This window comes from Rattus rattus, chromosome 17, assembly GCF_011064425.1.
Source record: "Rattus rattus isolate New Zealand chromosome 17, Rrattus_CSIRO_v1, whole genome shotgun sequence".
In the NCBI taxonomy this organism is placed as follows: Eukaryota; Metazoa; Chordata; class Mammalia; order Rodentia; family Muridae; genus Rattus; species Rattus rattus.
Window position 1 is genome coordinate 14,519,413 of NC_046170.1, and position 72,089 is coordinate 14,591,501.

Genomic DNA, 72,089 nt, shown 5'->3' on the forward strand with positions numbered 1-72,089 from the left:
CTAGGTAGACCAGGCTGGCCTCTCCACATAAATTTCATTCAGTAAGTAATCCTTGTTCTTGAACTCCAAGAAACTTTCTAGGTAGACCGTTTTTTCATATATCTGGGGTTCCAGACCAAGTCAATCTATACCATGACTTCCCAGACAACCGGAAATACATGGAGAGAGATTTCACCACCATCTCAGTCTCTGTAACCAACCATGGAGTATAACACTCCACAAACACTTGATAATAAAATAATTCCTAACAGAACATTTAAGTAGAACATTAGTTCTGCTTTCTTATCGTAAGAAAGAAACACAGTCAAAGCTCAAATAAAATCAGTCAAAACTCTGTAATAAAATTCAACTGGCCTTCTTTATCAAAATTCTACAGACATTAAGACTAGACAGATCATGTCTCTTCCTCGTTAAAAAAAGCCAAAATAAAATTTTGTTCTTGTTTACATAGGCCTCCTCTCTGGTTTTCCTTGGCTTTCCTGAAACTTGGTCTGTAGACTAGGCTAGCATCAAGTTTACAGTGATCCACCTCCCTCTACATCAATATATACTACAGAAACAAGGAGAATCAGGGACCAGAAATGTTTACTGCACTGTCTTTCACTAAAGATATAAATACAAATATTAGAGAGTCTGTCTCACCCTGTCCTTGCCTGCTAAATGTAATGTCAGCAATCATGGGTCATGAGTACAGGAATTTCACAAGCCCAATCAATACCAAAAAATTTCTTTTGATGAGAAAAGTGAAACTTAAAACCAAAACAAAATTTACGAACTCTTTAATCAGAGACAATCTCTTAGTTTTTGTTCAACAAGCAGCTGAATACCATCTATAACTCTAATTTCGGCAGATGTGCCACCTTTCTCTGGTTTCTGAATGTACCATGAACAGGCACTGTTTAATATAGGTAGATAAGCAAAAAATAAAAAGTAAAAAAATAAATAAAATCTGTTTGTCTTACCTTATAGATTGCACTGGAATATATCTTTCTTGAAAGTAGTACTCCCTGACCGTCCTGCTTCTCCTTCAGGTTACTCCTGCCTTGTATAGACCTTGAAGGTCCAGATAGAACCAGATACTGGTTAACACCTCTTCCGGATGATTAACTCGAGACTTACTAAACAATATCTGCTGAACAACGTTGACCAAAAAAGGGTAACAGCTCTCAGTGTGATTGTTTAGCCCCTCCCTAAGCCAGAAGCCACTCAGAAGGTGGAGGCAGCCTGATCTGTGAATTCAAGGCAAGCCTAGTCTACAATGTCATCTCAAGGACAACCATTTAAAAATACCCTGCCTCAGCCAAATAAACAAGGGAAAACAAACCAAAGGTCTCAGTTCAAGGAATGAAATGTAAAAGTGTTTGGCCACCTCTTCTGAAATTTGGTCTCTTTATGCCTTTTTAATGAGTAACAGTGGTTCTCAGCAAGATGGGAATTTGCCAAATATCACTGAAAACTAAAAAACAAAAAAACCCACAGAAAAGCAGACTTAGACTGACTCATAACTGTAGTGACATAGCTCCACTTCTTCCTCTAGCCTCCCTCCTGTCCTTCAGAGAAGTCCAAAGCAATGGTATGGATGTACAGTCATAGTTATTTCTCAAGAAAGCCAGGGTTATAGGGATGGTCCTTGTCTTTTGCTTGTTTGTTTGTTTGTTAATTAGTTTAGTTGGTTGGCTGGTTTCATTTCTTAAAAATAGATGTTGTAACCATGCAAGTCATTTTGTTATGGCAGATGGAGACTTCAGAAAGACCAAAGTATAGAGGAAGAGGCTAGGAAGATAGCACAGCAGTTGAAATCACTTGTTGTTCTTGCAGAGGATCTGGATTTGGTTCCTGGTAACCATACATATGCTAACACTGACCTCGATATGCAAAGCTGACTTCCAAACTCTGCCCACACCCGACAACCTCGTGATCCATACACCCATACACAAAGCAAACACTTAGAAACTTAGAAAACCCTAAGTTCCTCTTTATTCAACTGTAACCACAAAAATGTCTGAATTACACAGCCAATCAGAATTCACTTGCAACCAGACACTACAGAAGTGGTCTCATTTACATAGAAAGAATTGGATGATGGGAAATGATAAGCAAAGTTGCTAACCACAACCATCAAAGGGCTCTTCTCACTTGGGCATAGTAACTCGAAATACCTGTTTCAGTACTTAGGATAAAAAAGCAGATTGGTTCCTGTATGGCCAAGGCCACCTTGGTCCACCCAGCCAGTGTATGTCATTCCTTAATATGATAATGCCAGATTATACATAGAGCTCCTGTTTTTTTCTTCCTTTTAAAGATTTATTTATTTATTTATTTTATGTACAGCATTCTGCCTGCATATGTGACTGCAGGCCAGAAGAGGGCACCAGATCTCATTGTGAGCCACCATGTGGTTGCTGGGAATTGAACTCATGACCTCTAGAAGAGCAGTCTGTGCTCTTAACCACTGAGCCATCTCTCAGGCCCTCCCCCCCTTTTTTTTAATATTTATTTTTTACTTATTTTAGTTCGTTGTAGCTGTCTTCAAACATACCAGAAGAGGGCACCAGATCCCACTACCGGTGCTCTTAGTCTCCGAGCCATCTCTCTAACCCCTGAGAGATCCTGTTGCAACACAGTGACTAAAACTTCGTAAATTCCTTAAAAGGGTTATTCCCAGACTTGAATGACAATGATATAACTTATAATTTAGCTGAAGTTATTTCATAAGTGACACTGGTTTCAGATATTGAAGTGATGGGTGTACTATCAGAACTCGATGGACACTGCAGGCCCCTGGATATCTATGCAGAATAGCAGTAGATGCAGTTGTACTTGTTATATAAAATACACATAGCTTTCCAAGTCTATTTTTACTTTGGCTTGTTTCAGATTTATTACATCTACAACATTCTGCATGCATGTATGCATCCCTACAGGCCAGAAGAGGGCGCCAGTTCTCACTGTAGGTGGTTGTGAGCCACCATGCGGTTGCTGAGAATTGAAGTCAGGACCACCGGAACAACAGTCAGTATCCTTAACCATGGAGCCATCTCTCCGGCACCATTACTTCTACTCTAATCTTCGTGGTGTCTCCAGTTAATTTTCTTATGAATGTTCTCTCGGCATGATAAAGTTGAATCTTACCCTGTGCACTCAGAAGGGACACACATCTGCCATGACATGTTCATTTTGGGTTTTGCATTTTGTAATCGAAGATCTCTTTTTGTTTGCATCTACCCTGCAACTATCTATGTAAACAAGGATATTCTACTCCCTGCTTCTGCCCTCCTGCTTGAACTCTTGAACTAACAGTGGACCACCACCATAAAAGGTACTTTGTTCTTTATGTCCTTAAACCACAAACAAGCAATTAAGTGCCTACTAGAGCATTATGAAATATGCTATTACCTTAGAAGATTCACAATATCTGACATGGCATATGGATTAAAGACTTGTAGCTGGGTATTTCGAGGCATTGTTCCATTGGACTAGACAGAAGACTCTAGCCTGAATTTTCTAATGGGTTGCCTTGCTTTTTCATTTTTCTGAAAGTACTTTGGACTTATGCCAAATTGAGGAATGTGCACGAGTCTGACTGGAAATTAAGTGTCGTTTCCTTTAAAGCTGAGGTTGGTTTCTTCCGAGAGAGGAGTGCTTATGGTTGAATGAGCCTCCAACTCTTGGACTTTAGAACCAGACAAAACTTTCAAGACATCGCTCAGGTGCACTAAAACCTTACTTCCCCAAGGTGGCACCCCATACCCAGTAATCATTTCTTCAGGACAAGCACATGATGACCTTTGGCCAGAAGGGGTCGCAAGAACACCACTCTTCTGTTTCCTTTTTGTTGCATGTGACCACTGAGCACTACTAAGTGGTAATCACCCTTATAGACAGCAACATATTGTGATCAGAATGGAGGAATGTGATATTTTCAGGCCGGTCTCTACTATGAATTAAAAGTTTACATTTTTATCTGCAGATAGTATAATAACATTTATGAAAACAACAAAGATATCAACATTAACGAAAAGTTTCAAGCTGATTGACCATTAATTATTATATATCAATTGTATAAAAAAATAAAAACGCATATGCTAATGATTGCTGATCAGAAAGACTGCATATTTTTGTTTTTTCATTTTAATTTTGTTTCAATAGTGTGTGTGTGTGTGTGTGTGTGTCTGTGTGTGTGCGCTCCTACATTTTAAAATGATGTGAACAAAGAGAAACTGTCCAGAGGGATTAAAGAGAAATGATAGAAGAGGTGAAGAAAGGAAGGATAATGGTGTCGAGAGGCAGAGACAGGATCAATATAAGGTATATACATATATGTAAATTAGACACACACTAACACACACACACACACACACACACACACACACACAGGTGCAATAGCAGCAAGGTAAAAGAACTTGCTGTACTAGTATGATTACCTGAGTTCAATACCTGGGACCCATTGTAGAAACTATGAACAGAAAATTGTGGCACATATGTGCACACACACACACACACACACACACACTCACACAAACACACACACACACACACAACATATCGACTGGCAAGGAAAACTTTGAAAATTGATAAGCATTTGATTTTAGAGGCACAAGTATGAGGAGTTGGAAATGAGGTCACCCCAACATTCACCTGCCTCAAAAAAAAAAAAAAAAACCCAAAAAAAACCAAGACCACAGATTGAGCTAAGCTAATGCGTCCTATTAACTGTGACAAATTTAAGAAAAAAATTTAATGTGCAAGTATGCATGGCATAAACCACAACAAATATTAGGTTAGAAATATCAAATTGCTTGTACTTCATAGTAGTTGAAACAAGAAAAAAAAAAAAAAAAAAAGAGAGAGAGAGAGAGAGAGAAAGAGAGAGAGAGAGAGAAACTAAATGACAAAACTATGAAGGGAAATAGAAGCCATAAATTAAGGCATGGAGTGAAAGAAAATAGGCTGGGTGCCATGCTTGAAGGAGGAAAACACTTTAGACTCTTTGCTCTAATGAAGTTGACTAAGGTGGTGCCTGCAGGTCCTTCAAAGGCACTTTTACCCTTCCTGATCAGCTTGGGCACAGTTGTTTGTCCTCTTGTATCCTGTACAAAGCACCCCAATTGGATCCACGACCTCCATATCAAACCAGATACACTCAAACTAATAGAAGAAAATGTGGGGGAGAATCTCGAACACATGAGCACTAGAGAAAATTTCCTGAACCAAACACCAATGGCTTATGCTTTAAGATCAGGAATCGACAAATGGGATCTCATAAAACTGCAAAGTTTCTGTAAGGCAAAGGAAACTGTTCTTAGAACAAAACGGCAACCAACATCTTGGGAAAAGATATTTTCCAATTCTACAACTGATAGAGGGCTTATATCCAAAATATACAAAGAACTCAAGATGTTAGACTGCAGGGAGACAAATAACCCTATTAAGAAATGGGGTTCAGCCCCCAGTGAACTAGATTGTTGGGGGGAGGGCAGCAATGGGGGGAGGATGGGGAGGGGAACACCCATGAAGAAGGGGAGCGGGAGGGATTAGGAGGATGTTTGCCCGGAAACCGGAAAGGGAATAACACTCGAAATATATATATAAGAAATACTCATGTTAATAAAAAAAAAAAGAAAGAAAGAAATGGGGTTCAGAGCTAAACAAAGAATTCACAGCTGAGGAATGCCGAATGGCTTAGAAACAACCTACAAAATGTTCGACATCTTTAGTCATAAGGGAAATGCAAATCAAAACAACCCTGGGATTTCACCTCACACCAGTGAGAATGGCTAAGATTAAAAAGTCAGATGACAGCAGATGCTGGCAAGGATTCTGAGAATGAGGAACACTCCTCCATTGTTGGTGGGATTGCAGACTGGTACAACCATTCTGGAAATCAGTCTGGAGGTTCCTCAGAAAATTGGACATTGAACTACCTGAGGATGCAGCTATACCTCTCTTGGGCATATACCCAAAAGATGCCCCAACATATAACAAAGACACAGGCTCCACTATGTTCATAGCAGCCTTATTTATAATAGCCAGACTGGAAAGAACCCATATGTCCTTCAACAGAGGAATGGATACAGAAAATGTGGTACACCTACACAATGGAATAATACTCAGCTATCAAAACAACGACTTTATGAAATTCATAGGCAAATGGATGGAACTGTAAAATATCATCCTGCGTGAGGTAACCCAATTATAGAAAAACACAAATGGTATGCACTCATTTATAAGTGGATATTAGCTAAAATGCTCGAATTACCCTAGATGCACAGAACACATGAAACTCAAGAAGGATGACCAAAATGCAAATGCGTCACTCCTTCTTTAAAAGGGGAACAAGAATACCCTTGAGAGGGAATAGGTAGGCAAAGTTTTGAACAGAGGCAGTAGGAACACCCATTCAGAGCCTGCCCCACATGTCACCCATACATATGCAGTCACCAAACTAGATAAGATGAAAGAAACAAAGAAGTGCAGGCCAACTGGAACTGGATGTAGATCTATCCTGAGAGACACAGCCAGAATACAGCAAACACATAGGCGAATCCCAGCAGCAAAGCACTGAACTGAGACCGGGGCCACTGTTGAAGGAATCAGAGAAAGGACTGAAAGAGCTTGAAGGGTCTTGAGACCCCATATGAACAACAATGCCAACCAATCAGAGCTTCCAGGGACTAAACCACTACCCAAAGACTGTACGTTCACTGACCCTGGGCTACAATCTCATAGGTAGCAATGTATAGCCTATTAAGAGCACCAGTGGAAGGGGAAGCCCTTTGTCCTCCCAAGACTGAATCCCCAGTGAACGTGATTATTGGGGGGAGGTAGGTATAGAGGGGATGATGGGGAGGGGAACACACATATAGAAGGGGAGGGGTAGACGTTAGGGGGATGTTAACTGGGAAATGGAAAAACAATCGAAATGTAAATAAGAAATACCCAAGTTAATAAAGATGAGAAAAAAAAGTAGTAGTAGTATGTTCCCATCATGTGCAAGTCTCTAAGTTCAAATCCAATATCATCATATGCATAATTGATTATGATTTTAATGATAATGATGGTAATAATAATAATAAATAATATGAAAATCAAGAAAAACATAAGTAAAAAATTAAAATTCACAAAATTCAGAACTATAGTGAACCCTTTGTGTAGATTGGATTCAACTTTGCTTTATTAAGGAAGATTTTCCGAAATACTTTCTTCAAAAATTAGCCAACAGCCCCTTTGTGTGAACCCATGTGTTTGCTTTTTTTTTTTTTTTTTTCTTACAAAAACCCAGGGCATGCAATAGTTGAAAACAAAGCTCTAAGAGGGTAAACGAGAAACAAATCTGAGGTTACTAGCACAAAAGTCACTTCCAATTGACAACCACAGTAGAAGGAAATATTGTTTTTCTCCAAGGGAGTCTGAAATGGGTGTATAAGCAAAGCCTAATGGCAAGCTGGAGAATATATGGGTTTGTGAGTACGCTCTAGGACAAGCTTTGGGATGGGAAACTATGATCAGAATATAGTGTAAAAAAAAAAAATAGAACTTCTATTATTTGTATAAAACATCTTCTGCAAAAGCAACAAGAATGCAACTTTACTGAATTTCCTTTTTTCTGCACCTCCAACTGTACCTTGATGTCATTACGTAGGTGAAGGCAGGTACAGGAGAGAATGAAGCCTGTCATTCTACAAGAAAAGGATGGGTGGGAGTAAAATTTTAGAGGAAGAGGAGATGGAAGCGAGAGTGTGGAGCGGCTGAAAGGACATAGCAGCAAATATTAAAGTTTCTCTTTGCGCGTTTACAGGTTGTTAAGACTATTCTTAAGGGATGAATGTGTGCAGGATATTGTATGTGTAGATGAGCAAATTATATCTTATTAATTGAATCAGAGTTTAATGTGTGTTGTGTTCATGATTTAATTGAGTTCAAGATTGTGTGTAGTGGAAGGAAACACTGGCACTGCCATGGAATTGGGTTCTGTATGTCTGGAATAGTGTCAACCCACCTTGGAAACTAGGTGGGTAGAGAGATTGTTGCTGCAATCAGAGAGTAACCATTGGCAGTTTCATATGGGATGGAGCCAAGCAGTTGGACACTGTGTTGACAGAGATAAAAATATCCCACAGATGCCATATGGCCCTATGGTGCAGGCACCAGTGCAGCATAAAAGAAATGCTTTTATTATATATACCACAAAAGATGGTGAAACAATGTGTTGGTCAAGAATCCAATACTAAGTTAAGATTATCACCCTAAGAGTTGAAAGAAAGTTTTATTTTCTAGGTAAGTGCTATGGCATGTCAGTGCCATTTGGAGTCACACGATGGCCCAAACACAGGAACCTTAAACAAAGGAATAGAAATGGGTCACCTCACAGATTCTAGGTCCACTGGGCTGCTCCTAGTTACAGAGAACTAAAAAATGGAAGCTGCCTGCTTTCTTAGCAGATGTAGATTAGGGACATTGATAAGTCTTAAAAGATGCTCATATTCTTTCTAATATGGGATCCACAGAAACTTTGGGTTTAAATCCTAGTTAGACAAGTTGCCTGCTTCTTAATGACAAGTATCATTGGAATGTGATTAAGTTTATTTTTAGAAGAAGAGAGTAGATTTAACTGAATCACCTGGGGATTGTTATCCCTGGTTCAGAACTAAGGGAAATTTAGTCACTAAATCCAAGTAAAGACTTGTGATATTTCTAAGTTCATATGGTTACTAAAAATAGAAATCTATACCTCAGGCAGAGTGAATACAGACATATACTATGAAAGTTTTTAATAAAAATCTGAGGCTGCAGGTAGATAGCTTGACAGATCAATGTATTTTGGGGAAAAGTTATAGTTTGATAAGTTGCTTACTTCTTATTGGTATTGGAATTGCTAGAAGGTGTTTAATTTGGTTTATAAATTATCCTGCTAAAGGCTATATGGCTTGATGATGCAAGCTAGCAAAGGTTCGTGGTTATTTTTGATATTTACCACAGCAGGAAGCTCAGGTTCTCTTAAAGTGGGCTCCATGGGAATTTTGTGTTAATTTCCTGATATGGTAGACTAGAGAAGCCTAAACAGGCTCATACACTATTATTTAGCTTGCTTCTTTTTTATAATAGTTTAATCTTGGTAATGGGTATGACTTTGAAATTTTTGGTGATATTCTCTGTGAGAGACTGAAAGATACAAACTTTTCTGGTTACAGACTAAGGAACAAGTTATTTTGGAAGAAAGATTTTATATTTGTGTTTTTGAAAATAATGATTAGGCTCTGGACACCTTCCAGAGTCATATGGATTAGATTTTGTAGAGAGAGTTTACTTGAAGAACTGAATTCAAGAGAATCAAACGAAAAAATATCTCAATTCTAAACATTTATCTTGAGGATTTTATTTTGCAGAATGTTCCTTCTTGGATCCTTTATCTCAAGGATTTCAGCTGGGTCCAATCTAGATAGATATATCCAGCTACAACATTTGCTCCATTTTCCTGAAAACCGCCTCCCCAAGAATGTCTCAATTCCCATGTACAACTTGAAGAAGTTATTGAAGACTCATTGCTCTGATTCCCTAGACTTTTGGGAGTCTGAAGGTTGTTATTATAAGGTTGTCTTATGAGGAATTTAGAAATGGTCATAACATAACAGGGAGGAATTTGCTAGATTGATTTGTAAAGCAATAATCTCATTTGGTAACTAAGCTAAAATCATATCTTTACTTTGGTATAGAATTTATTGGTTACAATATTTTAAAAGTACAAGGTTTTGACCCAGTCCTTCTATTGATTCCATTACAAAATTCTCAGTTGGTTAAACACGTTATTTAAGGGCCAAAGAGCAAATTCATGGCTCTAAGTTTAATGATAGAGTGCTTTCAAGATAATATATCAAAATGGTTAATAGATAACAATCCAGATTACCTTTTGTAGATAGATGGCTGTGAAAAATATCAGAAATCCACAAAATAAGGCATTTAAACTTATTTAACTTTTGTTGAGAAATATCTGCTCCTAACAGTTCACCCCTTTGGTGGATTTAATGAAGAAATTGAGCATCTCTACATTTAAGTGAGGTAGTACCTTGTGGCTAGGCAGCCAGTGGGCAGAAACTGCCTATTTCATCTACAGAGTAATATTGTCCAAAAAGGAACACATGCATAATTGTTGACTGATAATCTTTTCCAAGCCAGAATTATCAGCCCTTCAAGATTTCTATATTTCAAAGGTCTGTCAGTTGATCCTAGGTCAGAAGACTGAAGACTTGTGCTCACATATATCTAGCAGAAGACGGTAATAGTGGAGATTCGTCTGTAGAAACTGTTTCAGTTCTGGAAGCTGTGTTAGGCTTCCTATGTTTATAGATATTTGGTCATTCACAGATTTCTGATGGGGTTGAAGACTGACCATAGTCTCATAGTCTACTCAAAACAAAAGACAGAGAGTTTTGGATTCTGATTCATATATTAGTTTTGTTTATGTTTCTATGAACCCAGCAGCATATGGCTTGGTTTTTGTCACACAGACAAGAGTGAATTATAGTTCATCAGACAAGAAAAGAGAAGAAGGTCAGGAAAGACACACTGAACTATGTTGCGAGAAGGAATCACTTGGATGTTCCCTGGAGGTTTATTGGTCAATAAGAACTTTAGACTCGATGCCCTTGAATCTCTCATGAGCAGTTACCCCAAAGAAAACATTTAACCTAGGGCTGTTTGTGGCATGTATGGATCAGGAGAGGCACTTCTGGAAATTTTGACTATTCACAGATATGTTAAAAAAAAACAAAAAGAATCCTAGTTGAGTGAGGTGGAGTATGAGAGGTGAAGGAAAGCCTCTTCAATCATTTAGTAATGAACTCAGAATGGGAGTAGGCCCTTCCTCTCTATAGTGATCACTGAACTAGGACAAACTCATTGTTTCTTAATATGTGGAAGCTTTTTTTCACCTTTAAGAACTGCAGAATCTTAGTTAATACATGGAGCACTGTGTATTTCCTACCACATTACTACAGAGTAGGGACATGACTAGGTTTCTGGATGTGTAGACATTAGCCAATTTCACTGTTTTCTAGCACATTTGTCATGGGGTATTCATAACAGAGAACTGAAAGTCTATTTCATAATTTTTTATCATGGCTTTCTGGGTCAGTTTTAAAATTTATAGTGCATTCTCTTTTTTTTTTCTTTTCTTTTTTTTGGAGCTGGGGACTGAACCCAGGGCCTTGCGCTTGCTAGGCAAGTGTTCTACCACTGAGCTAAATCCCCAACCCCTAGTGCATTCTCTTGTTAACATCAATGAACACATTATGGTCAGCAGTTAGTTTATGATACAATGGTTTTCTGTGAAGCTGTCCTGACAGACCATCCCCCAGCAGCACAAATTCATAAGCTGTTTATATGTGTTATTACATGTCTATCTTCCTCATTGTCTTGCTGAATATCTAATCTCCTCCCTCACCACTCTTTCTTTTTCTCCATCCATTCGGGTGCTGTGGATGTGTGTGTGTGTGTGTGTGTGTGTGTGTGTGTGTGTGTGTGTGTGTGTGTGTGTTTTGTTCATTTGTGATTTATTCATAATGTCCCTATTCTAGTTCTTGGCTTTGTAAAAATACACAAAAATGTAGGTCATGGGTAGATCTCTCATGAAGCTACAGGTTTTAGGAGTTAAAAATTCTCCTGAATGGAGACTTGGTTTTATTGTAGAATATACCTTGGCACATAATTTACTTTTAAAGGGCCCTGTAGGCTATAGCATTGGATTGACTTCGGGGCCTTGTGTATGGTAAGCACCACTATATCATTGAGTCACACTTCAGCTCAGATACACTATTCATCTACCACAGTTACTGGAAAAGCTGGATGAAGACACTCAGCTGTCAATTTGGGCAGTCAAAGAATGACTCTTGAGAATGGGGGCAGAGTTCTTTAAAGATTGGAACTGTTAGGCCTTTTGAAGAGAAAAGGTGAAGAAATCAGTTTATGCGGTGTCCTAAGGTCAGTTTAACCTGACATAGTATGATAAAATTCTTAACCTGTATGATTGCCAGTTGAAGAAGCCAGATTAATTTGAACAACTGGTAGCATTACTAAATAAACAAAAACTATACTGGGAACTATCCTTTGAATAAGGTGTATTTGGTTCATGCTTGTTCTAATTCCTAAGTTGGAAAAGGTGTCACATCACATATAATTGTATCTTGAGTGTACAATAAACAAAGTCTTATTTAGTGCAAATATAAATAATACACACTCTATCAAGGTTAGCTCGTATAAAGAGGTGATATATGGCTAGAGAATTAACAATGACTTACCCTAGGCTTTTTTTCCTCCAAGCATCTTCCCACCTGAAAAATCACAAGACCTCTGAAATATACACATGAGTAACAGGGCACAGAACTCACTCAAAGAACTTTGTATAGCAATCTACCTATCAAGAGGAGATGTAAGTTTTTATGTGATATATTTTATTCCTGTATCACTGGATTACAGATTCAAGCAGATCAGCAGGGCATAATTGTCCATAATTCGTTTTACATAGAAGCCTAACTTCTCAGAATACTTGTGCATGCACACAGAAATGAAAACCACATTATATGAGGTGAGTGGATGCTTGGGAGTATATTTTCAACAGATGTTAGGTACCAACAAAGTTAGCAGGATGAGCAGAAAGGTAGTTCCAATATTCAAGTGGTTTCAGTCATAGCCTGACACAGCTGCCTGTCCTATCTACTGTAGCTAAGTTTGTTTCTACCTGGCCACATTCTATTTGTCCTTATATGTCAGATTCATGTACTGAAAGTATTGCTGTAGGAGGGCCTGAAACTTTATTCTTATTCTTTCACCTCAGAATGCACATCTTTTTATTTCAGCTCAATTTGCTGGTGTTAAAGTTGACTGAGCAGGCTTCTAAAAAACAACCAGTTCATAATAATTCCTGCCAGTCTCCTACATTTTTTTTTCCACTTTCAAAGCCCCATTTATTCCACTAAGCCACAGGAATACATGAAAATCCCTGAAGTGTACCAAAATAGCCTTAAAAGCTGCCTTATGAAAATAATGAAGGGGTTGGGGGTTTAGCTCAGTGATAGAGTGCTTGCTTAGCAAGCACAAGGCCCTGGGTTCGGTCTCCAGCTCCGAAAAAAAGAAAAAAAAAAAAAAGAAAATAATGAAAAAAGAACAACCAAGTTAGGGAGGGAAAAACAAAATCCCTGGCACCAAGAGAGATATGTGTTTCTCCAAAAGAAAGAGATATTTCCAGTTTTTATTGACTGTGAACGATAAACGAGGAACATTATAAAGGGGGAAAATTCCCTCATGGCCAGACAGGATACCCCCAAGGGGCAATCTTTCTATTTGTCCATACAGATCAGCATTTTGACATTCAAATCATCATGTGAAAAAGCCCTCCTTAGAGGAGAGAGAGAGAGAGAGAGAGAGAGAGAGAGAGAGAGAGAGAGAGAGAGAGAGAGACTGAGAAAGATAATTTTGAGTATTGTATGGATCCTTTATCTGTCAAATAAAAAGACTGTGCCCTATGGCTTAGGTAAAGAAAAAGTTGGATATCAAAAATTGTAAATAACGTAAAATAAAAAAGGAAGAAGCCCATTTAAAATGAAAAAAAAAAAACCACATGCTATGTTAACACAGGATCCAGTCACATGATTAATTATAGGTGAAATTGTTTATTTTTAGTTATGATCTAATAAACATAAACAGTATCTATATGTCCAAAATATTTCTAAATATAGTTTTATTCAACATTTTATTATTTATGAAATTCATAAGGTTTTCCCTGAATTTATAATATATAGTTTATTTGTCATTTTATGATGCTAATATTTATTCTGTTTGAGCCTTCCCCCATCACTATAGTATAAATGTCAAAACAAAGTTCCAATATGCCCTCAGGGCCCTGGATCAACCATGGTGATAAAGTAATGTACTGTCACAATACTGAATTTTATATTTACAGTGGTCCTATATACAGCTCCAGTACTTCCTTGAGGCAATGGATGAATTGTTATGTCCCACTTCAAAGTTGTATCATAGCAGTTAGTATTATAAAAGTGCAGTGTTCAATTTTGACATTGCAATGTCCATTCTGTCATCAAACTACCCCACAGTGTCTCTTCATACTTCTAAGATGATATCAAAGTGCTCCAATTTGTCAGGAAAGTGATTCATTGTTTGAGACATGAGAAAAGACAATTTTGATAACTCCATGCTGTGTTGATCCATCACAATGCTTCCATATGTCATCATATTGGTTTGTGACATCACAATGACCACTAATGTTATTAGAATATGAGTCATGAAATCACAGTGCTCCACTTTAACAAAAAATATTTCACCGTGTCTTCATAATACAATACTGGGCCATCACAGTTCTCCATTTTTAAATTCCAATATACCACTGGCTCATCACAATGCTCCATTGTTATATCACAATACTCTATTGCTACAATCACAATGTACAACTGGTTCTTCACAATACTTTATTATTTTACCACAATGATCCATTGTTACTTCACATTGCACCATTTTTACATCATATCGCTCCCTTGTTACACCGCAAACTCCATTGTTACATCACTATACTCCATTGTTATAGCATAGTGCTTCATTGTCACATCACATCACACCATTGTTACATCACAATATAACATTGTTATATCCCAAGGAACCATTATTACATCACAAAGCTCCATTGTTGCATCAAATAACTATGCTATGTCACAGTTCTCCATTATTACATCACAGACTCCACTGTTACACCACAAAGTTCCACTGTTACATTACAGATATCTGCTGTTACATCAGAAAGATATGTTAAGTTAAAAAGCTTCATTGTGATGTCACAGTTCTCTATTTTTACATCATAATGCCTGACTCTTACATCACTATGCTTTACTGTGTCACCACAGTGCTAATTTTGACATCTTTTTTTTTTTTTTCTTTTTTTCGGAGCTGGGGACTGAACCCAGGGCCTTGTGCTTGCTAGGCAAGCGCTCTACCACTGAGCTAAATCCCCAACCCCCAATTTTGACATCTTTTATACTTCATAATGCCAACACAATGTGGCACAATAAGGGGCATTGTTTTATGATATAAAACATTTGTGACATTGTAATTCCTTGTGATGATATTATAGTATCTCAGTGTAGCATCACAAGCCCGATGAAGTGCTTAAAATACCTCACTGTGATAGTAGAATTCTCAATCCTGTAATCTCTATTTTCCTGTATGATATCATAGTTCTCTTTTGTGATATTCTGGTGCTGATTATGATACTGACTTATAAAAGATGATAAGTTGTCTAAGGATTATTATTCCTGTGATGAAACTCGAGGGCAGAAGTCCACCTGAAGAGGGAAGATTCATTTGTCTCACACTGGTGCACCACAGTCTAATGCCAAAGGAAGTCAGGACAGGATCTCAGACTTCGGAGGAGTCTGGGAGCAAGAGCTGACAAAGAAGCCATGGACAAGTTTTGCTTACTGGTTTGCACAGTCTGGCTTGGACAGCTTGATTTCTTAAAGTTCCCAGGAGCCCTTTTTTTGGGGGGGCGGGTGCTATCTGCAACAGGCTGTGCCCTCCTGCAACAGTCACTAAGAAAATGCCCTAGAGCTAGATCTTAGGGAGACATTTTCTCAAGGGAGGCTCCATCCTCTCCAGCTACTTTAGCTTGTGTCAGATTTACATGAAACCACCCAGAACAACTGATTCCTTGTCAATTTGACACACAGACATCACTACTAGACCACAACCTTAGTTTTGCTATTCACTTCGATCTCACATCAATAGAAATTTCACAAGATAAAACATTCAAATTTTTATAAGCCGTATTTTTTTAAAAAATTAAAAAATTAAATTTTAGTCTCTCCATCTATCTATCTATCTATCTATCTATCTATCTATCTATCTATCTATCTATCTATCTATCTATCTATCTATCTATCTGTCTATCTACCTATCTACCTATCTATCTGTCTATCTATCTCCTCTTTTTTTCTCTCTCTCTAAGCCTGTCTCAAAGTGGAACATGCCATTCATACCAGCACAATCTGAATCCAAGGTTAGGCTGATCTACAAAGACATACAGGATGGCAAACGACAGGTTATGAAGTTGTGCTGTTATTGCTGTTATTAATGCAATCAAACTATGTTCCTCTGTATGATCAAACAAAACAAATCAAACAAAAACAAACAAAAAAGAAATAAAACAAACAAAAAATATTTCCTTCTCAATGATATTCCTCTGATCCAAGCTTCTTATAAAGCTATAGGTATGGAATTTGGATGGAAGGCAGACTGAGAAGCTTGGCATGATCCTGCCTTTTGTTACTGTTTTCAAGATAGAGATACACTGGTAGCCCTGGGTGTCCTGAAAAATCACTCTGTAAATTAGGCTGGCCAAAAACTTGGACATCTGCCTCTGACTCCTGAGTGCGTTGACTAAAGGAATGTTCCACCAGTGCTAGTTAGATGCTGTCTAAATTAAAAAAAAAATGAAAAATATTTCTAGTTCAAGTTCTTATCCTTTCTAACATTAAACTGCATATTAAGCTTTCTGAAAAGTTGATTTATATTGCTCAATATTTTTTCTATCTTTTATGGCATATCATTCTTCTTCCCACCATACAGGGCTGCTCCTAAAGACTACTTCAATACTTCCCATCAATGACCCCACTTCCCCAGAAAGACACAATCTCTATCTCACTCTTTTCAGAACTAAAAAGAGTTCCTTCGATCTCTCCCATTTACTGAGCATAAGTTATCCTCTTCCTTGGACCTAATTCTGGTTTCATTGCTTCCTCCTATATATGATTCTTTTCTTTTATTGAATATTGTATTTATTTTTTAAATGTATCCCCTTTCCCGTGTTCCCTTTCAGAAACCTGCTTTCCCATCCCCCCACCCTTCTTTCTCTAAGAGAGTTGCTACCTCACATACACACCAACTCCCTCCTACCTCCCTGGCCTGCTTTATTCCATATAATGTCATCCTCTGCTACATATGTAACTGGAACCACGGGTTTCTACATGAATGATCTTTGGTTTGTAGTTTAATACTCAGGAGGTCTGGGATGTCTGGTCAGTTGATCTATTTGCTCTTCCCAAGGGATTGCAAACATCTTCAGCTCCTCCAGTTCTTTTCCTAAATTCTTCTTTGGTGTCCGCGTGCTCAGTCTGATGGTTAGATGCAAGGATCCTAATTGGTATCAGTAAGTCTCTGGCAGAATCTCTCAGGAGACAAAGACATCAGATGCTTCCAGTCAGCCTGCAGTTCTTGGTGTCAGCAATAGTTTCTGTATTTGGTGACAATATCTGCAATGGATGCCGGGAGTTGGGGGGTCAATATCTAGATGTCTTTTCCTTCAGTCTCTTATCCACTCTTTGTCCTGTATTTCTTCTTGTGACTATGGATCCCCTTTCTAAGAAGAAATGAGATATACAAACTGTGATCTCCCTTCTCCTTGAGGTTTATATGGTCTTGAATTAGATATAGATATTCCCAGCTTTGTGGATAATACCCACTTATCATTGAGTGCATATTATGTGTTTTCTTTTGTGACTGAGTTGTCTCACTCAGCGTGATGATTTCTACTTCCATCCATTTGCCTAAGAAATTCATGAAGTCATTTTTAAATAGATGAGTAGTACTTCATTGTATAGATGGAACACACATTCAGTATTTATTCATCTGTTGAAGAATATGTGTCTCTTTCCAGTTTCTAGCTATTATAAATAGGGCAACTTTTAACATAGTGGAGAATATGCCCTGGTTGTATGTTGCAGCATCTCTTGGGTATATGCTAAAATTTTAGGAATTAATCATATCTTGTTTGAATGTGAATCTCTATTAAAATGTTAGTTCATTTCTGAGTTCCTTAATTTAACTGGAGAGGTTTTCAATTAATCCTAGTGTTTAGTTTATTCACATAGCAGGATTTTGGTAATGGTAGGTAATTTTATGCCAGTAATTTCTGAATTTACTTTATATTGAAATATTGACAGCAATGAAACACACACACATATGTATATACATACACATATATATCATATCAAAATATTTTATAACAAGGTTAAATTTTTAGTGGAAATATCTCTTATTGTTGGATAATTTTGCAAACATCCTCTAAAGTATCAATATTATCCTTTTTAAATGAGTATAACATATTAGGAACATTGCATCGTTTATTAACTCCAACATGCTCTTCTTTAGTTAATATAACTGCAAATATGTTGATTATTTCTATCTTTGAATTTTTTTTATTTTGTCTTGACTTCTCTGCATGAGTTTTCCCATCGTATTCACAAAGAAATCTATTGCTCTTTTATTGAGAATGGCAAGGAATGTTCACTGATAGGTAGATAGGTAGTAAGAATGTGACAATATACACAATGGTATTTCATTAATCTCTGAAACATTTAATGTATGATGATATCAGGAAAATTGATACAAATAGAAAATATACTGATAAATGTAAGAAAGACTCAGATAGGTAAATACGATGTGTTATTTCTCATGTAGAACATAGCATCTTATTTTAATATACTTGTGTTTATATGAAGTTGTGTGTGAATGGCCCCCAGGAGTGTAGAAAGTAGGATTTCAGTTCAGATAGAATGATAATAGAACATGTGGGATATGAACGTACAAGTGAGAATAATGTGGACAGAACAGTATAAGTTGTGAGGAACATAGTTGAGTTGGGAAAGAACTGGGGTTTGGAGGATGAAGTTGAATGTCTACAAAAATGACATGAGAAAATGTTACTTTATATGTTAGCTTAAAATGAATATTAATTTTAAAAGTAATGCCATAATGTTTAATGCTACATATATCATATTTGAGGAAAAATGGCTACAAGGATATCATAATGAAAACAATATATTTGTCTTCACTCATCTCAGTCATTGTCTCCATCATTATTTGGTAAAAACATTGTTTATCTGCAAGACTTCTGGTGTCATTTTAAAAAATGAATGTGAGATTATAATTACTTATAGTAGTAGAGTATTTTTAATATAAGATCAAGTGTTAAAATCTATGACTTGATCTATGTTTTAAGTTGCTTTTTATGTAAAATGCCACTCCTGACATTCACTCATACTTAACTATAATCTTAAATGTTGATAGACTAGTATAAAAATATGATTCTGCAGGGTTGCTCAAATTCCTCAAGGGTAAGTTGATATTTTCTCTAAACTACAGGATACCCTTCACAGAACTCATAGACCCCAAAAAATTGAACAAGAAGATAGGCCCAAGTGCAGATGCTTGACTCTCACGCAGAACAGGGAATAAAATAGTCATAGGAGGCAGACTGAGGTAAGGAACTGGATAGGAGAAGGAAGAGAGAGGAGAATGGATCAGGTATGGGAAGGGACAGGAGATATGGCCAGGTAGTCATGAGAAGAAATGGAAATCTGGAACTGATGGAGTTGAGGAGGTGGTTGAGTCTCCAGTTTGAGACAGAGACCAGGGATAAAGGAGGTACAAAAAAAATGCAATGGGGGTGACCTAAGCTGTGACTCACAACATTGGTGATATGGAACATGAGGAGACCAACTCCTGTAACCAGGCAAGACTCCCAGTGGAGGGATAAGGAAGCAAATAGAGCCTCAAAACATTCTACACAAAATTTGTCAAGGCTGAAAGAAATCTAGCAAGTGAGGGAATGGCCACACAATAATCAGCACAACTTGAGACACCTCCCATGGGGAAGCACAACTATTATTGATCCTCTGTTACACTTGGAGACAGGAACATAGCATCCCCTTGGAGATCTGACCCAGTAGCTGACTCAGGCAGACGCAGATACCCACAGTCAAATGCTGGATGAAGCTTGATGACAGATTAGAGGCCCTGAAGGGCATATTAACTCACAGTAAGACCAAGAGGATCAACTAATATAGGGCTCTGAGAGCTCTTGAGGTACTAACCAATGAGCATGCACAGGCGGGACCTACACTCCTGGTGCACATGTAGCAGACATGTAGTTCACTCTTCATGTGAGTGTCGCAAAAACTGGAGTGAGGGGTGTCCCTAAAGAGGTAGCCTGTCTGTGGGATCTGTTCCCAAACAGGACTCCATTTTCTGGCTGAAGGTGGAGAGAATGGGCCTCATCATGGAAAGACTTGATGTGTCAGAGTGGGGGAAATATCTAGGGGTACCATTGGCTTAGAAGAGAAGAGGATTGAGAAAGAGGCTCTGCGGTTAGGGGGACTAGAGAGGGGGAAGCGTTTGGCTATTTCTTTAACAGTAAACTCCTAGATTATTGTCTTACTATACATTAATCCTGTGCTCTTTAATCCATTCTCTACTTGGATAGCTCTTTGGGGGTGTAGCATCTCCATTCCTTACAACATGAGTTCATATATAGACGACTGGGAGTGCAATTTTCTTCAGAAGACTGGCATAGATGTAGCATAAACAAGGACACCAGGCAATGAAATATAACTGAGTACCGAGAACTGAGGTAAATTAGGGAACATAAAAGTCATTTCGTGTTTGAATGCATGCTTTTTGTCATGAACAAAAACAGGATCAGAGGATCCCATATATGTTTTTCAAACACAAGAAACTTGAATTTTTAGTAGAGTGCCCTATCCTTGTCTGTTCTGTAATGTTATTTCATATAATATATTTTGGGTCTTAAAATTCTGACCTCCCTCAAATTCTCATAGATTGTGTGTGTGTGTGTGTGTGTGTGTGTGTGTGTGTGTGTGTGTGTGTGTGTGTATGTATATCATCAATGTAAAAACAAAATGAAAACAACAACAACAAAAGGTAACACATAAAACAAGCAAGCAAACATACATGGAAAAGTGTTCAGTAACATTCAAATATCAACTTAAAATAAGACCAAAGACTTCAGTAGACTTAAATATAAGATTGAAAGCTCTGGAAATCGTAGATAAAAACATAAGAAAAGCCTAATACATAATGTAAATAGAGCCTTATTAACATAAAAACAAAAGTAAATATTTGAAAATAATACACAGCACTTGAAACTCTCAGCAGAAGAATCAGTGTAATGATGGGTTATCTTGCCTTACCATAAAGGAAAATATTTTCTTTTCTTTTTTTTTTTTTATTAACTTGAGTATTTCTTATTTACATTTCGAATGTTATTCCCTTTCTCGGTTTCCGGGCAAACATCTCCCTAACCACTCCCCCAAACCTCTATATGGGTGATCCCCTCCCCATCCTCCCCCCTTTACCTCCCTCCCCCAAACAATTACGTTCACTCGGGGTTCAGTCTTGGCAGGACCAAGGGCTTCCCCTTCCACTGGTGCTCTTACTGGGCCATTCATTACTACCTATGAGGTTGGAGCCCAGGGTCAGTCCATGTATAGTCTTTGGGTAGTGGCTTAGTCCCTGGAAGCTCTGGTTGGTTGGCATTGTTGTTTTTATGGGGTCTTGAGCCCCTTCAAGCTCTTTCAGTCCTTTCTCTGATTCCGCCAATGGGGGTCCCGTTCTCAGTTCAGTGGTTTGCTGATGGCATTCGCCTATGTATTTGGTGTATTCTTGCTGTATCTCTCAGGAGAGATCTACATCCGGTTCCTGTTGGCCTGCACTTCTTTGCTGAATCCATCTTGTCTAATTGGGTGGCTGTATATGTATGGGCCACATGTGGGACAGGTCCTGAATGGGTGTTCCTTCTGCCTCTGTTTTAATCATTGCCTCCCTATTCCCTGCCAAGGGTATTCTTGTTCCCCTTCTAAAGAAGGAGTGAAGCATTCACATTTTGATCATCCTTCTTGACTTTCATGTGTTCTGTGCATCTAGGATAATTCGAGCATTTGGGCTAATAGCCACTTATCAATGAGTGCATACCATGTGTGTTCTTCTGTGATTGGGTTACCTCACTCAGGATGATATTTTCCAGATCCATCCATTTGCCTATGAATTTCATAAAGTCATTGTTTTTGATCGCTGAGTAATATTCCATTGTGTAGATGTACCACATTTTCTGTATCCATTCCTCTGTTGAAGAGCATCTGGGTTCTTTCCAGCTTCTGGCTATTATAAATAAGGCTGCTATGAACATTGTGGAGCACGTGTCTTCTTTATATTTTGTGGCATCTTTTGGGTATATGCCCAAGAGAGGTATAGCTGGGTCCTCAGGTAGTTCAATGTCCAGTTTTCTGAGGAACCTCCAGACTGATTTCCAGAATGGTTGTACCAGTCTGCAATCCCACCAACAATGGAGGAGTGTTCCTCTTTCTCCACATCCTCACCAACATTTGCTGTCACCTGAGTTTTTGATCTTAGCCATTCTCACTGGTGTGAGGTGGAATCCCAGGGTTGTTTTGATTTGCATTTCCCTTTATGACTAAAGATGTTGAACATTTCTTTAGGTGTTTCTCAGCCATTCAACATTCCTCAGCTGTGAATTCTTTATTTAGCTCTGAACCCCATTTTTTAATAGGGTTATTTGACTCCCTGTGGTCTAACTTCTTGAGTTCTTTGTATATTTTGGATATAAGCCCTCTATCTGTTGTAGGATTGGTAAAGATCTTTTCCCAATCTGTTGGTTGCCGTTTTGTCCTAACCACAGTGTCCTTTGCTTTACAGAAGCTTTGTAGTTTTATGAGATCCCATGTGTCTATTCTTGATCTTAGAGCATAAGCCATTGGTGTTTTGTTCAGGAAATTTTCTCCAGTGCCCATGTGTTCAAGATGCTTCCCCACTTTTTCTTCTATTAGTTTGAGTGTATCTGGTTTGATGGGGAGGTCCTCTATCCACTTGGACTTAAGCTTTGTACAGGGTGATAAGCATGAATCGATCTGCATTCTTCTACATGTTGACCTCCAGTTGAACCAGCACCATTTGCTGAAAATGCTATCTTTTTTTCCATTGGATGGTTTTGGCTCCTTTGTCAAAAATCAAGTGACCATAGGTGTGTGGGTTCATTTCTGGGTCTTCAATTCTATTCCATTGGTCTATCTGTCTGTCTCTGTACCAATACCATGCAGTTTTTATCACTATTGCTCTGTAATACTGCTTGAGTTCAGGGATAGTGATTCCCCCTGAAGTCCTTTTTTATTGTTGAGGATAGCTTTAGCTATCCTGGGTTTTTTGTTATTCCAGATGAATTTGCAAATTGTTCTGTCTAACTCTTTGAAGAATTGGATTGGTATTTTGATGGGGATTGCATTGAATCTGTAGATCGCTTTTGGTAAAATGGCCATTTTTACTATATTAATCCTGCCAATCCATGAGCATGGGAGATCTTTCCATCTTCTCAGGTCTTCTTCAATTTCTTTCTTCAGAGGCTTGAAGTTCTTATTGTAGAGATCTTTTACTTTCTTGGTTAAAGTCACTCTGAGGTACTTTATATTATTTGGGACTATTATCAAGGGTGACATTTCCCTAATTTCTTTCTCGGCTTGTTTCTCTTTTGTGTAGAGGAAGGCTACTGATTTATTTGAGTTAAATTTATACCCAGCCACTTTGCTGAAGTTGTTTATCAGCTTCAGTAGTTCTCTGGTGGAACTTAAATATACTATCATATCATCTGCAAACAGTGATATTTTGACTTCTTCTTTTCCAATCTGTATCCCCTTGATCTCCTTTTGTTGTCTGATTGCTCTGGCTAGAACTTCAAGAACTATAATGAGTAAGTAGGGAGAGAGTGGGCAGTCTTGTCTAGTCCCTGATTTTAGTGGGATTGCTTCAAGTTTCTCTCCATTTAGTTTAATGTTAGCAACTGGTTTGCTGTATATGGCTTTTAGTATGTTTAGGTATGGGCATTGAATTCCTATTCTTTCCAGGACTTTTATCATGAAGGGGTGTTGAATTTTGTCAAATGCTTTCTCAGCATCTAATGAAATGATCATGTGGTTTTGTTCTTTCACTTTGTTTATATAATGGATAACGTTGATGGTTTTCCGTATATTAAACCATCCCTGCATGCCTGGGATGAAGCCTACTTGATCATGGTGGATGATTGTTTTGATGTTTTCTTGGATTCGGTTTGCCAGAATTTTATTGAGTACTTTTGGGTCGATATTCATAAGGGAAATTGGTCTGAAGTTCTCTTTCTTTGTTGGGTCTTTGTGTGGTTTAGATATAAGAGTAATTTTGGCTTCATAGAAGGAATTTGGTAGTGCTCCATCTGTTTCAATTTTGTGGAATAGTTTGGATAATATTGGTATGAGGTCTTCTATGAAGTTCAGATAGAATTCTGCACTAAACCTGTCTGGACCTGGGCTCTTTTTGGTTGGGAGACCTTTAATGACTGCTTCTATTTCCTTAGGAGTTATGGGGTTGTTTAACTGGTTTATCTGTTTCTGATTTAACTTCGGTACCTGTTTCTGTCAAGGAAATTGTCCATTTCCTGCAAATTTTCAAGTTTTGTTGAATATAGACTTTTATAGTAAGATCTGATGATTTTTTGAATTTCCTCTGAATCTGTAGTTATGTCTCCCTTTTCATTTCTGATTTTGTTAATTTGGACACACTCTCTGTGTCCTCTCGTTAGTCAGGCTAAGGATTTATCTATCTTGTTGATTTTCTCAAAGACCCAAATTTTGGTTCTGTTGATTCTTTCTATGGTCCTTTTTGTTTCTACTTGGTTGGTTTCAGCTCTGAGTTTGATTATTTCCTGCCTTCTACTCCTCCTGGGTGTATTTGTTTCTTTTTGTTCTAGAGCTTTTAGGTGTGTTGTCAGCCTGGTGACATATGCTCTGTCCTGTTTCTTTCTGCAGGCACTCAGAACTATGAGTTTTCCTCTTAGCACAGCTTTCATTGTGTCCCATAAGTTTGGGTATGTTGTACCTTCATTTTGATTAAATTCTAAGAAGTCTTTAATTTCTTTCTTTATTTCTTCCTTGACCAGGTTATTGTTAAGTAGAACACTGTTCAACTTCCATGTATATGTGGTCATTCTTCCCTTATTGTTATTGGAGACCAGCTTTAGGCCGTGGTTGTCTGATAGCATGCATGGGATTATTTCTATCTTTCTGTACTTTTTGAGGCCCGTTTTTTGACCAATTATATGGTCAATTTTGGAGAAAGTACCATGAGGAACTGGGAAGAATGTACATCCTTTTGCTTTAGGATAGAATGTTCTATAAATATCTGTTAAGTCCATTTGGCTCATGACTTCTTATAGTCTGTTGACGTCTCTGTTTAATTTCTGTTTCCATGACCTGTCCATTGATGAGAGTGGGGTGTTGAAATCTCCTACTATTATTGTGTGAGGAACAATGTGTGTTTTGAGCTTTAGTAAGGTTTCTTTTACGTATGTAGTTGCCCTTGTATTTGGAGCATAGATATTTAGGATTGAGAGTTCATCTTGGTGGATTTTTCCTATGATGAATATAAAGTGTCCTTCCTTATCTTTTTTGATGACTTTTAGTTGAAAATTGATTTTATTCGATATTAGAATGGCTACTCCAGCTTGCTTCTTCCGACCATTTCCTTGGAAAGTTGTTTTCCAGCCTTTTACTCTGTGGTAGTTTCTGTCTTTGTCTCTGAGGTGTGTTTCCTGTAGGCAGCAGAATGCAGGGTCCTCATTGCGTATCCAGTTTGTTAATCTATGTCTTTTTATTGGGGAGTTGAGACCATTGATGTTGAGAGATATTAAGGAATAGTATTTATTGCTTCCTGTTACATTCATATTTGGATATGAGGGTATGTTTGTGTGCTAGGAAAATATTTTCTACCTCTTTATCTGATATAGGGATTATATCTGTAACATAAGAACCAAAATACCTTATTCTTTATAATATATTAATGCAATTACATATGCTAAATATTAGAATAATAGTCATAAATTAATGGCATAAAATTTACCAAAAAGTGCATGAAAAATGCTAAACTCACAAAATGTTAGAGAAATACAAATACAAATGGCAATGCTTATGTACTGTTGTTGGAGAAGAGAACCCTGGTATATAGTAGTTGGGACTAAAATTTAATATAGATACTATAGAAATGGGTATAGAAAGAAAGAAACAGAAATTATGTGTGACTTCATAGTATCACTGAATGAATGGATACCTAAAGGAATCTATCTGTATACATCAATGGTACCTTTGAAACTGTTTTCTCTTCCCACGTTCACAGTATCCATGTTATAAAATTGGATAAATAAAATATATAGAAACATGGCCTTTATTTAACCATAAAAAAGAGCAAAATTCCATCATTGGCATGGATATTTATGACACTGGAGATCATTGTGCCAATTGAAAAAGCCAGAACTATAAAGGCAAATATCTTAATTTTATGAAAGTAGGCAACTACTATTTCTTTGTCTTTGCAGCCTCTCCTGTGGGAGAAAATTCGAGTGTTGTGTTATAAACACAGTCAAAGTTTTCCCATAACTCAGATGGCTGTAAGTTCTAGAGAGGAACCTACTATTCCTCTTTTGCTAAATGGCCATGTTGTCAAACCACCTTCCAATTTGTTACATTTTTGTTTTTTAGATTACTGCTTTTATCAGTTGCAGTTAGATAAATGTTTTGGAGTAGAATTCAGCAACTCCTGCAAAGATTTGTAAGTAGTGCAAGTGCTAAGACAATGAGAAGAATGCTTTGTCAAAAAACAAGTGACCAAAACCATCCAATCGAAAAAAGATAGCATTTTCAGTTAAACAACGCCATAACTCCTAAGGAAATAGAAGCAGTCATTAAAGGTCTCCCAACCAAAAAGAGCCCAGGTCCAGATGGGTTTAGTGCAGAATTCTATCAGACATTCATAGAAGACCTCATACCAATACTATCAAAATTATTCCACAAAATTGAAACAAATGGAGCACTACCGAATTCCTTCTATGAAGCCACAATTACTCTTATACCTAAACCACACAAAGACCCAAAAAAGAAAGAGAACTTCAGACCAATTTCCCTTATGAATATCGACGCAAAAATACTCAATAAAATTCTGGCAAACCGAATCCAAGAACACATCAAAACAATCATCCACCATGATCAAATAGGCTTCATCCCAGGCATGCAGGGATGGTTTAATATAAGGAAAAACATCAAGTTAATTAAAAAAAAGAGTTAAATCATTTTCGAGCTGGAGAGATGGCTCAGAGGTTAAGAGCACTGATTGCTCTTCCACATGTCCTGAGTTTAATTCCCAGCAACCACATTGTGGCTCACAGCCATCTGTAATGGGATCAGATGCCCTCTTCCGGTGTGTTTGAAGACAGCTACAGTGTACTCATATAAATAAAATAAATATTAAAAAAAAGAAATGTAAATGCATACATATATATGTATATATATATATATATATATTCTATATTATGGGCCCAGCAAGAGACACTAGCACCTTCAGGCTCACTCAGGTGACAGGTGCAGAGCTCTAGAGATGAATAGCAACACATACACACCATATGCCAATTACATCCTGACTTCCCAGGTTCTCTGACACATCTTGCTTCATGGGTGAGACCCCAAACCTCATTCTAATACCTAGCATTACAGGAACTCTTCGACTAATGAACACAGATTCTAGACTTAGAGGGAGCCCTATATGCCTTCTGGTTTCCAACTGTGCCAGGAGCAATCTCCCGTATATGACCCAATCACACCCAGCCCAGACCCCTGCTGCAGCTTGCCTCCACAGCCTCACAGGTTCATAGGGTCACCACAAGCTCACAGGAATGGTAGTCTTCAATCAGATACAGGGAGGTCAGATATCATTAGAGAAAACCTTTTGACTAGTCAAACTTAAGAACATAAGCAACAGAAAGCAATTTCACTTGCCAACAACAGAACCCAGCACTTCTACCTTAGTAAGTCCAGTATACCGTAACACAGCAGAACAAATAAATAAAGAGGAACATCTTTGTAAGAGTATATCACAGGAAAATCTGGTATATGTAAACTGTTGGAATCCAGGACAGTAGCCTAGGTATGTCTTACAGGCAGGTGTGCATACAGCTTCAGATCCTATGAAGAAAGTTAGGGACTTGGGAAGGGCACTAAGCAAGATGAACAGCAATGCTGAGTCCTCTTAGGAGGTAGCAACAGACTCCCCAATTACTCAAGGAAGTCTTACTGATGCCATGGATATTGTCTAGATATGGTAAGGTCTTGCATGCATCTGCCCAAAAAATGAAAATTTCTTCCTTTAAGAAGAACATAAGGCAGGGAACCCTGAAATAATGTAAATATCTGAATAGACATATGCCTTAGTGATTGTGGAAATGTACTGTGATCTACATTGTTTTGGACATTTTAATTAATATTATAAATTTTGGTAACTGAATTTTTTCATGTATTTATTCTTATTCATTAATAGAGCATTTATTTCATGCATTTTCTTTTTTAGATGCCCAGCTTCTTAAATTGCTGTATTTTATTAAAAAATAAACCTTGTATACAGCTCTTAGCATAGAGTATTCACACTGTACACAAACTCTACATTATGTAAGCAAGCATGAAGAGTCATATTTTGCTGTACACATCTGGAGAGATGCCACTTCATTTCGCCCTGTGGTTGGAGTCTTTCTACCAGGATCTGAACCTCATATGAGACACTTCTCTCAGAAAGTTTATCTGACATTCAGCTAAAATATATTTCCTAGCGAATCAGTATTACAAAAGTAAGCTTAATTAAGATTTAATGTATAAAACTTGAGAGAATTGAGGACCAAGGGAAGGGGGAGGATTTTTATTGGTGGTACCCTCTCAGAGGCATAGGGGATGAGGAATAGTTTGAGGAATTTTGAGTGGTGAAACTTGGAGAGGGCATCAGAAAGAAGACAAATAAAAAATAGTATCAACAAACAGACAAACAAAGAAGCAAAACTTAAGACTGTTAACATTTTGTGATGACTCAACATTCAAAACCTAATTTTTCTCATAACTTGGCTTTTCAAAGTTCTATCTTTTGAGACACCACTAGGTATAAACTGTCCATGGTTTTGTGTTTATCTTTTCCCTCAGAAGACTTCAAAGTCCTGGACAAGTAGAGCACATAGCTACCCATAGTGTAGGTGTCAACACTTGTGATCAGAATATTGATGGTCATAATCTTGGTGCTCAGAAAAAGGTAACTTTTTGATTTGCTCATTGCCAGAGTTGTGTTTATTATGGAGCTGCTGAGTTTCAGAGATGAGTCCTTCGTCTACAGTAGAGAAATGATGGTGACCATACTGTAATGCTCTTCTCTGTTTCTGAGCTATTCGCAAGGGTTATTACCAATTTCCTTGTCTATCCCTCTATTAAAATTTTCAGTGCTCTGAGATATTTGAGATCAGGATTATAGAAAGAAAATGACATGCGAATGTTATAAACACTGACAAAGTAGTGTTTTGTTCAAAATGGAGTAGAGACTATTCCCACCCTTATGTTTATAACAATTGGAAACTCAAGAGGAAGTGTTCCCTTTAATTCTATCATTGTGGAAGAGGAAGGATGTGCATGCTTGCAATTTCAAGGCTAAGTGTTTACATCATTTCAAAACGAAAGAGAATTTTGGTTTCTGTTGAATATCTCTTTGCAGGTATTATTTCTCTGAAGCCGGGGGCATATGGACTGAATTCTTGCACATATCAAGAGTGAATTTTAGAGCTCAGATATTAAGGGACCAAGGTCAGGAATGATTCACAGATTTATGTTGCAAGAAGGAAACATCTAAAGGTGTCTTGTGGGTTTCTTGGTCTCTAAAACCTTGAAACTCGTTGCCTTTTAATCTCTTGCCAATAGTTGGCACTGGTAAAAAAAAAAAAAACAAATTAATGAAGGGTTGCTTGTAGGATATCTGGATCATGGACAGGCATCTCAATGAACTTTTACCTTGCATAGTATATTTGAAAGGGGTAAGCACAGAATCCCAATTGAGTTTGTTGTGGTGTCAGAAATGCAGTAAAAACATACACACTTAGTTTGTGATTCAGTCAGGAAAATGATAGGCCATTGTTTTCAATAGTGAACTCTAAACCAGGCCCTGCTTCTCTGTGCTTCCTCATGAGTAGAAGTTCCTTATCTCCTTAGGAACTTCAGCATATTAGTTAATACCTGGAGCACATATTCTTGCATATCATGTCCTTCTAGAGAAGACACATGGCTAGTTTTCTGGATGTAGAGAAATTATTCCATGTGTCAGGGTTTACTAGCATGTTGTCATGGGATATCAGTAACAGAGAACTGCAGGTCATCTTGACAATTTTTTTTTACCATAACTTTCTGTGTCAGTTTTAAAATTTATAGTGGGCTCTCTGGTAAACATACATGAACACACTATGATGAGCTGTTAGTTTATGATGCATTGGTTCTCTGTACCATGTGAATCATAGTCAAAAAACTGTCATCTGCATTGTTCTCTTTGCAGAAATTACCTTTAACTATGGACCTCTTCTGCCAGACCATCATCTCTACAGCATAATTTCATAAGCTGTTAATATTTAGCTCTCTCTGTCTCTCTCTCTGTCTCTCTCTCTGTCTCTCTCTGTTTCTCTCTCTGTCTCTCTCTCTCTCTGTCTCTCTTACCACTCCTGACCGTGTGTGTGTGTGTGTGTGTGTGTGTGTGTGTGTGTGTGTGTATGATTTATTCATGATGTCCCCCAAAAAGTCTAATTCTTGGCATTGTATAAATACATAGTAAATGAAGGTCATGGGGAGAGCTCGGTTGAAGCTGTAAGTTGTATGAATTAAAAGCCTGTATTGAAACTTGTCTTTTATTGTAAGAAATTCCTCCACACATTATTTACATTTTATTTTCTTTTTCTGTAAGCCCTATCCTTCGATTGACACGAGTACCTTGTGCATGGCAGGCAATGAATCTAACACTGCGCCACATTCTTGGTCAGATACACTCTTTATCTTCCAAAGTTCCAGGAAAGACTGAATGAGAACAATCAGCTGCCAATTTGAGGCAGCCAAATAACACATCTTCAGAATGGAAGACAGAGTTCTTGGGATTAAAACTGTTTATTTCTCTGAAAGAGAAATGGAGAAGAACTCAGTTCATACACTTTACTAAGGCCCGTTTATCATAACATGATCTGATACAATTCTCTATAAGTGCTACAGCAAGAAGCCAGATTAATTTACCCATCTGGTAGCACCTGCTAAATCACCAAAATCTGTGCTGAGGACTGCAGGTAAGTAGTGAGTATTAAGGCACTATTGTCAACAACAATATAAGCCAAACAGACAAATCAGAGCCTCCAGAGACTAAAATACTATCCCAGGAGAACACAGGGATGAACAAGTGGTTCTAGCCATATTTGTAACAGAAGGCCTTGTGAAGCATCAATTGGATTTGTCAGAAGTGGGATTCGAACCCACGCCTCCAGGGGAGACTGTGACCTGAACGCAGCGCCTTAGACCGCTCGGCCATCCTGACAACTGGAGACTGAAGCATCAATTGGAAAAAGACCCTTCCTCCAGTGAAGACTTGATGTCCAAGTGTAGAGGAATGTCAGGGCGTGGAGGTGAGAAGGAGTGGGTGGGTGAAGGAGGATTGTAATAGGAGAAGGGGAGATACAATGTTTCCGGATTGGGGATGGTGGGGAAAGTAATATTTAAAGGTTAAATGAAAAAAAAATCCAATAAAAGAAAGGAAGAAAGAAAGACAGAAAAGTAATGTGGCAAACATCGGAAAGTTTCTGGTCACAACAGATGGGAGGGACACAATTCTTTTTTTTTTTTTTTCTTTTCCATCTTTATTAACTTGAGTATTTCTTATTTACATTTCGATTGTTATTCCCCTTCCCGGTTTCCGGGTTAACATCCCCCTAACCCATCCCCCTCCCCTTCTGCATGGGTGTTCCCCTTCCATTCGTCCCCTCCATTACCACCCTCCCCCGCAGCAATCACGTTTACTAGGGGTTCAGTCTTGGCAGGGCCAAGGGCTTCCCCTTCCACTGGTGCTCTTACTAGGCTATTCATTGCTACCTATGAGGTTGGAGCCCAGGGTCAGTCCATGTCTTTGGGTAGTGGCTTAGTCCCTGGAAGCTCTGGTTGGTTGGTGTTGTTGTTCATATGGGGTCTCAAGCCCCTTCAAGCTCTTCCAGTTCTTTCTCTGATTCCTTCAAAAGGGGTCCGGGTGGTTTGCTGCTGTCATTTGCCTATGTATTTGCTGTATTCCGGCTGTGTCTCTCAGGAGAGATCTACATCCGGTTCCTGTCAGCCTGCACTTCTTTGCTTCATCTATCTTATCTAATTGGGTGGCTGTATATGTATGAGCCACATGTGGGGCAGGCTCAGAATGGGTGTTCCTTCTGTCTCTGTTCTAAACTTGGCTTCCCGATTCACTCCCAAGGGTATTCTTGTTCCCCTTTTAAAGAAGGAGTGAAGCATTCGCATTTTGGTCATCCTTCTTGAGTTTCATGTGTTCTATGCATCTAGGGTAATTCAAGCATTTGGGCTAATAGCCACTTATCAATGAGTATATACCATGTGTGTTTTTCTGTGATTGGGTAACCTCACGCAGGATGATATTTTCCAGTTCCATCCATTTGCCTATGAATTTCATAAAGTCCTTGTTTTTGATAGCTGAGTAATATTCCATTGTGTGGATGTACCACATTTTCTGTATCCATTCCTCTGTAGAAGGGCATCTGGGTTCCTTCCAGTCTGGCTATTCTAAATAAGGCTGCTATAAACATAGTGGAGCACGTGTCTTTGTTATATGTTGAGGCATCTTTTGGGTATATGCCCAAGAGAGGTATAGCTGGATCCTCAGATAATTCAATGTCCAATTTTCTGAGGAACCTCCAGACTGATTTCCAGAATGTCTGCAATCCCGCCAACAATGGAGGAGTGTTCCTCTTTCTCCACATCCTTGCCAGCATTTGCTGCCCCCTGAGTTTTTGATCTTAGCCATTTTCACTGGTGTGAGGTAAAATCTCAGGGTTGTTTTGATTTGCATTTCCCTTATGACTAAAGATGTTGAACATGCCTTTAGGTGTTTCTCAGCCATTCAGCATTCCTCAGCTGTGAATTCTTTGTTTAGCTCTGAACCCCATTTTTAATAGGGTTACTTGTCTCCCTGCAGTCTAACTTCTTGAGTTCTTTGTATATTTTGGATATAAGCCCTCTATCTGTTGTAGGATTGGAAAGATCTTTTCCCAATCTGTTGGTTGCCGTTTTGTCCTAACAACAGTGTCCTTTGCCTTACAGAAGCTTTGTAGTTTTATGAGATCCCATTTGTCGATTCTTGATCTTAGAGCATAAGCCACTGGTGTTTTGTTCAGGAAATTTTTGCCAGTGCCCATGTGTTCGAGATGCTGCCCTAGTTTTTCTTCTATTAGTTTGAGTGTATCTTGTTTGATGCACAGTTCCTTGATCCACTTGGACTTAACCTTTGTACAGGGTGATAAGCATGGATCAATCTGCATTCTTCTACATGCTGACCTCCATTGAACCAGCACCATTTCCTGAAAATGACAGTCGTTTGACACTCCTGGAAGCCTGTGGGTCAGCACTCCTGGGCGACTAGCTCTCTGAAGGATCTTCTACACCAAGAGCTGTTGTATAGGGTCACTTCTAGCCCCACAGCTATCAACCCTCTTTGTTTTTATCTTTCACTGGCACAGCTCACAAATGTAATTTCACTCTATGGCCAGTGAGCCCCTAGGAATCCTCATGTCTTTCTCTTTAGAGACGGGACCACAAATGAAAGACCACTGATGTAAAGCATCTTTACATCAGTGCTTTGATCAAACTTAAAATATCTCATGCTTTCATGGCAAATGGTTACCCAGGTAAGATAATAGCTTAGCCACCAAATACTGCTGTTGAGTAAGAAGTTGAATATTTGTGAGAAATTAAAATGTCTAGGCAATGTTATCTAAGTCATTGAATTATAATACATTGGTGGACTCACAATATTATTGGTCTAATCAAACATGGAATGCATATTTACCAAAACAAGTAATCACATAACATTTATCTTTACAACTTAATGAATCATGTTATAAATAATAAATCTCCATTAATGTAACCAGATCCATATTGTAGTATAGATTAGGAATAAATAAAAATATTCTGACTTTTCTTTTATAAAAATTACATTGTAGTATAAGAAAATAAAAAAAATGAATGCATAGATCAGTGTGTTGGTGTTGATAGAATGCAAGTAATTGAACAATCTACTTTAGAAGTATGGTCATGAAAGAGATTGACTAAGGAAGTGAGATTTATGCTAAAATTGGATGAAAAATAATTTCAATATATTACAGACAAAATCACAATATATACAAGGTCTATAAAAGGACAAAGAGCTTGACATATCCAACAAGTAAATATGAGATTAGTGTGTACAGTTTAAATAAAGGAAGAGAGGTCCAAATAAAGCTAAAGCTTAGGCTAATATCACATATGGGCATATAGAAACAATATAAGGGATATGTATTTTTATTTACTGAAAATCCTGGGATATCATTGGACAGTTTAAAATAAGGTTGTTTAACTCACCATGTATAGGTTAAGGGATTCTTGTTTCTTATATAGAATGAAATACAGAGAATCAATAGAAGCAAGATTTGGAAGTCTATCTGGCCATAGTGGCAATGATAATGAAAAAGAGTCATATCAGATAATGGAAAGGTGTGTTGGAAATGGGAAGTGTTTGGCAGTAGGATGAGTGTGGGGTGAGCAGGAAGTAAAGAAAGGCAATGTCTTGTTTTGAGCAACTGAAAATATATTGGAGTTATTTACAATGACACAGAATATTTCTTGAAAAGTGCATTTAGGAGAAATGTAGAGAAATTTATTTTAGATCCATTTATTTGAAGATGCTTGATAGAACCTCTAACTCACTAGAAATTCCTACTTACTGTTCAAGATTTGGTGATTTAAGCATATACTCAGACTATGATATCATTGCTGTTATATAGAAAAAATTAGTTATTTAACAGGTGTATTTTTTTCAAGTTATATCTGACAGTTCTCATTTCATTAATAGCAAAACTATGCTTATACTACATGGTTGTTAAGTATATGTAGACAGATCATCTGCCTGCTTACACACTTCAAGCATTTTAGATGGCAATTTTAATTTAATCCAACTTTATGGGAGCTGACATGGTTGTTTGATTACAATTTTAATAGCTCATGAAATTGAATTTACAGAAAGAAGTGATTTGCTCAGATTTTATATAATTCTAAGGGACAGTTACAAGATCTAGAATAGTAAAAATTTATAATAAATATCTAGCTCGTCTATTTATTTATCTTTTGTACTTTAGTATGGTATGATAAGCATGCAAAAATTATTCATCCATATAATTTAGCTATATATTCAGTACTATTACATACATGTGCAGCATTGTACAACTATGAATAGTACATGCTTTTAGAAAAATTTTTATCAAATAAGACAGAAAATCTTAATGATTTAAAAAAAAACAGAGCTATTGGGAAAAGAATAAAACACAGATAAGGAACGGAAGAAAGTGATTGACACGTGTACAATTCTTGGTCTTTTATTTAACAATCCTGAAATTTATAGGATATAGCTTTGGGTGTAGAGTCAGAAAGAGTGTGAAAAACTGAGGACAAGTACTTCAATTGAACTCTTGCTACTTGAAAGAAAACAGTGGATTGGAAGTTATGTGTACATTCTATAAAATTATCCCCTTCTGCCATATTTTTCCATTTTTTTCTATATTATGTTCAAGAAACATCTCATTGATTTTGGTTATGCTTAAAAAAATCACTATTCTGCTCAGCTTATTTAATATTCCACATTATCTTAGTATTCTTTCATATCTCAAGATATTAATATTATAGAGAATTATTTTGATTATAGTAAAATTTCATTTTTTGTTTATCATATGAGAGGAGCAATTATTAACAGAATGTGGATACCTGATATTTTCTAAATAATGCAAACATAGATTTAAACCTTATATATAAGTTCAACTATTTTTACCTTCTCTCAAATGAAACTCATTGCAATGTTTACTAGATATATGGTATGTAAGAAGAGTGAAATAAAGAATTGAAAACATCTCCTGTGCATCAAGAATAATCTATTATTCCCATAATGAAAGCCAATGCTAGGAAGAGAAGATTACACAGCCACATTTCAGGATAAATCTTTTCATTCAAAATGAAGATTGAGCTGGAAAGTGATTTGAACTAGGTGTAGCTAAGAATAATGAAAATGAGTAATGGTATAAGAGATAGACCTTGTTTTCCTGGTATCATTGCATTATCACTTCTTAAATTACTCTAATGTAATTTTTATAAAAGAAAAGTCATAATACATTTTATTCTTTCCTAATCGATTCCACAATATGGATACTGTTACATTAATGCAGACTTATTATTTATGACATGTTTCAGTGTTACCTGTTTTAGTAAATATGCATTCCATGTTTTATTAGACCAACATGAAATAATTGTGTGAGTCTATCAATATATTACAATTCAATGACTTAGATGGCATTGCATAGACAATGATATATATAAAATATAAATTACATATTATAATACATATTTATTACATATAAAATATACAAACTTCTGCTATATTGAATAAGTCAGTCTCTACCTTCTCTGCCCTCACAAAGGACAGTTTGTCACTTGGTCCTCAGGACATCCTTGCAGATTTGGGGGGCAGGGTTAGAAGTAAATGAGAAGTGAGCAGCGTCCCAAAACTTTTCTAATTTAGTCCATAAATGGGGGTTTATGGAGGACAGGAGTCCTGAGGTGAGCAGAAAAGAAAGGTGCTGCTTCATATGAACTGTTTTCTTACCTCATCCTGTGGCTCAGGAAAGGATCCTTCCTGATCTTTCTGGCCTGGCCATGTTCCTGTCCCTGTTCCATGCCTATCTAGTGCAGCTCCTGATTACATGCACTCCTTTCCAAATTAGGTTTTATCTTGACCAGTTTTCACTCATTTTCTATGCTTGTGCTCTGAACCCTACATAAGTGTTCTTTTTTTGTTTGTTTGTTTGTGTGTTTCTTTTTCTTTGTGTCTTTTTTTGTTTTTTGTTCCTTTTTTTTCTAACTTTTAAATGTTTATATTGGTTTTGTTTTACTTGTTGTTATGGAAGCCTTAGAGGACCATCACCCCTCGATCACTGTTTGGATTTGAATGTAAAAATAGGGAAAAAATGCTATTTTTAAATTTTCATGCCTACGTTTTTTTCTCTTACGTAAGTCTGCCATGCTAGTATATTTCCTTGACTTGTCATGAGTCGTTTCTTCCCATTACTATTTTGATACTGCCTCTTAGGACATATTGCAGAGTCATGAATGCTGGTAAATACAAAGGAAAGTTGATTCTGCTTCATTTTTCTAACCCTGTTGTGGGTTAGAAAAGAGCTGTTTGAACTAATTTGGACAACTGTATTCAATAGTACAGTACTATAATGCTTATGCCTTGAGAATATCTGTTATTGCATTGTCATAGTTTTACAGATGAGAGCAGGGCCTAGTTACAGTATGGGTCTTTAGTCCAATAAGTTTGATAACATTAATAAAACCTTGGCAAGAACTAAAAACAATTCTAAATGATCTTTTACTACCTGAGTCCTTTAAAAACCTTTAATGGATCCTCGAAAAAAATGGAGTCTGAGATTCGTGCTTATGTAACATACTTGGAAAACAAAAAAGGGAGAAAGGCCTTTCACCCTTGTCTTCAGGTAGGGAGCTCAAGTGGGACTTTATTTTTCTTTCCCCTTCTGGTTAGAACATAAAGATGGGGTAGTGGTATGCTTATATTAATTCACTTTTTTGTTATTGTTTTTGTTTTCTGTCTCCATCATTTCCATTAGGGTCATAGCTCCCCACTCTGTGTAGATAAAAAGGTGGGTTCAGACCAGCTATTTTTTTCCTTAAGGGGGAAAAAACACTTTTTTGGGAACAAATGTTCTCCATTTGTTGACAGTGGTTTGGAATCCTTCCTTTTCCCTAACTTTCTTGTAACAACAAACTTCTATAATTTCTCTTCACCTAATTTTATTGACCACCATGTACTCATATTATGTATCTGTGTGTTAGATTATGGGAGAATGGGGTATTTAAAATTTTCTGTGGCTTGTGATTTTACTCTTCTCTAAATTGTTTCCCACCAGCACAGTCCCACAAGCCACTAACTGACATTATTGCATACTGGGATCATTGAGGTTTGGTGGTATGAAATCCATCACTGTCCTTATTTTTAAGAAGTAATCCATCCTATACAAATAGCCAATTAACTCTTGTGTTCCCCCTACCAATATGGCTGCTGATATGAAAAAATTGCATTTTCCCATTGGTAAGCAATAATAAAATTCCAATAAAAGGCAACCATACTTAAAGAGGGAAAACATTTACAAAGAAAAATGCATTTAAAAGAGAAATACAATATAACAAAATGGGATCAAAGGATCCATTTAGAAACTACTAAATTAAAAATCTCATTATCAAACTAAAAACGTGTAAGATTAGATAATACAAATATATATTAAAGCAAAAAGGAAATAAACATTAAATGTACTGTGTGCCCAAAGAGTACATTTAATATGTAGTATACAAACCAGGATCGGAATGGAGCTCTCCACTCTTTCTACTATGGAGTGTACATGGCAGGATTACCACTAGGTATAACCCACCCTGGATTGCATAGTGCCAAACTATTAAGAAAGAAGATGTTTTAGAAATACCACATAAATAAAACAACGATAATATAGACAAATACAAAAATAATAAAATATTGAAGACCAGCCTTAGTCCATGATAATCTAATGGGATACATCGGATTATTTCAATATTCTGGTATTTTTGAAGCCTATTCTGTGATTGAGTCTATGGTCAAGTTTGGAGAAGTTACCTTGAGGTCTGAAGAAGGTATATTACTTTGTTTTAGGTTGAAATGTTCGATAAATATGTTATATCTATTTGGGTAATAACTTCTGTAACTTTTACTGTGTCTATTTACTTTCAGTTTTCATGATCTGTGCACTTATGAGAGTGGGATGTTGAAGCCTCCAATATTATCATGTGTGGTGCAATATATGCTTTGCTCTTTAGTGACATTTGGGTGCCGGGGTTAGGGGGATGTTGACCCGGAAACTGGGAAAGGGAATAACACTCGAAATGTAAATAAGAAATACTCAAGTTAATAAAAAAATATTATCTATTTAAAAAAAAAATTTGGGTGCCCTTGCATTTGAAACACAGTTGTTCAAAATTGATAGTTCAACTTAGTAGATTCTCCCCACTCCCTTTGGCAAGTATGGTTTTCTTCCTTATTGTTTTTGAAAACCTTTTGTGGAAAGCAAATTTTATTCAATATTATAAAGGTTACTCTAGCATGGTTTTTTTTTTTTTTTGGTTTGGTTTTTTTTTTTTTTTTTTTTTTTCGAGCTGGGGACCCGAACCCAGGGCCTTGCGCTTCCTAGGCAAGCGCTCTACCACTGAGCTAAATCCCCAACCCCTCTAGCTTGTTTCTTCGGACCATTTGCTTTAAAATTTTTCCCAGCCTTTATCCCAAGGTAGTGTCTGTCTTTGTCACTGAGGTTTATTTACTGTATGCAGCAAAATCCTGAGTCCTCTTTACGTATCCAGTCTGTAAGTTTATGCCTTTTTATTTGGAATGACTCCATTGATGGTAAGAGATATTAAAGAACATTCATCTTGCTTCCTGTTATTTTTGTTATTAGAAATGGAATTAGGTTTGTGTGGCTATCATATTTTGGGTTAACTGAAAGAAATTTAATTTTTTTCTAGGGTGTAGTTTCCTTCCTTGTGTTGGAGCTTCTCATCTACTATCCTTTGTAGGGCAAGATTTGTGGAAAAATATTGTGTAAATTTGGCTTTATCATGGATTATCTTGGTTTCTCAATCAATGGTTATTGAAAGTTTTACCAGCTATCCTAGCCTAAGGACACAGGTATGGACAAAGACACCTATGGTCACTTGATCTTTGACAAAGGAGATAAAACCAAAAACTGAAAAAAGATCGCATTTTCAAGAAATGATGATGGATCAACTAGAGGTCAGCATGTAGAAGAATCAATTTTATAAACAAATTCATAGGAAAAAATAATCAAATCATTAGATGTTGATAAATCATTTGAACAAAATTCAATACCCCTTCATGTTAAAAGTCTTGGAAAAACCAGGAACTTGAGACCTATACATAAACATAGTAAAAATAATATATAGCAAACCAGTAGCCAAAATCAAAATAAATGGAGAGAAACTTGAAGCAATCCCACTAAATTCGGGAATTAGACAAGGTTGCCCATTCTCTACTTACTTATTCATTATAGTACTCAAAATTTTAGAAGAGAATTTAGGCAACAAAAGGAGGTCAAAGGGGAAAATTTGGAAGGAAGAAGTCAAAACATCATTATTTGTAAATGATGTGATAGCATATCTTAGTGACCCCAAAAATTCCACTACAGAAATCCTTCTGCTGATAAACAAGTTCATTAAAGTGGCAAGACCTAAAAGTAACTTAAACAAATCAGTAGCCTTCCTCTACTTCAAGGATAAACAGGTTGAGAAAGAAATTAGGGAAATGATACTCTTAACAATAGTCACAAATTATAAAGGAAGACCTCAAAAGTGACTCTAACCAAGCAATTGAAAGATCTGTATGACAAGAACGTCAAGCCTCTGAAGAAAGAAATTGAGGGCAATCTCAGAAAATGGAAAGACATTCCATGCTCATGGATTGGCAGGAATAATATTGTAAAAATGACCATTTTGCCAAAACAATCTACATATTCAATGCAATCCCCATCAACATTCCAACTCAATTCTTCATAGAATTGGAAAGAGAAATTTGTAAGTTCATTTGGAATTTACAAAGGATATACAAAAGTATCCTCACCAATAAAAGAACTTCTAGGGGAATCACCATCCCTTATCTCAAACACTATTACAGAACAGTAGTGATAAAAACTGTATGGTATTGGTACAGAGACAGGCAGATAGACCAGTGGAATAGAATTGAAGATCCAGAAATGAAGTCACAGCAGCTATGGCCACTTGATCTTTGATAGAGTATCTTTAACCATCCACTGAAAAAAAGATAGCATTTTCAACAAATGGTGCTGGATCAACTGGAGGTTAGATTATAGAAGAATGGAAATCAATCAATCTTATCACCCTGTAAAAAGTTTAAGTCAAAGGAGATCAAGGACATCCGTATAAAACCATAAATCCTTAAACTAATAGAATAAAAAGTGGGAAAGATTCTTGAACACATGGGCACTGAGGAAATTTTCATGAACAGAACAGCAATGGTTTATGCTATATTATCAAGAATAGACAAATGGGACCACATAAAATCACAAACGTTCTGTATTTAGGACAAAAGGGCAACCAACAGCTTGGGAAAAGATCTGTACCAGTCCTACATCTGATAAAGGGCTAAAATCAGTATATAAAAAGACTCAAGGAGTTAGACTCCAGAGAATCAAATAATCCTTTCAAAAATGGGATACAGAGCTAAACAAAAATTTCTCAATTGAGAAATTTCAATGTCCTTAGCCATTAATTCTGAGATTTCACCTCACACCTCACAACAGTCTGAATTGCTAAGATTTACATATATTTGTGGATATGGATATAGAATTAACTGAGGACTCACAATACCACTTCTTGGCATATACACAAAAGTTGTTCCAATATATAACAAGATCACATGTTCCACTATGTTTACAGCAGCCTTTTTTTTTTTTTTATAATAGCCAGAATCTGGAAAGGACCCAAATGTCTCTCAACAGAGGAATTGATAAAGAAAATGTGGGACATTTTCACACTGGAGTACTACAAAGGTATGAAAAATATTGACTACATGAAATTCTTAGGATGACACTAGAAAATAGCATTCTGTGTGAGGTAACTCAGTCACAAAAAGAATACATTCACTGATAAGTAGATGTCAGCCCTAATGTTTGGAATACATAAGAAATAATTCACAGGTCATATGAAGCTCAAGCACAAGGGAGTCCATAATGTCGAATCATCCTTAGATGGGAAAACAAAATATTCATGGGAGGAAATGGAAGGAAAGAGAATGGTGCAGCAGCTGAAGAACAGGTCAACCATAAACTACCCTACGTGAGGATCCATCCCATATGCAGCCATCAAACCCAGTCACTATTGCTAATGTCAAAACGTACTTGCTGGCAGGAGACAGATATGGGGGTCTCCTTAGAGGCTCCGCCAGAGCCCTAGAGATACAGATGAGGACGCTTAAAGATAAACATTGGATTGAAACAAGGGGACACCAGTAGAGTTGTTATAGAAAATACAGAAAGAGCTGAAGGGGCGTGCAACAACCTAAGAAGAACAACAATATCAACCAATCAGACCACAACAGAACTCCCAGGTATTAAATACTGAACAATGCATGCACACTGAGGGCACCATGACACCAGCCACATATGTGGCAGAGGATTGCACTGTCCAGCCTCATTGGAAGGAAAAGCCCTTGATCCTATTAAGGCTGGTTTCCCCAGTGTAGGGTAATGCCAGAGAATTGAGTTTGAAATGTGTTGGTAAGAATGGAAGCTGGGGGAGGGGTTATGGAAGTAGGAGGAAAGGAAGTAACATTTGAGATGTAAATATGAAACATATTCAGGAAAATAATATTAAATAACTGCCTCGCCCAACCTCGACCAGCATGAAGACACGACCAGAGGAGATCTTCTTCAAGCAATTTTACTCAGGAACCTTGATACAATCTTCTGACCTCTATCTCTTCTGACTCTCTCTCCTCTGATTCTCTCTCTTCTGACTCTCTCTCCCTCTGACTCTCCTGACTGTCTCTCTCTCTCTCTCTCTCTCTCTCTCTCTCTCTCTGACTCTGACTCTCTCTCTTCTGACTCTCTCTCTTCTGACTCTCTCTCTCCTGACTCTCTCTCTCCTTCTCTTCCCGGGGAACGCCCTGCACCACACTTAAATAACTAGCACTGGCCAGTCCTAGCAAGCCACGTGGGTCATGTAGATAGGCTGTCACTATGTGGAAGCTAGCGGGCCAGGCAGACATAGCCAAATAAGGACTTGTTTACTGCAAGGAGCGCTCACCATTGGGAGGGTGGAAGGCAGAAACCAGCGCTATCTTTGAGGCGCGGCACGTCGCAGCTCTCTACAAATAACAAATCATGTTTGGACTCATTAAATTAACAATACAGTAAAATATCATTTCCCATTTCTGATATTGGCACAAATATTAAAGTTTGGCGTTAGTTTCATTTGCTCTTTTTTTCTGTGTTTAGTCAAGTATGTCCTCTTTTGCTATGACTTATCTAATCAAAACATTTTACAATTTAAACGAATATAGAATGAAAAAAATACTGACATGATTAGTGAACCATAGTTATTAACAATTTTACTATATTTCCCTTTATTAAAAGTCAGACAACTTCTTGAAGAAACTCCAATGGATAATATCCAAAGATGTTTATAGAAATAATATGTCAAAGACTATTTGTTAATAGCCAAAATCTGGGAAGGATTCTGATATTTATGCATTACGGAATTTGATTATGGAAGAAACTCTGTGATATTAGCTTTTGTAATAATGTATATAAATGATTTATTCTTAATATAATGTTAACAGAAGGAAGTTAAGAATGAATACATATATACAATGTGGAACAGATTTCTAATATAAATAGAGCAAATTAGATATGTACTTTATGAAACAAATGAGCAATCATGTTTAAAAGCAAGATATGCCATTGAATCTACATACAGTTGGAGTCAAGAGATGATTTATGCTTCCGTTTATTTCTTTTCAGCCGACCTAATAAGAAAAAAATTAGTGTTGGACAAGGCTAAAACTGCAATGTGTAGGCCTGATCTAGTGTATATATTTAAACATTTCTTTTGAAAAAATATGCAGAACTTATTTTCAGTTATATATATTCATATGTATATATGTATATATATTATTCATATATTATATTATGTAATATATATTATTATTCATATTATATATATTATTCAAAAATTCATTGTGTCCATAAATTATCGGTATCACTCAGACAAGTTTCTCTGGTCATATTAATGTTGAATATATATATATATATATATATATATATCCTAAAAATTACAACATAGTCAATTAGAGAAAACTATGCATGTTAATGATAAGGGATTAAAAATCCCAGAATAATGTTCCCCAAAAGTATACTTTCTAGAATAGAAAACATTGCATTATGATTTTTGAGAAAAATAGGTATCTGGCTCATACAGGTAATTAGATCCCAGTTGGACTTATCAGTCAGAATTGAAGTAGAAATTGAAATGGAGTGGGAAAAATATTAAATAACAGGCTTTAGCTTGACTTTTTCAATTATACAAATAAATGATCTGAGGAAAAGTGAAATGACACAACATGTAAATGCTTTTTACTGAGCATTGATATCTAAGTTTAGTCTTCACAACCTATAAAATAGAGAGAACTAAATTCCACAAGGTGTTTCCTGACTTAAGCACAATTGTCATTGCATGTGAACATACCCAGAACCAATAAATACAATAAAAAAGATAGTTGCTGTATTAAAACACGTAAAAGACATTTTGCTTATTTATTAGGTTTAAATTTACTTTTGTAGCATTCATTCCTAGGTTTTTGTTGTGTATTTTATAATTTCTATCCTTGACTGTATAGGTTACAGTGAATAACCTTGTTAGGCACCAGTGGAAGAGAAGTCCTTAGTCCTGCAAAGGTTGACCACCCAGTGTAGAGGATTTTTTGGGGGGGAAAGAGGGAGAGTATGGGGAGGGGAATACCCATATAGAAGTAGAGTGTGAGGGGTTAGGAAGCTGATGGTCAGGAATCTGGGGAAGGGAGTAACATTTGAAATATAAATAAAAAATGCCCAATTTAATAAAAAAAAAAAGAAAAAAGAAAAAATTCATGTGCTTAAGGGTAGCAAAATAATGCTTACTTGAAAAGAAGTGCTGACTGCAGGGAGACAAGTAACCCTATTAAAAAATGGGGTTCAAAGCTAAACAAAGAATTCACAGCTGAGGAATGCTGAATGGCTGAGAAACACCTAAAGGCATGTTCAACATCTTTAGTCATAAGGGAAATGCAAATCAAAACAACCCTGAGATTTCACCTCACACCAGTGAGAATGGCTAGGATCAAAAACTCAGGTGACAGCAGATGCTGGCAAGGATGTGGAGAAAGAAGAACACTCCTCCATTGTTGGTGGGATTGCAGACTGGTACAACCATTCTGGAAATCAGTCTGGAGGTTCCTCAGAAAATTGGACATTGAACTACCTTAGGACCCAGCTATACCTCTCTTGCGTGTATACCCAAAAGATGCTCCAACATATAAGAAAGACACGTGTTCCACTATGTTTATAGCAGCCTTATTTAGAATAGCCAGATGCCCTTCTACCGAAGAATGGATACAGAAAATGTGGTACATCCACACAATGGAATATTACTCAGCTATCAAAAACAAGGACTTTATGAAATTCATAGGCAAATGGAATGGAAAATATCATCCTGAGTGAGGTTACCCAATCACAGAAAAACACACATGATATGCACTCATTGATAAGTGGCTATTAGCTCAAATGCTCGAATTACCCTAGATGCACAGAACACATGAAACTCAAGAAGGATGACCAAAATGTGAATGCTTCACTCCTTTATTAAAAGGGGAACAAGAATACCCTTGGGAGTGAATAGGGAGACAAAGTTTAGAACAGAGACAGAAGGAACACCCATTCAGAGCCTGCTCCACATGTGGCCCATACATATACAGCCACCCAATTAGATAAAATGGATGAAGCAAGGAAGTGCATGCCGACAGGAACAGGAAAGAGATCTCTCCTGAGAGACACAGCCAGAATACAGTAAATACATAGGCTAATGCCAGCAGCAAACCACGGAACTGAGATCGGGACCCCATTGAAGGAATCAGAGAAAGGACTGGAAGAGTTTGAAGGGGTTCAAGACCCCATATGAACAACAATGCAAACCAACCAGAGCTTCCAGGGACTAAGCCACTACCCAAAGACTACATGGACTGACCCTGGGCTCCAACCTCATAGGTAGCAATGAATAGCCTAGTAAAAGCACCTGTGGAAGGGGAATCCCTTGGTCCTGCCACAACTGAACCCCCAGTGAAAGTGATTGTTGGGGGGAGGGTGATAATGGGGGAGGATAGGGAGGGGAACACCCATATTGAAGGTAGGGGGAGGGGCTAGGGGGATGTTGGTCTTGAAACCGGGAAAGGGAATAACAGTCGACATGTAAATAAGAAATACTCAAGATGAAAAAAACAAACAAAAAAAAATTTAAAGAGGTAGAGGTGATTAAAGGGGAAACACAAAAATCCCTGAAGGATTTACAGGAAAATACAAGCAAACAGTGAAAGAATTGAACAAAACCATCCAGAAAGTAAAAATGGAAATAGAAACAAAAAAGAAAACACAAAGAGAGACACCCTGGAAATAGAAAATCTGGGTAAGAGATCAGGAGTCATAAATGCATGCGTCAGCCAACAGAATACAAGAGATAGAAAACAATGTCAGGGGCAAACAATATCACAGAAAACATTGACACAACTGTCAAAAATGCAAAACAGAAAGAGGTCCAAACCTAAAACATGCAGGAAATCTAAGATACAATGAGAAGACTGAGCCCAAAGATAATAGGTGTCAAAGAATGTGAAGATTCCCACTTTGAAGGACCTGTAAATATCTTCAACACAATTATAGAAGAAAACTTCCCAAACCAAAGAAAGATACACCCTTAAACATACAAGAAGCATACAGAACTCCAAACAGAGTAAACCAGAAAAGAAATTTCTCCCATTATATAATAGTCAAAACAAAAAATGCACAAAGCAAAGAAAATATTAAAAGCATTAAAGGAAAAAGATCAAGTATCATAAAAATGCAGACCTATCAGAATTACACAAGACTTATCAAAAGAGACTATGAAAGCCAGCAGATCCTGGGCATATAACAAACTGATCTTAAAAGAACAAAAATACCAGCCCAAGCTACTATATCTGGCAAATCTCTCAATTGCCATAGATGGAAAAACCAAGATATGCCACAACAATACCAAATTTATCCACTATCTTTCCATAAATCCAGTCCTACAAAACATAATAGAGAAAACTCCAGGACAAGAACGGAAACTGCACCCAGACAAAGCAAGAAAATAGTCTAAGTTGAAATTGCATAAAAGAAGATAAACAAGATAGCCACAGAAACATAAGTTGACCTCTAACAAAAAATAATAGGAAAAAGCAATCATTGGTCGTAATAACACTAAACATCAATGTACTCAGTTCTGCATAAAAAGACCGACATTCACTGACTGCTTATATATATAGAATCCAGCATTTTGCTGCATCAAATATGCCAAATTCAATGACAAAGGCAGACACTTCTTCAGAGTGAAAGGCTGGAAAACAGTTTCCCAGCAATTGGTCCCCGGAAACAAGCTGTAATAGCCATTCTAATATTGAATAAAATAGATTTTCAAACCAAATTTATGATAGAAATATAATAAAGGACACTTCACATTCACCAAAGGAAAAATACACCAAGAAATCTCTCAAATCTGAATAAGTATGCTCCAAATGTAAGGGCACACACATTCACAAAATAACTTTACTAAAGCTCGAAGCATACATTTTATCTCATAGGATAATAGTCTGAGACTTCAACACCTCACTCTCAACATGGAAACAGAAACTGAACATAGACACAGAGAAACTAACAGAAGTTATAAACCAAATGGATTTAGCAAATATCTATAGAACATTTAATCCTGAAACAAAGAATATATCTTCTTCTCAGTCCCAGATGGTGCCTTCTACAAAACTGACCATATGATCAGTCAAAAAACAGCCCTCATCATATACAAGATTGACATAATCCCATGCATCCTATGAGATCACTACAGACTAAGACTGCTCTTCAGTAAGAACAAGGACAACTGCAGGCCCACCTATGCAGGGAAGTTGAACTAGGCTTTACTCAAGGATAACTTGGTCACGGAAGAAATAAAGGAAAAAAAAGTTAAAGACTTTTTAGAATTTAATGAAAATGAAGGCATAACTTAGTGTAAACAATTAAATCAGTGCTAAGAGGAAAACTGAAAGATCTGAGTGCCTATCATATATTAGCAGCTTGACAGTAAGCCAGAAATCTCAGAAGAAAAAGTAGCAAATACACCAAAAGGACTAGACAGCACGAAATAATCAAACTCAGGGAGGGTATTAACTAAGTGGAAGCAAAACAAAACAATAAACAAACAAACAAAAACCAATATAAAGAATCAAAAAACAAAACAAAACAACAACAAAAAAAACTAGGAGCAGGTATTTTGAAAAATAAAGAATTTAGATAAACCCTTAGTATTCAAATTAAAAAATTAAAAAAATCAAAATGAAAATAGAGACATAAGCATAGAAAATGAGGAAATTAAAACAATTATCAGATCCTACTAAAAACCCTATACTCGAAAATACTGGAAAGTCAGGATGAACTGGTTAATTTTCTAGAGAGATACAAGGAACCAAAGTTGAATCAGCATCAGATGAACAATCTGTATACTTCAATGAATTCTTAAGAATTAGAAGCAGACATTAAATTCCTCTGAGCCAAAAAAAAAAAAAAAAAAATCCAAGAAGCAGATGGGTTTAATACAGAATTCTATCAGACCTTCACAGAATACCTAATACTAATACTCTCCAAATTATTCCACAAAATAGAAACAGAAGGAACACCATACAATTCCTTCTCTGAAGCCACATTATGCTTATTAAAAAAGCACAAAATGACCCAACTAAGAAAGAGAAATTCAGCGAATATTTTTTCATGAATGTCAATGCAAAAATTCGCAGTAAACCTAATAAACATCAAACTAAATGGAGGGAAACTTGAAGCAATTCCACTAAAGTCAGGGACCTATTCAGTACAGTACTCAAATTCCTAGACAGAGTAATTAGACAACAAAAAAGAAGGTAAAGGAATATATACTGCAAAGGAAGTATTCAAAATATCATTATTTGGAGATGATATGGTAGAATATTTAAATTCCCTCCAAACTTCCACCAGCAAACTACTAAGCAACTTTAGCAAAGCGATGGTATAAAAAAAACATGATTCAAACAAATCAGTAGCTTTCCTCTACTCAAAGGAGAATCAGACTGAGAAAGAAATTAAGGAAATGACACCCTTGACAATAATCACAAATAGCATAAAATACCTCAGTGAGAATCTAACCAAGCAAGTGAAAGATCTGTATAACAAGCTATCAAGTCTCTGAAGAAATAAATTGAAGAACATCTGTGAACTTTGAAAGAGACTCCATGATCATAGATTGGCAGGAATACTATTATAAAAATGGCCATTTTGCCAAAAGCAATCTAAAGATTCAATGCAATTCCAATCAACATTCCAACTCAATTCTTCACATGCTTAGAAAATGCAATTTTCAAATTTATTTAGAATAAAAAGAATCCCAGAAAAGAGAAAACTATTCTCAACAATAAAAACCTTTTTTGGGGGTGGTGGGAATCTCCGTCTGTGACATTAAGCTCTTTTACACAGCAATGGTGATTTAACTCTGTATTGTCTTGGTATTGAGACAGGCAGGGAGTTCAGTGGAATAGAATTCAAGAGTGAGAATTGAACCCTCACACTTATGGCCCCTTGATAATTGACAAAGGAATTAAAACCATCCAGTGGGGGGGGGAAGATAGTGTTTTAAAAAAAAAATAACAGTTTAACTGGAGGACAACATGTAAAAATATGCAAATCGATCTATTCTTATCTCCTTGGAAAAAGTTCAGGTAAAAGTGGACTTTTACCTCCACTTTATCTCCATTAAAGACCTCCACATAAAATCACTGAAACTAAGAGATGAAAAATCATGGAAGATCTTCACACACATGGGCACTGGGGAAAATTTCCTGAGCAAAACACCAATGACTTTTTCTCTAAGATCAAGAATTAATATATGGAACCTCATAAAAGTGCAAAGCTTCTGTAAGGCAAAAGACACTGTCATTAGGAAAAAAAAAAACTGACAACCAACCGATCTAGAAAAGATCTTTACCAATCTTACATCTGATATAGGGCTAATATCCAAAATATTCAAAGAACTCTCAAAGTTAGACTACAGGAAGGCAAATAACCCTAGTATAAATGGGGTACAGAGCTAAACAAAACATTCTCACCTGAGGATTATCAATTGGCCAAAAAGCACCTAAAGAAATGTTCAACATCCTTAGTCATCAGGGAAATGCAAATAAATAGAACTCTCAGAATCCACCTCACACCAGTCAGAATGGCTAAGATAAAAATCTCAGGTGACAGCAGATGCTGGGGAGGATGTGGAGAAAGAGTAACACTCCTCCATTGTCGGTGGGATTTCAAACTGGTACAGCCATTCTGGAAATCAGTCTGGAGGTTCCTCAGAAAATTGGATATTGCACTACCTGATGACCCAGCTATACCTCTCTTGGACGTATACCCAAAAGATGCTCCAACATATAACAAAGACACATTCTCTACTATGTTCATAGCAGCCTTATTTATAATAGCCAGAAGCTGGAAATAACGCAGATGCACTGCAACATAGGAATGGATTAAAAAATGTGGTACATCTACACAATGGAGTACCACTCAGCTGTCAAAAACAATGAGTTCATGAAATTCATAGGTAAATGGAATGAACTAGAAAATATCATCCTCCTTGTGGTAACCCAATCACAGAAAAACACACTTGGTATGTATTCACTGATAAGTGGATATTAACCAAAAGCTGGAACTACACAAGATGCAATTCACAGACCACAGGAAGCTCAAGAAGAAGGATGACCAAAATGCAGATGCTCCCACTCTTTCTTCAAAGGGGAAAAATATCCATAGGAGGGGATATTAAAGCAAAGTTTAGAGCAGCGACTGAAGGAACGGCCATTGAGAGCCTGCCACACATGTGGCCCATATATATACAGCCACCAAAACTAGATAAGATTAATGAAGCTAAGAAGTGCATGCTGAAAGGAACCGAATATAAATCTCTCCTGAGAGACACATCCAGAGCATGTCCAATACAGAGGTCAATTCTAGCAGCAAATCATTGAACTGAGAAGAGGACTCACTTTGGTGGAATTAGAGAAAGGGTTGAACGATTAGAAGGAGCTTGAGGCACTATAAGGACAACAATGCCATCCAACCAGAGCTTCCAGGTACTACTGAAACACTATACATGAATGACCCAGGACTCCAAATGCATATGTAGCAGAGAATAGATTGTTGGTGCACAGGTGGAAGGGGGAGCTTTGGTCCTACCAAAGTTGGACCCCCAATGCAGGGGAATATGGGGGGAGAGTTAGGGGGAATTTTCATATGGGGTAGAGGGAAGGGATGTGGGGGCTTATGAACAGGAAACCAGGAAAGGGAATAACATTTGAAATGTAAGTAAAGAAATATACCTAATAAAAATTGTATTTAACTTAAAAAAATAAAAACAGTGACACAAAACCAGACCAATTACCTGATTAACTAAGAAATCAGTTGCCCTTCTTCATACAAGTGACATATTGGCTGAGAAATAAATTAGGGAAAGAAAACACTTTACAATAGCCCCAGATAATATACAAATATCTTGGCATGATTGTAACCAAGCAAGTAAAAAATTTACATGACAATAACTTTAAGTTCCTGAAGAGAGAAATGGCAGAAGATATCAAACATAGTAGGATTTACAGATGGAAAATGCCTGTATCACCAAAAGGCATCAACAGATTCAAATCAATCCTCATACAAATTTTTATGTATGTAATTTATTTATGTAATGTTTTTAATTACAATTCTCAAATTCATATGGAAAAAATTAAGTATAGCTAAAACAATCCTAATTAATAACAGAACTTTGGAAAAATCATAATCTCTTAGCTCAAGGTGTACTATAGATATGTAGTGACAAAAACAACATGATATTTGTAGAGAAACAGACACATTGCTAAATGAATTTGAAGTAAAACCCAAAAATAAAGACACACATTTGTAGAAATGGAAATTTTGATAAAGATCCAAAGCCATATAATGGAAAAAGGGAAACACCTTTAACACATGGTGCTACTCTTATTTGTGGTTTATATGTAAATGAATGTAAGTATATTATACTGATCAACTGGCACAAAATACAAGTCCAAGAGAATCAAAAACTTCAACATTAAATCTGATATATTGAATTTCACACAAGAGAAAGTGGGAAATATCCATACCTTCTATTAATACAAGAGACAGTTTCCAAACAGACCACAAGTGGCTAAGATTCTAAAATCAACTATTGATAAATGGAGCCTCATAAATTATAAATCTTCTATAATTCAAAGGACACAGTTAATGGGACAAAATTTTGCCCTACAGATTATAAAGTATCTTCACCAACACTTTATTTGACAGAGGGCCAATACCTAGAAAGTTATAACATATTCAAGAATTTTTGGAGTCCAGTTATAGTCATTCTTCTTTTTGCTAATTTGTTGATGGTAGACAAGGGAACATGTCCTCTGTATTACTGAGTTTTTCATAAGAGTCATTATCTCTTGTTTAGATTTCTGAAAAAAATTATCCAGAGATATGATATATATGAGGACAGTGCTAGTGACAGAAGATTCCTTGTCAGTGTTATAAAGAATGGCAAAGTAATATTTGGTTCAAAAAAGGAGCAGAGATAGTATCTATCCTGAAGTTTATACCAATTATAATTTCAGGAAAAGGGCTGGCTTTAATTCTATCTTTCTGGAGGCAGAACAATATTGATCTCTGTTACTTCAACATTAGGACCATCTACAAAGAATCAAAAAAAAAAAAAAGAGAGTCATAGAATTTACTGAATATCTATATAGAGTATCTGTTTTCATGAAGTCAGGAGCCTGTGTCCAGGTTTCTGTCACACAGGTTTCTGTAGCATTAGAGCATCAAACAGGGCAAAGAGCCAACATCAGGAATAATACACTAAATTCTGTTTCAAGAAGGACACAATAGGAGGGTCCTGGTGGGTTTCTTTTTCCATAACACATAGGGACACTATGCCCTTGAATCTTTTGTCAGAACTTATCACTAGGAATACAATTAACCCAGGATTGCTCAGGGAACTTTGACCATTCACATTTAAGTAAAAATGTAATATTAAGAATCCCTATGGTGTCAGTTGTTTTGTGAGTGATGAAGCAACTGCCTTGCCAATGATTTGTGATGAAGTCATGTAGGGGATATGTACTTGCTTGTAATAATGATGCCTAAATCAGGCCCTACTTCTTGCTGTTTCTTTTTTTTTTTTTTCTTTTTTCTTTTTTTCGGAACTGGGGACCGAACCCAGGGCCTTGCGCTCGCTAGGCAAGCACTCTACCGCTGAGCTAAATCCCCAACCCCCTTGCTGTTTCTTCATGAGAGGAAGTTTTGCCACAGATTAAGAACTGAAGCATTTTAGTTATTACATGGAGCTCTTAATTTTCTCCATGGTGGTTTTGCACCTTGTTGAGAATAGATATGTCCTAGCTCCTGGATGTAGAAAAAGTAGCACACATTTTACTAGCAAGTTGTCAGAAAACATTAATGATAAAGAAGTATATAGGACTCCTTGATGGTGTTTTAGCATGACATTTTGAGATATTTTAAATTTACATGGTGGGTTATTTGGTATACATTCTTCTACGCATTATAGTCAGAAGAGAGTTTAGGAAATATAGCTTCAACCATGTGGATCATAGCAAAGAAATTCTGCCCTGTAAACTTTGTAGCAAGTACCTTTATCCATAAAGATATCTTGTTAGGCCAACACCTGAACTATACAATTTCATAAGCTGTTTAATCTGTGTTTATCTTATCTATCTACATATCTTTCTATTTGTTTTTCTCCCTTTGTGTGTTTGTGTGTGCGCATATGCATGTGTGTGTGTTTGTATGTGTGTGTGTGTTCATGTGCATGTGTATATGTTTGTGCATGAATGCATGTGCATGTGTGTGAGTGTGTATGTGTGTGTATGTGCTCACAAGCACTTTATTCATAAGGTTCGTACACTTTTCCCACAATATCTAATATCTGGCTTCATGAAAATATATGATAAATGGAATTCATCGTGGGATCGGATCTGTATTGAGGCTTTAGATTGTAAAAGTTAAGAACCTGTATGGCTAATAAAGTTTTGTTGTATCAAACACCTCACGTGTTAACTTCTAAATATTTTCCACTGTATACCCTATGGTGGAATTGAAACCACTGAAGTGTGCATGGCCAACCGACTTTACCATGGTCACATTCCAGGTAAGGAACAGTATTCACCTTTCAAATTTCAAGGAAAGAATCATAAGAAATCTCACCAAGAAATTTGGCAACCCAAAGAATGGTCCTAGCAAATGAAGGACAGTGATCTTTCAAGACTGGAAATGTTTAGTTCTCTGGAAGACAAATGGAGGAAACCCCAGTTCATAATAAACAGTTCCGTAATAAGGGTTGTTTAGTCTGGCATGATGTGATACTATTATTATACTGCAAATTTCCAATAGATGAAATCAGATTAGTCTACCCATCTGGCAGCATGTTCTAAATCATCAGACACTAAATTAAGGAATCACAGGTCAGTAAGGCATACCCAGTATCACACTGCTTTCAGGTACAATGATGGACAAGAAAATACACACAATCTAAATTTAACTTGGTTGCAAAACTCCCATGCAGTTTGCAGTGTAAACATACATGTTCCTTTCTGTGTCAGGGTTAGCTCATAAACATGAGATTCCATATGGCCAGAGAGTAATCAGAGCCTCTAAACCAGGCTATTTTCCATGCAAGCAGCTTCCCACTTATGATTTCTGACATACACATAAGTTACAGAGTGAGGTCTCACTCAAAGCTCCGTGTATATCACACCACCTATGAAAAGATGCAGTTATGGGTATGACAAGATATTCTCCTGTCTTCCTTATTGGCCTAGAGATTCAAACTTAGCAACAGAATATACTTGCAAATAAAATTGTTTCTCATAAGAAACTTGTAAATACCCAGAGAATTAATAAATCATGTTACATGACGTGGGAAAATATTTGGTAGTGCAGATTCTAAAGGTGATGCTTACAACCAAAGGTGGGTGGATGAGCAGAAAGGCAGTGTAAAGGGCAAGTGCTGCTAAACCAAATACTCCGTCCTGCTTCCTGTTTTCTGGGTCTGGTTATTGGTGATATCTTTATGTTTGTCCTTATATATCAAAGTGAGGAAACCCTTAAGCATTCCTGTTCAAGGGCATGATCCCATATTCTTACTCTTCTTACTCAGCATGCTCCTTTCTTCTTCAGCTGATCATGCTACAACAGGACAGGACAGGGGCAGTTGCTGGAAACAACTTCTTCATAGTAATCCTACTGTCATCCATGTTTCAAGGCTTCTTCAATACAACTAAGCCACAGGAACCATGTGTATGTCAGGTGTCATGTAACATTATAAATGTGAAACTGCTTGCAAGGGAAAGAGCCCAGTTGAGAGGCTTTGATAACTCTCTAGCCACATGTAATAAGTCAAAATGGCTAATATCAACAACTCAGCTGACAATAGATCTTTCTGAGGATATAAAAAAGTGAGGAAAACTTCCCAATTGATTGCAAGCTGGTACAACCACTGGGGAAGTCAAATGGGAGTTTCCTCAGAAAGTTGGACATCGTACTCCTTAAGCTAAAGGATTCCTGTATGTATACCCGAAAGATGTACCAACATATAACCAGGACATATGCTTCACTTTGCTCAGAGCAGCCTTATTTATAATATCAAGAGAGTGGAAATAAACCGCATGCCCTTCAATAGAGGAATAGGTACAGAACATGTGGTACAGCTACACAATGGAGTACTATTGCGCTATTAAAAACAAATGACTTCATTAAAATTATAGGCAAATGGATGGAAATGTAAAATATCATGCTGAATGAGGTAGCCCAAACACAAAAACAGACAAACAAACAAACAAAAACATGATATGTGGATATTAGTCTAAAATCTCAAAATACACAACATACAATCCAGAAACCACATGAAGCTCAAGAAGAAGGAAGAACAAAGTGCAGATGCTACAGTCCTCCTTAAAAGGGAGAATAAAATTATTTATAGGATGGGATATGGAGACAAAGTTTGGAGAAGAGCCTGAAGCAATGACCATTCAGAGCCTGCCACAACTGGCAATCTGGGACATATACATAGAGCTACTAAACACAGAAAATATTGCCAATTGGATTCTGAGAGGAGCCTGATGTAACTATCACCTGAGTGGTTCAACCAGAGCATGACAAATACAGAGTCGAATGCTAGAAGCCACCATTGAACTGAGTTTGCAATCCACATTGAAGGATTTAAAGAAAGGGTGATAGAGCTGAAGGGTTTGCAACTCCTTAGGAACAACAATACCAACAAACCAGAGCTCCTAGGGACAATACCATTACCCAAAGAGTACACATTGACAGATCCATGACTTCAGAGTCTTATGTAGCAGAAATCGCGTTGTTAGGCACCAATGGGAGGAGAAGACCGTGGTTCTGTCAAGGTCCTGCCAGTGTATGGCTTTGTCAGGGCAGGAAGGGTGAAAGGGTGTGGTTTCAGGTTAGGAAACCCCTCATGTAAGGAGGAGGGAGAATAGGGTAGGGGGCTTATGAAACAGAAACAGGGAAAAGAATAATATATGAAATGTGAATAAAAAAATCCAATTAAAAAAAGTTAAGGTAGACTTTTTTGAATAAATTTATTGCAGAGTAGTAAAAAAGATATTAATGTTTTATCCATCTTATTTTTAACCAATTCATAAGATATATAAAATATTAAAACATTATGCAATCACTCAGATTAATATTAAAAGAATTTCCTATTTTGTCAAATACAGGTCCTTGAAGTAAGGTCTACTGATCCATTGAATAACCTGGGTATGCTATTTTGTCTGCCTTTGGATTTATGATTTTGTTTATTTGGATATTATCCCTCTGGCTTTACTTAGATTCGGTGTTTGTTAATTATATTGATTTTCTCAAAAAACATTAATTGGTTTGATTGATTTTTGTATTCTTTTCTTTGTTTCTAAATGATTGACTCATGCCCGGTGTTTTATTATTTCTTGCCTTCTTCTCCTTTTTGGTATGCTTCTTTACCTTTTCCTGTTGCTTTCAGGTGTGCTTTTAAATTGCTAATATGAGAAATTTTAATTTCTTTATTCATATCCTTAGTGCTACGCACTTTTCTCTTAAGACAGTTTTCCATGCTTTTCCAACAATTTTCATTGAATTCTAGAAAGTCTTTACTTTCTTTATTTTTTTCCCTGACCCAGAGATCATTGATTATACAGAGGTTAATTTCCATGAATGTGTAGGATTCTGAGTGTTTCTGTTGTTGTCTAAATCAAGCTTTAATCCATGGTGCTTTGATAAGATCTGATTTACTATTTCTTTTTCTGTTTTTTTCCTTTTTGTGACTGTTTTGTGAACAACTGTATGGTCAATTTTAGAGAATGACATATGTGATGCCAATAAATATTAATATTCCATTGTATTTGAGTAAAATATTAAATAGATGTTCATTAAGTCCTTTTTTATAATGTTGATTAGTTTCAATATTTCTCTATTTAGCTTATTACTTCTTGTGGTGCTGGCATGTGTGTTAAAAAGCCCATGCCCATGCTCATATCTGAAAGATTTTTACCCGACAAAGTCATATTTTCAGGTTTACATATAAGGTCTCAATATCCTTTGCATTATTTTTCTCCTTTGGACTGGAGAAAAATTCTGTGATTTCATGTTTGGTCTTTGAAAACTATGTGGTAAACATTTTTGTTTGGAAGAATGCCTTTTCCCAGAGGCCTGATTATCTGCAGAATACTTAAATTTTAGATCAGCTCCAGTCTTTCTCTGTAGTTTCTCCAAAGGAATCCAAGGTTTCCACTGTCTAAATTAGACTTTTACGGCAAAAGAAAATTTCAAAAATTATACTGTTTTTCACAACACTAGCTGGGTTGTATCATTGAGGAAAAAAACTCATCATTGAGATAAGAAAATAAAATGGTACATCTGCTACATTATCCTTTTTTGGCATGCCAAGATGTTGAGCTGTTTCTGAAAAGATAGGGTGTAACTTATTAAGGGTGTAAAAGTAAATGATGATCATCAAGGATGATTTATCACTTCAATAAATAGATTAAAGTTTTTCTCAGGCAGTAAACTATAGTAAATAAGCCAGTCATTAAATATATTTTATAAGGCCTGTAAATTACCCCCACTACATTCCTTTTAGTTTTCTAAAAAGATTTAATCAATATCACATAGGATTTGCTGGAGGACATTCTATTTTATGTTTTACTGCAATCATGTTTTGTGTCTTTCTTCTTTGATATTTGGTTTGTTTTTATGAAGCACTCACTGCAGTTTAATATGTGTTAGACCTAAGGAATAAACTGTTATATTCAAGAAAGCTGATTTTAAATGTGTTCAAAGACAGAAAACTGCCTCCACCTAAGTCAGCAGACCATGTCATTTGAGGGTTTGGATAGGGTTTATTCAAGCAGCTTTTGGGATAATAGCATATTAGTACCTCAAGAGAAGAGTGGGCAACTTAGCACTCAAGATTGTCTGTGGTGTAGATAAGTGTAAAATTATATCATGTACCAAGGGAATAACAAAGAAAACTGGTTAGACACTATTTTATAAAGCAATGAAAAATCATGTATCATAGGTTCAGGAATTTATCAATGAAAAAGGGATGGGTGCACATCATAGAGCTACAAGTTGATCAAAATTTGATAAACAACATTTTCATAGTTAATTAGGCTCAGGAAGCTACCATTATTGTATGTCATGAAAATATGAACAGGAGACTTCTTTTTGTTTTATTTATTTTTTTTTCTTTTCTTTTTTTCGGAGCTGGGGACCGAACCCAGGGCCTTGCGCTTGCTAGGCAAATGCTCTACCACTGAGCTAAATCCCCAACCCCTTCTTTTTGTTTTATATCTGACCTGAAACACTGGGTCCTCATCAATTTTGAATAAAGTCCTATATGATGAGTTCCATCAAAAATTGTTTGAGCCTATTTCAAGGATGTTATTCTATAGGGAGGAGAGTATTCCTACATGTGTGTGAGTTGTTTGCACTATGTTCCTTTTTTTATATCCACTGAAATTCGGTTATGGATTTTTTTTGGGGGGTACCATGTAGTAATGTGTCTTAGATATTGTTATCTGAAAACAAAAGTGTCGTTAATCACATAGAAATCTCTCCATCCTAGGATTTAAATTGTTTTATCACTTCAAAGGTTGTGATTCCCTGAGCAAACTAGAAAATGACATTATTGACAATGACTTTGACCTATAAGAACCAGGATTTATTACTCAGATTCATTTCTATTAATTTATTTTAAAATTCTATTTATTTAAAATTTATTTTAAAAATGCTAGGTCCACTGTTCTGAAATCTAGGAAAAAAAGTTTCAAAGAGCTTTGTTTATTTTCTCTAACCAATTTTACAGTGTAATCCACATTTAATTAAGTGCTAATTAGTTAGACTGATATATAACTCTCCTTGACTAACTCTTACTGTTTGCTACTTTATTTTTATGGTCTTCTGATAAGATATTTTATATTCTTGTGATTTTCTGTCTTTCATTCTCTTTTGTACATGGAATGTTGACTTTTGGTGGGCTTTGTTTTTGTTTTTGTTTGTTCTATATGTTCTTTTTGTTTGAATGCTATGTTATAAAATGTGTATAGGTAATTTGCTGGTTCCTGTGTATATGTGTACAATCTCCAAACACATGATCCACTTTTTCAGGCACATTGTCTCATTTCTCTGAGATGAAGTTTCATTTCATATGCTAGACTTGCTTTAAACTTTCCAGTCTAAATCAGCCTCCTGTGTTCTCTCATAGCTGCATAGACTATTAAAAGTGCTTAGTTTGATAATATCAATGTACGTTTTTGTCTTTCTTATATAACAGTTTTGGCATTGTATTTGGTAACTGAATCAAGAAAAGATGTGGAAAGGAATGTGATTGTTACCAGGTTTGGTAGAGGAGAAATTTTAATGTACCTATGTTAGAAAGCATACGCAAAATCCTAGAAACCTGGAAAGGTATAAAATAGAAATAAACTATTCATTCTAATATCGCTACCAAAATAAATCTGAATTTCCTGCTGAGGCATTTTCCCAAACAACAGAATGATAGAAAACAAGAATGTAGTGAACAAAACAAATGCATAAAAAAGAATACCATCCAACTGTTCACACAGAGCCTAACTGTGAGTTCAAAAATTTCTAAAATTGCCAATTCATTAAAGTATCAGATGTTTCAATAGGATTTCTGAGAGATTAAAACTTCCACAGAAACTGAAGGTCTTCTGTGGTTCTACAACAGAGATGTCCTTAACTTTAGAGACTAGAGAAGGCCTTCAGTGTCCTGAATTATTATTCAGAAAGCAATATACACAGTATCATTAAAGTGATCAGTCAGACGTGGTGGCACATACCTGTAATCCCAATACTTAGGACCAGAGTCAGCAGGATGTTTGTTAGTTCAAAGTTATCCTGGGTTATGTATGAGATCCTAAGTTGAAAACAAACAAAACTAAATACACACATACACACAAACACACACAAACACACACACATACACAGAGAGACAGATAGACAGAGAGAGACAGAGACAGATCATTGTCCATCACACAGTGACAATAAAACAATGTCCATCACTCAATTGTCATTGTACAGTTGCCATCACAGTCAGCATCATGCAGTGAAAACCATACATTGTCCATCACAAGGAGTTCATCACATGTTGACCAACACAAAGTAAAGTGACTTGCCTAAAATAACCTCAGTCAATGACCAGAACATACTGGGCACTAAACAATGGCTATTACACAGCTACTGTCACAGTATCTATAAAACAGGGGCCATCACACAGTTGCTCCCACATAATCACCACAACAGATGGATATAAGTAAATCGTGAATATCTGATGTACCTCAAAATGTGGCCGTCTTAAAGGGTCCATCAAATAGTGAGTGACTCATGCAGCCCATTCCTAATGGTCATCACTATGGTGCTATCATACAGTGACAATTACACTTTGGCCATTACAATAAAAAAAGACAAATCTATAAAGACCATCACACAACGGGTCATTGCATAGTGACCATTAACCGTTCTCCATTAGACTGAAACCATCACTCATTGGTTAACCAGAAGGGGCCATCACAATGTAATCATTACACAGTGTGCACCTCATGTTTGCCATCAAACATAGATGTTCTCCTAATTGGCATAACTCTATAGCCCTCCCTCAAATAATGACACAGTTACTATCATATTGTTGGCCATCACAAAAGTGACGATGATTTAGCAGTAAATACACTATGGTCATCACTGTGTGACATCTATACACATAAACATCCCAGAATATATGTGTATAAAGTCATATGATGACCTTTGCAAAGTGCCTTTCATTCCTCAGCCATAACTGAGTGACCATCAATGAATTGACTATTATTCAGGATCAATTAAATTTTGGGCATCTCTCAGTACTCATCTAAATTTAGCCATCTGACAGTGACAATTATTGTTAATGCTGTAATTGTAATCACATTAAAATTTTCCATGGTGACCAACATCTAACGATGTGCAATCAGCAAATATCACAATCTGGACTTCAGAAAGTGAACATAGTATGCTGACCATCCCATAGTGACAAACATATGGGTGCCATCATTAAGTTATCAGCCAATATTTGGCAGCATAATTTAACCATCACACAGTGATCACCATGCAGTGATTACCACAATGTGAAAATAGCACAGTGGGTATAAATGTTTGTTATCACTTAGGCTTAATCATCATACAGTTTCCATGAAAAAAAAATCCCATCACAAACTGTCTATAACACGGGGGATAACACACAGTGGGATTCTGAAAAGAGAACAACACATTGGCCATTACATAGTGACTATCAAACAATGGGTATTGTATTTTTTCCACAGCACTGTGGTCATCATACTTGCCAACACTCAGTTATTATAGCAGTTGAACCACCATAGTGTGTTTATCACATTTTCTCTCTTTCTTTTCTTGTTTCTTTTGGCAAAATTTTTATTGGACATATTTTATTTACATATCAAATTTTATCCCCTTTCCAAGTTTCCTGTCCATAAACCTTCCTATCCCAACTCTCCTCCACCTTCTAGTATGAGAGTATTCCCTCACCCAACCCACCCCTTCCCACCTCCACATTTTGATATTACCCTATGCTGGGGGTACAAGTATTGGCAGGACAAGGGACTTCACCTGCCATTTGTGTCTGTCAAGTCCATTATTTGCTACATAAGAACCTATAGCCATGTGTCTGCCCATGTGTACAGTTTGGGTTTAGGATTAGTCCAAGTAATTCTATTTGTTTGGCATTCTTGTTACTATGGGGTTGCAAGCCATTTCAGCTCCTTCAATCCAATGAGGACCTCATTCTCAGTTCAATGGTTGTCTGCCATCATTTGCCTCTATATTTGTCATGCTCTGATAGAGCCTCTCAGTAGACAGCTATATAAGGCTTCTATCAGCATGTACTTCTTGGATTCAGCTATATTGTCTAGGTTCACTGCAGCTAGTGAAAACTTGATTGAGAAGACGGGGAATTTACCTGCTCTGCCTATTTAGGTTTGAGAGATTGGAATTGTACCAATCAGTAGTCAGGGTACCTTTCACAGCTTGCCACTTCACAGACCTCCACCCTTTGTTGAAAATTATGTCTTTTTTCCATTGGAAGAATTTAGCTCTTTGGCAAAGTTCAAGTAACCTTAGATATGTGGGTAAATGATCGACCTGCCTGTTTTTGTATCAGTATGATGCTATCTGATCACAATTACTCTGTAATACAGCTTAAGGTAAAGGATTGTGATTACCATTACCTTTACCATTACCAAATGATGTTCTAATATTGCTGAGAATATTTTTCTCAAATCTGATATTTTTTGTTATCCCAAATGAATTTGCAAATTGCTCTTTCTTTCTTTTTTTTTTTAATATTTTTTTTTGGGGGGTTCTTTTTTTCGGAGCTGGGGACCGAACCCAGGGCCTTGCGCTTCCTAGGCAAGCGCTCTACCACTGAGCTAAATCCCCAACCAAATTGCTCTTTCAAACTCTATGAAGAATTGAATTGGAATTTTGATGGGGGTTGCATTGAATATGTAGATGTATTTTGGCAAGATTGATATTTTTCTAATAATAATCCTGCCAATCCATGAGAATGGGAGATCTACTCACTTCTAATTTAGTCACTGGGAACACAGATTAGATTGTATTGTTGTCCTTATGTGGTTGCAAACTCCTTAAGTCCCTTCAATAATTTCTCTACTACTCCATTGGGTACCCCATAATCAGTTCAATGGTTGGCTGAAGAATGCCACTTGTATTTGTCATACTCTGAAAGAGCCACTTAGGAGACAGCTTTATCAGGCTCCTATCAGCAAAATTGCCTGGGTTAGGTGGCTGTATGCATATGGGCAGGATACCCAGGTGGGGCAGACTCTGAATGGCCATTACTTGAGTCTCTGCTGCAAAATGTGTCTACATAAATCTTCCTATGAATATTATTGTTTTCCATTCTAAGAAAGACTGAAGCATCTTCACTTTGTTTATCCTTTTAGTTGAGCTTCATGTAGTCTGTGGATTGTATCTTGAGCAATCAGAGCATTGGATTAATATCCAGTAATCAGTGAGTGCATACAATGTATCATTTTTTGTGACTTGGTTACCTAACTCAGAGTGAAATTTTCTAGTTCTATCAATTTGACTATGATTTTCATGTGGTCATTGTTTTTAATAACTGAGTTGTACACCATTTTGAAATGTACCACATTTTCTGTGTTCATTACTCTGTGAAGGGCATCTGGGTTGATTCCAGGGTTTGACTATTATGGATAAGGCTTCTATGAACATAGTGGAGTGTATATCCTTGTTGTACTTTGGAGCATCCTTTGACTATATGTCCAGAAGTGGTATACCTGGTTTCTAAGGTAGTCCTATATCCAATTTTCTGAAGAAAATCCAACTGAGTTTGAGAGTGGTAGTACTAGATTAAAATGCCACAAACAATGGGTGTTACTGTTTCCCAATTCCTCCCCAGCATCTGTTGTCACCAGACTATTTCACCTTAGAGATTCTGACTTGTGTGAGGTGGAATCCAGATTTCTATTTAATTTACATTTTACTTATGACTAAGGACATCGAACATTTCTTTACATACTTCTAATCCATTCAGTATTCATTTTATAATCCTCAGCTGAGAATTCTGCACATTCATCAAAAATGCACAAAGATGACCTCTAAATCCTGAATACCTTTGTTCCAAATGCAAAGACACCAATATTCACAAAAGAAATATAACTAAATCTCAAATCACACATTGCTTCTCAAACAATGATAGTGGGGGACTTCAACCCCCATTCTCTTCAATGGACAGATCATGGAAACAGAAACTAAACAGAGACACAGAGAAACTAACAGAAGTTATTAACCAAATGGATTTAAAGATAACTCTCTCTCTCTCTCTCTCTCTCTCTCTCTCTCTCTCTCTCACACACACACACACACACACACACACACACACACTCTTTAATCAGTCACAAAAAACAGATTAAACAATGCAAGAAGATTAAAAAAAATCCCATGCATCCTATCAACACGGACTAAGGCTAGACTTCAATAAAAAAAAAAATGACAGAAAGCCCACAGAGACATGAAAGTTAAACACGGCTCTGCTTAATAGGTTGGTCAATGAAGAAATAAAAAAAAGAAATTATTGTATTTTAGAATTTAATGGAAATGAAGACTACATACCCAAACTTACGGAACACAATGCAAGCAGTGCTATGAGAAAAATACATAGCTCTTGATGCCCTGAAAAAGAAACTGGAGAGAGCAGTCACTAGCAGCTTGATGGAACACTTAAAATCGCTTAAACAAAGAAAAAAGGAAAAAAAAAAGAAGAAAATACAACCAAGAGGGGTGGAAAGCAGGAAATAATCAACTTCTGGGCTGAAATCAACCAAATAAAAGAAGAAAACAGAAAAGGAAAAAAAAAAAAACCGACTATACAAAGTATCAACAAAACCAGGAACTTGTTGTTTGAGAAAATCTTCAAGATAGATAAACCCTTAGGCAGACTCAGCAGAAGGCACAGAGAATGTATCCAAATTAACAAAGTATGACATCGAAAGGGAGACAAAACTATAGAATCTGGGGAAGTCAATACATTCTCAGATCCTACTCAACTAAACTGAAAAATCAGGGTGAAGTGGACAATTTACTAGACAGATATAAGGTTCCAATTTTAAATTAGGATCAGATAAACCACCTAAATAGCAAACCCATATGTCGTAAATAAATAGAAGTAGGTATTAAAGTCCCAGAACAGGAAAAGAAAAGCCCAGGGCAAGATAGCTTTAGTGGAGAATTCTATCAGATCTTCATAAAAGGCCTAATGCCAATACTGTACAAACTATTCTACTTAATAAAAACAGAAGGAACAATACTCAGTTCCTTCTTTGAAGCCACATTTACACCTATATCTAAACCACAAAAGATCCAACAATGAGAGAGAATTTCAAACCAATTTCCCTTGTGAATATTAATGCAAAACACTCAATAAAGTTCTTGCAAAATGAATCCAAGAACACATCAAAATGATCATCCAGGTAATTTTCAATATATGGAAATCCATCAAGGTAATTCCCTATATAAACGAACTTAAAAGAAAATGAAAACAAAAACACATGATCATACCAATAGATTTTGAGAAAGAATTTGACAAAATTTAACACCCCTTCATGTTAAAAGACATGAAAAGATCAGGAATGCAAGGCCCATAATTAAACATAGTCAAATCAATATACACCAAACCAGTAGCCATCATCAAAATAAATGGAGAGAAATTTGAAGCAATCTCACTAAAATCAGGATCTGGACAAGTCTGCCCACTTTCTCCCTACCTATACAATACTATACTCAAAATAAGATAAACAACTTCAGAAAAGTGACTGGATATAAAATTAACTCAAACACATCAGTATCTTTCCTCTACTCAAAGGATAAATAGGCCCAGGGAGAAATTAGTGAAACGACACCCTTAACAATAGTCACAAATAGTACAAAATACATTGGTGTGACTCTAAGCAAGCAAATGAAAGATATTTATGACAAGAAAGTCAAGTCTGTGAAGAAAGAAATTGAAGATTTAAGAAATCAGAAAACTACCCCATGTACATGGATTGAAAGTATTGATAGTATAAAATTGAACACCTTGCCAAATTTTATATGAAGTTTCACTGCAATCCACAGCAAAATTTCAACTCAATTTTTCAAAAAGTTAGGAAGAGCAATGAATAAATTCATTTGGAACTTAAAAAATCCAACAACAACAACAAAATAAAAAACAGGACATATAAAACTATCCGCAACAGTAAAGGAACTGCTGGGTGAACAACCATTCTTTACCTAAAGCTGTATTACAGAGGAATAGCGATAAAATTGTAAGATGTTGGTACAGAGACAGGCAGATAGGTCAAAGGAATAGAACTGAAGACCCAGACATGAACCCATACAGCTATTGGTACTTGACTATTGACAAAGGATCTAAAACCATACAGTGGAAAAAGACAACATATTCAACAAATCATGGTACTTTCACAGGTGGTCTGCATGTAAAAGAGTGCAAATTAATCCATTTGTATTGCACTGTACAAAGCTCAAATCCAAGTTGATAAAGGAACTCTAAACAAAACCAGACACACACAAACTAATAGAATAAGAATGAAATAGCTTTGATCACATGGTCACTGAGGAAAATTTCGTGAACAGAACACCATTGTCTTATGCTCTAAAATGAAGAATCAATAAATGGGACCTCATAAAACTCTAAAGCTTCTATATGGCCAAGGGCACTGTCATTTGGACATAACAGCAACCAATAGATTGGCAAAAGATATTTATCAGTCCTATATAAACTAGAGGGATAATATCAGATATATACAAATAACTCAAGTATTTATAATCCAGAAAATCAATAACCCTATTTAAAGTGTGGCAGAAATCTAAGCAAAGAATTCTCAGTGTGAATTTTATTGAGTGGTTTTCATTGATATCCCTGAGGGAAATTGTTTTGAAGTTGTCTTTCTTTGTAGCGTGTTTGTGTACTTTAGTTAAAAGCACTATTGTGGATTCCTAGAATGAATTGGGAAGTTTAATTCTGTTGAGGAATAATTTGGAAAATATTGGTATTAAGTCTTCTATGAAGGGCTGACACAATATTGCACCAAATCCTTCTGGAACTGGGCTTTTTCCACCTCCTCCTCCTGCTGCTGCTGCATTGGTTGTTGTTGTTGCTGTTGTTTGATACATTTATTGACCCTTATATTTAAAGGTATTATGGGCATATTTAGATGGTTTACAGGGGAATATTCACAGGCAATAATTGGACTGAGAATGAACTCCCCAGTAGTAGAGCTACAGAAAAGTCTGAAGCACCTAAAGCGATGTGCAAGCTCATAAGGACAAGAATATCAACCAATCAGATGCTCCAGAGCTTCAAAAATATATCCAAAATATACAAAGAACTCAAGAAGACCGCAGGGAGACAAATAACCCTATTAAAAAATGGGGTTCAGAGCTAAACAAAGAATTCACAGCTGAGGAATGCCGAATGGCTGAGAAACACCTAAAGAAATGTTCAACATCGTTAGTCATAAGGGAAATGCAAATCAAAACAACCCTGAGATTTCACCTCACACTAGTGAGAATGGCTAAGATCAAAAACTCAGGTGACAGCAGATGCTGGCGAGGATGCAGAGAAAGAGGAACACTCCTCCATTGTGGGTGAAATTGCAGACTGGTACAACCATTCTGGAAATCAGTCTGGAGGTTCCTCAGAAAATTGGACATTGAACTGCCTGAGGATCCAGCTATACCTCTCTTGGGCATATACCCAAAAGATGCCCCAACATATAAAAAAGACACGTGCTCCACTATGTTCATCGCAGCCTTATTTATAATAGCCAGAAGCTGGAAAGAACCCAGATGCCCTTCAACAGAGGAATGGATACAGAAAGTGTGATACATCTACACAATGAAATATTACTCAGCTATCAAAAACAATGACTTTATGAAATTCATAGGCAAATGGTCGGAACTGGAAAATATCATCCTGAGTGAGGTAACCCAATCACAGAAAAACACACATGGTATGCACTCATTGATAAGTGGCTATTAGCCCAAATGCTTGAATTACCCTAGATGCCTAGAACACATGAAACTCAAGACAGATGATCAAAATGTGAATGCTTCACTCCTTCTTTAAAAGGGGAACAAGAATACCCTTGGCAGGGAATAGAGAGGCAAAGATTAAAACAGAGACAGAAGGAACACCCATTCAGAGCCTGCCCCACATGTGGCCCATGCATATACAGCCATCCAATTAGACAAGATGGATGAAGCAAAGAAGTGCAGGACGACAGGAGCCGGATGTAGATCTCTCCTGAGAGACACAGCCAGAATACAGCAAACACAGAGGCGTATGCCAGCAGCAAACCACTGAATTGAGAATAGGACCCCGTTGAAGGAATCAGAGAAAGAACTGGAAGAGCTTGAAGGGGCTTGAGACCCCATATGTACAACAATGCCAAGCAACCAGAGCTTCCAGGGACTAAGCCACTACCTAAAGACTATACATGGACTGACCCTGGACTCTGACCTCATAGATAGCAATGAATATCCTAGTAAGATCATCAGTGTAAGGGGAAGCCCTTGCTCCTGCTAAGACTGAACGTGATTGGTGGGGGTAGGGCGGCAATGGGGGGAGGATGGGGAGGGAACACCCATAAAGAAGGGAGGGGGGGGAGGGGATGTTGCCGGAAACCGGAAAGGGAATAACACTCGAAATGGATATAAGAAATACTCAAGTTAATAAAAAAAAAAAAAAAGAAGCAGACAACTAAGATTATCTGATAAAATACGAATTGCTGAAAAGACTTTTATGCCACAGGGATTGTGGCAATATCCTATGATCTACATTGTTTTGAACATTTTAATTAATACATGTAAATTTTAATGCCTGAGAATTTCCTTGCAATTGTGTTCTTATTTATTCAGAGGACATTTCTTGCATGCATTCCCATTTCTAGATTAACAAATTGTAATTTTCTGTATTTTTAAAAATCAGTATCGTATACAGTTATTAATAGGTTACAGTAAGTACACTGTGCACCAACTATACAGAATGTAAGCAGTCAGGAAGAGCAATGTTATGCCCTACAGATCTGGAGAGATGTCACTTTAATTTGCCCTGAATCTGGAGTCAGACTACCAGGCTCTGACTTTCATATGTGGCATTTCTCTTAGAAAGTTTATCTGACATTCAGCTAAGATGTTTCCCAGGGAACCAGACTTAGGGAGGTAAACATTGGAAAGTTAAGAAGTTACCATGTAAACCCTAAGAGATTTGAGAATCCCGGAGAGGGGGAGGATAGTTATGGGTGGTACACTTTCAGAAGCACAAGGTTGGTGGAAGGAGATGGGGAATTGTGAAAGGACAATTGGAGGGGGAAAAGCAGGAATAATAATAATAATAATAATAATAATAATAATAATAATAATAATAAAATTTAGAGTGTGAAAATGTGATGATTCATCATTCAAACCATAATTTTTTCATAATAACATTTATTTTTAAACGTCTTTATTTTGACACAGACCTAGGTAAATCTTGATTAGTGTTCTATATACATTTGTTCCTTCAAAAGTCTTCAAAGTACATGGCTTCCCATAGTTTAGAGATCAACACTTATGGTCAGAATACCGTCTGTCGTGATCTTAGTTCTCAGGAAAGGGAACTCTTCTGACATATTCATTGTCACTGTTGTATTTATTTCGTAGTTCCTGGGTTTCAGACTTGGATCTCTGGTCTACAATAGAGAATTAGAGGTAACCAGGCTAGAATTTTTGTCTCTATTTTTTGAGCTATTCACAAGGTTCCTTACCTATTCCTTTCTCCATCCCTACAACAAAATTATCAGTGCTTTCAGATATATGAGGCTAGTGCTAGGGACAGAAAATTACAGGCCACTGTTCTAAATACTATACAAAGTGGCATTTCATTCACAAAAGAATCAGAGACTACCCTGATGTTTATAACAATGTGAACTTCAGGTGGAAGTACTGGCATTAATCATATCACTCTGTAGACAGAAGTATGTTCATCTCTGCAATCTCAAGGCTAGCGTTCTTTACATTGATTCAAAAGAAAAGGAAGAGAATTTTGGACTGTGCCGAATACCTATGAATATCATAGAAACAGTAAATACTGTTTCTATGAAGGCTGTGGCATATGGCCTGATTTCTGTCACATAGGCAAGTGAGATATTTTTTAGATGATCAGACAGAAAAGGAACCATACTCAGTAATGATAGAATGAACTATGTTGCAAGAAGGAAACAACTGGATGTTTCTGGGAGGTTTATCTGTCTATAATATCTAGAGATACTATGCTTTAGATCTCTTGTGAGGAGGTTCCACTAGGAAAACACTTAACCTAGGGCTGCTAGTTGCATGTCTGGATAAGAGAGATATTTCAGAGAACATTAACCATTCATGGATAAAATAAAAAACAAACAAACAAAAAGTAAAAACAAAAAGACATCAACAACAACAAAAAGAGCAACAACAACAAATAGAGAAAGAATCCTAATTGAGTGAGTTGTGTGAGAGGTGAAGCAAATCCTTCTCAATCACTTAGTAATCAAGTCAGCTAGGGGATAGGCCCTTGTTCTCAATAGTGATCCCTAAACTCAGCCCTACTTTTTCGTATGTGGAAGATTTATATCACCTTAAGTAGTTCAGAATTTTAGTGAATACATGGAGCACTTAGTGTTGTATACGAAAAGCTTACTGAAGATTCACATGCGTAGGATTCTGGATGTATGGAAATTACCTCACCTTTCAGTACTTGCTAGAATGTTGTTATGGCATATAAGTAAAAGAGAACTGCAGGTCTAGCTCATAATTTTTTTTGCAACATACTTTTTTTTTATCTTTATTAACTTGAGTATTTCTTGTTTACAATTCTATTATTATTCCCCTTCCCGGTTTCCAGGCCAACATCCCCCTAACACCTCCCCCTGCCCTTCTATATAGGCTTCACCTTCCCATCCTCCTCTCATTACCACCCTCCCCCAACAATCACGTTCACTGGGGGTTCAGTCTCGGCAGGCCCAAGGGCTTCCCCTTCCACTGATGCTCTTACTTGGGATTCATTGCTACCTATGGTTGGAGTCAGGGTCAGTTCATGTATAGTCATTGGGTAGTGGCTTAGTCCCTGGAAGCTCTGGTGGGTTGGCATTGTTTTCATATGGGGTCTCAAGCCCCTTCAAGCTCATCCAGACATTTCTCCGATTCTTTCAACAGGGGTCCCGGTCTCAGTTCAGTAGTTTGCTGCTGGCATTCGCCTCTGTATTTGCTATATTCTGGCTGTGTCTCTCAGGAGAGATGTACATCCGGTTCCTGTCAGCCTGCACTTCTTTGCTTCATCCATCTTATCTAATTGGGTGGCTGTATATGTATGGGCCACATGTGGGGCAGGCTCTGAATGACTGTTCCTTCTACCTCTGTTCTAAAAGGTGGCCTCCTAATCCCTAAAAAGGGTATTCTTGCTTCCCCTATTAAAGATGGACTGAAGAATTCACATTTTGGTTATCATTCTTGCGTTTCATGTGTTCTGTGCATCTAGGGCAATTCAAGCATTTGGACTAATAGCCACTTATCAATGAGTGCATACCATGTGTGTTTTTTCTGTAATTGGGTTAACTCACTCAGGATTATATTTTCTAGTTCCATCCATTTGCTTATAATTTCATAAAGTCATTGTTTTTGATAGCTGAATAATATTCCATTGTGTAGATGTACCACATTTTCTGGATCCATTCCTCTGTTGAAGGGCATCTGGGTTCTTTCCAGCTTCTGGCTATTATAAATAAGGCTGCTATGAACATAGCAGAGCTTTGTTATATGTTGGGGCATCTTTTGGGTATATGCCCAAGAGAGGTAGTTCAATGTCCAATTTTCTTTCTTTCTTTTTTTTTCAAAATGCAATTTTTTTTATTAACTTGAGTATTTCTTA

General features: G+C 36.8%; 1 non-coding gene across 1 annotated transcript; it reads right to left on the reverse strand.

The window, feature by feature from the left end:
• Nucleotides 1-31,225: 31,225 nt before the first annotated feature.
• On the reverse strand, nucleotides 31,226-31,308 carry Trnal-cag. The gene has a single exon. It is a non-coding gene; the product is annotated as a tRNA-Leu (tRNA).
• Nucleotides 31,309-72,089: the final 40,781 nt, after the last annotated feature.